The following is a 72,089-nucleotide window of genomic DNA, read 5'->3' on the forward strand; positions in this document are numbered from 1 at the left end:
ATCCGATATTTTTGATGTCGATATTTTTGTGCCGATATTTTTGTATTTCGATATTCTGTCTGTCGATATTATGTCAGACATTCAACATATACAAGTAAATCAGCAAAGCAAAGGGCTGGGGATTTAGGTGCTACACAATTGCTTGTGTACACATTGAGGAGCATATTTATGAGACCATTGTGTCATGCTTGCACCACGCAACGTCTTACATGCTTGACGCGAACCTATAAGTTATATTTATGAAAACATGAAAAGCCACTTTGCATGGCTTTGAATGACCTAAAAAATATGGAGTAATGCAATGCAGTGCAAATCGCTGCGTTGCATTATTCCGCACAAGGGAGGAGTTCCATGGGCATTACTGTGGGTGTTCCCACACAAATCCCACTGTTTTTGATGCGTTCTCAGATTTTCCAAACATGGGAATGTGCCAAAAAGATGCACCTCCCCAGGGAAAGCATAACGAGGAAAATGTTTTTATTTCTCTGCGTTTTTTCCTTTTGCTATGTGTGCTGCATTCTGCAAAGAGAAGAAAAAGGAAACTATATCTATGGATGGTTTTTGTGCAGGAAGGTGGTCCTTCCAGCACAAAAACAATCCTGCTAGAAATACAAGCACCCTTGCATCGTGCTGCAACAGTGCCTGCGTTGGTGCTGGGCTACCAAAATGGCGCAAGCACAGGGTGAAAGAACTGTAATGTGTTGTATTGGATAAATACAGCTCATCAAGGAAACATGCTGTGCTGCTATGTGCCATTATTCCCCTGACTTGCACCATGACACACATTTCGAACTAAAGGGTACAAGCCACCCATGCAGTTTTGTTACGTTAATTTTGGTTGAGGCAGTTGAGGATAATTGGAGGATCCAAAGTACTGAATTCTTCAGGTCATGAAGGTCAAGTAAGTTCTTGGGTAGTAGTTTAATGGATGTATCTAACCTAATTCTTTCAGGCAAAGTTTGTCTTGGAAAAGTAGATGTACCTGATGCTTAGGGCGTTAAGATGATACTGCAACTATTTATTAGGAACTTTCCCCACAGCTATACATAATTTCTGAAGGAATATGTTTTTTATAAGGAACATGGCTCCTGGCCCTTCAGAACGTAGGTGTTTATGTTGGTCAGAAAGCTTTACAACAGCTGTGTGGGCAGTTTTATTTTGGCATTTTGTAGTGCTGTGTTTGGATCTGTTTTTAGTTAATTTCCCTGATATTACCACAAGCATTTACTGCAGCAAGCTCTAATTCAAAAGTCTTTTGTACCTTGCAAAATACATACACAGCATGTCTTTGCAAGTTCAAAACTGTCCCAATTTGCAAACATAGGCCACCTATTTGGCTTTCTAATTCAATAATGGAGGCCACTTTTATTTTGGTGACCAGGCTCATTGTCTGTGCCAGTCCAGCCCTGGAGAGAATGGGACAATACATTTGTTATTATTGAGTCTCACAACTGAATGAATATCTTCAAAGACGAAAGAGACGGTGTGCTAAATTAGCTTCCATATTCGTGCAAATCTCTTGGGCCTATTTCCCGACTCATTGTGATGCAAGGGAGTAAAAGTGTTGTATGAAAAAGTCAGCAAGCATTTCATTGTTTCAAATGTGGGTTTTAAGTTCAGTGTTTAATTTGTAATAAACAGCTACCATAGCCAGATATGGAAGATTTTGTTCCATTTTTATTAAACTCTGTGTAGAATTTTGTCATGAGTGCTTAATAAATTGTAACAGTGCCAAATGTAAGTTTCATATATCAGGTTTCTGGTGTTCTGTCATATGGTGATTTGGTGGTACCAGCTTATCTATAGATCACTCATGTCTCGGTGTAGTATATTAAACTGGTGTTTGTTATAATCAATGCCTCCTACCTAGTTTGATGGATATTGGTTGATTACTTTAAAAGCTCCCGTGGGCATATTCTCAAGTGGATATAAGATGCATTTCTGTTTCTTCTGTATGCTGGATATCGGTCCATTTCTAAGGTTATGCACATCATCACCCCTCTATTGTGGGTTATTTACCCTCAACAACAGCTGTTGGAGCATTTGTGAGTTTATATCAAAATGAGTCATGTTGATTGTGTTCACAGTGATTAATCTACACTTGAATTCACATGTTTATACTGACATGGAACCTTTGCAGAATTTCCAATGACCTGTTTAAGTATGTTTTCCTGGTCTAGGCTAACAAGGCCACTGATAGGCTTCAACACCATCTTGTGCAAAATGAATGCTTCATCATGTTTATTCTATGCTTATATTTCTACCTGACAGTACGTGCAGCAAGATGGGAATATGTTTATTTATGAATGATACTGTTCTTGAGAAAAGCCTGCTAAAGTTTCTGTAACAGGTTCAGAAGGACCTTCTGCTTGCAAGCGGTTTTGAATTCATTCACAATGGTTCACTGTTGTTAATGTAACTCGTTTTTTTTCTGACACATCTGGAAAACATTAGGTCAAAAGGGCAAATCAATAATCATGGAGTGGGTTAGTGGTATTGAGGTAGGGTATATGACAATTCATAAATCGGATATTTGATTTGTCAATTTTTTTTATTCTTTGCTCATATCATATCATGATGTTTTTGAATGCTTTCTTATGACGAAATATACTGTATGAACCCTTGAATATAGGAGTGAGCCAGATCTTTCGGTCTCTGCAAGGAATACTGCCTAATTTCTTACTCATTTCACTGCACATTAAGGGGCATAATATCAAGCAGGGCACTAAAATTATCGCTGTTTTAAGCGGCAGACAACTGCGCTAGAGCGGCGATAATGGGCTTGATAATATTCCCTGGAGAATTCCTGTAGAAGCCCGTAGAAGCCCATGGTCACACCAGAACATGGGTTCCTATTGGAATTCACAAGGCCATATTATCAAGCCCATTATCGCCGCTTTAGCGATAATTTTGAACACCCTGCTTGATAATATGCCCCTTAATTATTAGGGCCAGATTTAAAGTTTAGCGGACTGGATACAACATCACAAATGTGACGGATGTAATTCCTAACATATTGCAAGTGATATTGGATGCCGCTCAAGGTGGTGGTGATTGTTTGAAGCGTGGGACTACGAGGACCAGCAGCCCTTGAGCACTGACGCTGGTGCCTCTTCCCGCCCCCCCCACGCCGGACCTTCAAAGCAGCGACTCTCGGTCCCCGCTTCGCTGGTGCTGCTCGACGTGGTGGTGATTGTTTGGAGCTGTGGTTGTCTGCACGGCACTGCGAGGACCAGCAGCCCTTGAGCACTGACGCTGGTGTCTCTTCCCGCCCCCCCAACCCGGACCTTCAAAGCAGCGAATCGCAGCCCCCGCTTCGCGGGCGCCGCTCGAGGGGGTGGTGATTGTTTGGAGCTCTGGTTGTCAGCGTGGGACTGCGAGGACCAGCAGCCCTTGAGCTCTGACGCTGGTGCCTCTTTCCCCCCCACACCGGACCTTCAAAGCAGCGACTCGCGGCCCCCGCTTTGCAGTTGCTGCTCGACGTGGTGGTGATTTTTTTGAGCTGTGGTTGTCAGTGTGGCCCTGCGAGGACCAGCAGCCCTTGAGCACTGATGCTGGTGCCTCCTCCCGCCCCCACCCCATGCCGAACCTTCAAAGCAGTGAATCGCGGCCCCCGCTCAAGGTGGTGGTGATTGTTTGGAGCTGTGGTTGTCAGCGCGGGACTGCGAGGACCAGCAGCCCTTGAGCACTGACGCTGGTGCCTCTTCCCGCCCCCCCATGCCGGACCTTCAAAGCAGCAACACGCGGCCCCCGCTTCGTGGGAGCCGCTCGAGGTGGTGGTGATTGTTTGGAGCTGTGGTTGTCAGTGCGGGACTGCGAGGCCCAGCAGCCCTGGAGCACTGACGCTGGTGCTTCTTCCCGCCCCCCCCCACACCGGACCTTCAAAGCAGCGACTCGCGGCCCCAGCTTTGCTGGAGCCGCTCAAGGTGGTGGTGATTGTTTGGAGCTGTGGTTGTCAGCGGGGGGCTGCGAGGACCAGCAGCCCTTGAGCACTGACGCTGGTGCCTCTTCCCGCCCCCCCCCACACGCGTTACGGGCGGGCCCGTTTTAGCCCTTTATAGACTGAGAGAGACTGGATCGGGCCATCCCTCTTTTGATTGCTGTAGCACACCTCCCTTTCTTTGGGCTTGTTGTAAGTACTTGGCGGGTGAATATTCCGATTAGCAGTATGGCAGCCCGTGAAATGAGGAATTAAACCTTCGCTGCTAGAGGCCAACTAACAGGAAATATGGACAATTTTATAACTAGAGCTAACTCAGTCATCGACCAGGGGATAACTCTTATGGAGCGTCGGGTGTCGCACGACCTTGCCATGGCCAAAAGGTCTTCAATGGGACATTTTGATACTGCCCGTATACCCGAGCACAACATTAACAAAACTCTTGTCCCAGTAACTGTCCACACCCCACCTTCTTCTCAGGAGCACGAGTATATCACATCAATTGTCTGTTCACAAACACCGGAGGCCTTAGTGATCAATGATGGTCTTATTCCGGTTGAGAACCAAGTACCCAGAATTTCCGGGAGAGACATGCAGGTGCAAAACCAAAGAGAAAGCGTACAGCCGCGACTGCTAGCGGTGGTAGGAAGTCGAAATTTGCAAAAGGGTCGGGTGATAGTGATATTACATCCACAAATAAGGTCTGTAATGCTCTGAGTGATCTGACTAGCCACGGCCCACGGCCAGCAACTGCTCCTATTAGCCCAGGGCCACTGGTCAAAGGCGTGGCCCAGCTCACCAGTGGTACAGAGGACCACCTGCTTGCAAAACTGGGTGCCTTATTGAGATTCACACTTGGACCGATAGAAGAGAGACTCTGGCGAATTGAGCATCAGCTTTCCCAACTTGAACTATCCTCACAGGGTATTCTGGCCAACACAAAGTTAAATGGTTCACGACTGGGAAACGTTCAACTGAATTCTGTGTCTGATGGGACTGCAATACATAATATCCATCCTCACACTGTGTTGACATCCTCAGTTGCTAGTAAAGTCTCAACTCCTAATATGGTAGATGTTCTGCCCACATTACCTAAAAACCAGAGCAAGAACACTGCAGTATCCGCAGTAAAACGAAAGGAGAACGGGCAGACATCAGCTGTGGCAGCACCTCAGGGGGCCCCTAGAATTGATTTACCGCCTGAAGTTAGCCCATATTTGGCAGTATTGACAGGGATTCCTGAAATAGGTAATCCAGCTCAGGAATCATTTTTGTCTCTAAAAAGCAAAGTGACCCATTAGCTTAACATTAACAGACCACTACCTTTTCACATTACTAGTGAAATATTGATGGTACGCAGGCTCTCATGGGTGGGTCATAGCCCCAAAACTACCACAGGTGATTGTGTGCTGGTAAATTTTAGGGATCCCCGTACTGTGGAGTATATTTGCAGCTAGAGCTATAATAGTATTGGGGCCACTATTCAATCCCTCCCTTTGTCTTTCTTTTATCCTTCTAATGAATCACCAGATTACGGAGACAAATGGTCCCTGGTTACGCATCGTGGTAGAGGAAGGCCAGAGAGGGGCTGGTACGGGCGACCAACCACCCAGAGCCACTTAACCACCAATAATAGGTTCAGCGGCTTGGAAATGGTGGATTGACTGCAGCACAATAAGCTGCATACCCTGTCCTTCACCTGACACATGAGCACTGCAAAATCAGATGAAGCTTTGGAGTCCCTTAGTAGCAGATTATTTACTATGGCCACAGATCCTCTTATTCACATCGAGGTACCTAATGAGGTAATGGGCCTTGAGGTTCTGGGGAGTATAGAGCTGCCTAGTGTAACGCAGTCCCCCGATCCGATTATTTGCGAAGGAGTACCTGCGGGCAGTGATGCCATCGCTAATAACGCTATTGCATTGAGGTCAATGACAGTTCTATCATGGAATGTGGCAGGTCTGATTCATAAAGTAGATAGCTCAGAGTGGGGGTCCCTGGTGGATCAATATGATATCTGTCTCTTTCAAGAGACCTGGGCCAGGGATGAACACTTTAGAGTGTGATTTGCTACTTACCATGTACCTGCTAGGTGGGGAGGGAAAGGACGACCTTCAGGTGTCTTACCATCTGGGTCGCTCTTCATCTCGGTTGTATGGCGGAGAACTTGATCACATATTCTGACGATGTTCAGTGTATACTTATCAAATGGCCAAATTCTTTCAAACTAGCTATTGTGAATGTATTCTCACACCCTGTTAGTTTGGCCTTTGAGTCGACCACCATTGATGCTCTATCCCATTTCCTGAGTACACTGTCTAGTGATTGCCACCTTCTCGTGGCTGGAGATGTGAATTGTCACTATGAGCCCATTTTGGGAATAAGTGAGGGTGCCCTTATGGGCGAGGATGACTATTGGGCTATTCCACCTTGTCAATCCCACGTCCAAAGTCATGGTCTCCCTTAGCGATCCAGATCATAGCCCTCACTCTAAACAACTCCTTAAGGGCATGTAGCAGGCGTATAACGTACGATACTCCATCGATCTGTACCTTTAACAAGAGGGGCCAAGAATCTCGTCTGGACTACATCATGGTCAAAACAAGGATGTGGTCTAAAGTTATTGATTTTAGGGTAATCCCTAGGGCTGACAGTGATCAGAATGCATTATGTCTGAAAATGGTTATTCCGGGGCCATCTGAAATTCCTTCACCCCCTTTTGTATCGCTTCGGAAATTCCAGACCCAGATTCGAATGACCCGGGTGATGGGTTGACCCTTTCAAACAATAGACATAGGGTAAAATGGGGTAAAATATTACATTCCACAGATGATTTAGCTAAACTATACAATATAGTCCTTCCTCAGTTATTGAAGGTGGAGGCCTTACTTACACAAGCCACAATCTCGGATTTTAATGGAATACTACGGTCCATCCACTCGGATTTGGTCCTCAGTCTAGCAGAGGTTTTTAATCCCCAGGTTCTTGTGAGGAGGAAAAGAACACCAGTTTCGCCTGATACAACTCAGCCTGTTGAAAGGCTAAGTCGGAGCTTATTAGTGCAGTAAAGTCTGCGAGTGATAAACCCAAAATCCGTGAACGGTTCCCTGCCCGGCCCATATTCTCCGTCACATCTTCCTTAGCTGTCCTGACCCCCCTCTCCACGCTCTTAATAGTTCTCTCTCTCAGGGCGTGGTACCTGAATCACTCAAATCTGCCGTCATCGTCCCCATATTGAAAAAACCGGGCGCTGACCCCTCAGTTCCAGCTAATTTCCGCCCCATCTCTCTCCTGCCGTTTCTGGCGAAAGTTCTCGAGCGCCATGTTACTTCTGCCTTGAGCTCTTTCGTGGAGAAGAACGGGGTCCTTGCCCCCCGCCAGGCTGGGTTTCGCCCCGCACACTCTACGGAGTCCGTAGTACTTTCGGTCCTTGACAACCTCAGGGAGGGTATGGACACCAATCAACCTCAGGCCTTAGTCCTCCTCGATCTCTCAGCCGCTTTTGACACGGTGGATCATTCCATCCTGCTCTCCCGTGTCAGGGCGGCGGGGATCGGGGGTACGGCTCTGGTCTGGCTGTCCTCCTTCCTGAGGGATCGTACCCAGGCTGTCCGCCTGGGTGACTTTACTGCGGACTTCCGAAATGTTCAGTGCGGGGTTCCCCAAGGCTCCTCCCTTTCCCCCCTCTTATTCAACCTATACATTTCCCCTCTTATTTTTTCACTGCAACAAATGGAGGTCGCCGTATTCAATTATGCGGACGACCTCCAGCTTGTCTTTAACCTCTCTTCTTCCCCTGACTCTGCTCTCAACTTTCAAACCATCATGATTCACATCCGGGACTGGATGAACCACAATCATCTCAAGCTCAACCCAGACAAAACTGAGCTGGTGTTGACGGGTGGTTCACCCAGCCCCTGGTCCCCCTTCTTTTGGCCCCCTTCCCTTGGCCCCCCGCCTGCCCCCTCGACCTCAGTAAAAACTCTTGGCATCAAGCTTAACTCCCAACTCACCCTTCACTCCCAGGTCAGCTCTGTGGTTTCCTCTTCCTTTCTGGCACTGCGCACCATACGCAAGGTGTCCCGTTTCTTTTCATTTGATGCACTTAAACTGATTACCCTTGCCATGGTCGTGTCCCGCCTGGATTACGGCAACGCCCTATATGCAGGGATCCCTGCATATAGTCTTCGGCGGTTGCAGCAGATCCAAAACCAGGCGGCGCGCCTGGTGTTTAAACTCCCTAAATCCCATCATGTCACTCCCCTTCTGAAATCCCTCCACTGGCTCCCGGTCTGTGCCCGTGTCCAGTTCAAGCTTGCCTCTATCACTTTTCAGGCTCGACTGGGCACGGCCCCGGCTTTCATTTCATCCGAAATTATTCCCTATGTTCCCACTAGGGAACTGCGGTCCTCTACCCAATCACTTCTCACGGTCCCACGGTTCCGGAGGAAGAAATGGGGAGGCTCTAAGTTCGCGACCCTCGCCCCGATGTTCTGGAACTCATTGCCTTTGGAGCTCAGAGCCTCTACCTCGTACCTACTGTTCCGGAAACAGCTTAAGGCTCATCTTTTTGCAAAATTTTTTAACTAACTCCACCAGCTTCTCCCCCCAGGTTTAGCCATCTGTCAGTCTAGCGCCATGAAACCGCTGGTGTACGTGCGCTCTATAAATATTTTTAAATAGAAATAGAAATAAATAGAAATAGAAATAGAAAACTGAGATTGTATTTTAAAGAGGCAATGGCAAACGCAAAAAAAGATTTGGACATGGATAGGTGGTCTAACTTAACCACTGCCTTGGAGTCAAGGGATGCACGTAGATTTTGGACATTAGTCAGCACAGGCTCGGGGGAACCAAAATCAGCAATAGAACCAAATATTGATCCATCTGCATGGGAAGCACATTTTACAGCCTTATATTCTGATGACCATGCACCGGATAGTGCGACGGTACACGCAGTTTTTAACAACCAGCTTGAGGCATCAGAGTTTACCCTGGGGAGGTATCCCACGTGATAGGTAAACTTGCAGTGGGCAAGGCTCCGGGACTTGATAAACTCCCGGGGAACCTTTTCAGGCACCATACAGGGATTTGGGGCCCTTATCTGCTTATAGTTTTTAATGCAGTCTTGAGAGGCATGGAGGTACCCTGTACTTGGCTGGGAGCGGAGATAGCCCCGGTCTATAAGAAGGGCTCTCCTCTGCTCCCAGCCAATTTCAGGCCCATCAGCCTCATAGACTTCCTGCAAAAAATGTTTGAGCGGCTGATTTTGGATCGACTGTTGGTATGGATGGAGGAACATGAGATTCTAAGTCCTCTTCAGGCGGGGTTCAGGAGGAACACGTGTACCATGGATCAGATCTTTCGCCTGATACTACTGTATTGGAAAACGGCAAAGATCGTGGGTGGCAGCCTCTAGATGGTGTTCGTAGACCTCCCGTCCGCATTTGACTTAGTCCCTCGGGGCAAACTTTGGGGGGTTCTTAATGAACTTGGGGTTCCGCCACAAATCCTGCATGTGCTGATAAGGTTACACAAGGGGAATTTTGCCCAGGTTAGATGTGGTAGGAACGGGGCGCTGTCACCAAGGTTTCCAGTTGGCAGAGGTGTGAGACAGCGCTGTGTCCAGGCACCGACCCTGTTCTGCCTCTACGTTAATGGTGTAATTTCACACCTGGACAACGTCCCCAATAACGATGCCCCAAGGCTGGCAGGCAGGAGGGTTCTGGAGATCATGTTCGCTGACGATACGCTCCTCCTTTCCAAGTCCCCCATGGGAATTCAACGCATACTAACCGGTTTTGAGGATTTCTGTCGAAGCCGTAGGCTTGAGATAAATGCTAATAAAACAACATTTATGATATTTAATCCTCCGGCAACCACCCATCCAAGTCCGACCCTGGGTAGTGTGAGGTTGGAAAGGGTTAGACCTCTCAGTATCTTGGCGTTACTTTCCATGAAAATCTCTCTTGCAGACCCCAACAGGTTAAATCTCAACTGAAATTGGCACAGTTGGCGGGTGGTATTCTCAAAGTCTTGAATACATCGAAATACAAGCCAGTGAGCCCAGCCCTTAAGATCTATAAGACCCAAGCAAGGGCTGCAGCTCTCCATGGTGGGGAACTCTGGGGCCATTTATGTGCGTCAGCAATCGCTAAAGTAGAAACCATATTCATTAGGCAGTTGCTGACACACCCTCAAAGTACCCCGCTCCTCCCATTAAGGTTAGATTTGGGTCTTGGACCAATAGAAGATGAGTTAGCATTAAAGCCCCTTAGGTTTTGGTGTAGGCTATGGTCAACACAGATCTGCTATACTACAGGCAAGAGCTTAAGCAGATACTAAGTTACAATAGCTCAGAAAAATTCCCTGGTTGGCGTTTATAAAACATGAATTTCTAAGATTAGGTCTACCTGCTCTCTGGGATAGCCTGGAAAGTGGCTGTCGCGAAGTCTCGCGTAAGTCACTTACTCGGATTTTTAAGGAAAAAAAACTGAATTCTGTTATTTGTGCCTCTAATGCTGGGATTCTTAGCCTTCAAAAATTCTTACTGTTTCGAGAATTTTATGGATGTTGTTTTTCCGATTTTAGCAAGGAAACTTTTTATACAATGGAGATATGGCACCTTAGCTCTAAAAGCTTCTACTAGCAATTGGTCAGCCTCTACTAACAAGTCATGCCCAGGGTGTAGCTGTGACGTAGAGGAGGAACTTCATGTTCTCTTCTTCTGTCCAGCTTACATCAAATCCAGGAAACATTGGCTGGTTCCACTATACAGAAACCTCGGTCTCAAACATTATTTACATGCTTTTAGAATTCTTAAGACTGATACATCAAGTCCTATTGTATTTTCACTCTCCAAGTATTTGTTAGCCATGTGGTCCAAGCGGCATCAAATAATTGATATTGAATGTTAAGGACCTGATACTCTGAATCTATTTTTATATGTAAAGATGGTTAAAATGTTTCCATGGATTTTATTTTGATAACGTGAATGAACTCTGTATATAATGTTTTTTATCATGGTTTATCCTGTACTCTTTTATGGACAGATTGGCCGAAATAAAGAATTTTTGATTGACTGATATTGGATATATTGCACTTGTATTACATCAGACAGGATAATAGTCAAGTTTGTGACTGAAAAACCCATCCAGTAAACTCAAAATTAGCCCCTTAGTCTATTACTGATTTTGCTTATTATTCTTCATTTTTCATATTACTGAGACCCTTTATGGCAATTACATTATGCATTTAAATGAGATTATTGCTGCATCTTTAATATTTCTGTATTGTACATTTTGAAGTTTGTTATAAACCTTCGTGGTTTTCCAAATTCTGCTCTTGCACTCACTTTTTCACTCAATCCTTTCCTTAATGACTGTATTTTGAATTGCTGTTTTGAACCTTTCCTCTGGCACACATTGCCTCATGATTTAAGGTTAACACAGTCCCTGATCCACCCAACCTCTGAGCGCACCATTGAGATACAGATTTTCTACAGGTGCAGCCCGCCCAGATCTCCATACAGCCTATATCTATTGAGATGATGCTTCGGTCCTTTAAACAGCAGGTGAATTATTAAAATGATATTTCTTCCTGCTTTCACTAAACCTCCACCCCCCCTTCACACACTTTATTGTACAAACAACATGAATGCCACACATACAAATTAAAGGTTTTTTATATCTTACTAAACCAAACGTGCTTTTTCATTTCACACTCTGTAAAATGGCAATTGATTGTTTTCCATTATTTAGGCAGGAACTGCTTCTTTTGTTCTGTAATTATCCGAGCAAGTGAACTATGAAGTGCTGAAACCAAGCAATGGAAAATACCAGTTAGCCTATCAAGTATTTTCATTTTTTAGCATTTCTTAAAAACAAATCACACTTTTAATCTTTTTAGTTTTCTGTTGGCAATTCTTGCAATTAGTTCACGTTTGCAGAATCATTTGCATAATCAGTTAGACCCACATGGTACTAGTGTGTGCAAAAACAAAGAACTGCAAATAACATTTGAACGCAGTTGTTGCCAGTAACCAAAGAAAATTTGGAATAACACAACTACTTGGCCTACGCATGGTAAGACGTGAACCCCTGCCCTAAGTTCACAACTGTCATAGGTGAATGCGGATCTTTAGTGTGCTTCATGACATAGGCCCGTTTTCCAGATTGCAGTCTTTTTAGTCCATGAGGGGTGCCCAAAGTGCTACCCTCATAGTGTTGGAATGATACCACCTTAATAAGGAGTTAAGCAGCGTAGGTGGTGGCAGCATAACGTGTAGTGATCAGTAGTAGTGAGCAGGACCTTTTTAACCTGTGTTGCTGTGTGATTAACTCACCCCTTAGCTTACATCACATAGATGTGGGGTGCTGCATAGTGACTCTGTGCTGAATGTATGTGTTCCTGGGAAGGGTACAGTACAGGAATAATGCAGTATTGTGCAGTGCATGTGCAGTTAGTCCATGTAGTGGATATATGTGTGCCTTTGAGGAATACATTGCATGAGAGAGGTAGTTCTGTTTAGTGCATACACAGTAAACGCATAGGGATTGTGTAAGTGTGCTTGTGTATGTGTGCTTGTGTGAAGTATAATACATTAAACGTGAAGTGTTGTGCAGTGGGAACGTTGTGAGTGTATGTGTGCCTGCAGTGTGTATAGTTGTAAATAGGACACCTTGGTAAAATATCTAAACGCTTTAGTGCTGTACAGTGCAAGCAGACTGATTGTGGTTGCTTAATGCATGTATACTTGTACTAGAACAATGCATGCAGTGCCAGTGGTGGACAGTGAGTGTGCTGTGAATGGACACTGAGTAGGTGTGCTGCAATGGAACATTACATGAAGGACATTGGGTTTCATTTTGGGAGTCAGATGCCTGCCTGGTGAAGAAATAAGGAGGTGAGGAATCCCCCCAGACAGGTGTGTGTTTTGCTGCATTCCTTTGAGCTGGGTGAGACACACATTGGAGGGGAAAACGTAGACACTCCCTTTTCACTTCAAAAGCAGGAGTGGGTGTAACTTGCATATTTCGGAATAGGACAATCAAGCAGATTACCAGAGAATTATGCTAGATTACATTTAAAGAGTAATTCTGCGTTTAGTGCTATTTCTTATTGCAAAACTGTTTCTTCATGCCCAAAATGAGTATAAGAATGCATTGTGCCACAAATAGTGCTAAATGCAATAGAACACTAATAGTTGGTGCGAGGAGTCTCTCACGCTCACCTACTCTTGGGGTGAGATTACTCCCTGCATTTAGCTCTGTTTTTGAAGTGTAAAATGCCACCTTGTGTCCAAAATGGGCACGAGAATGCATTTTGCACTAAGAAATAGTTCTAAATGTACTGTTGCAGTAGGATTTCCCCCAACGCACTCTCAGCATTTAGAGCTATTTTCATCGTGCGAAATGCACCCTGGTATCCAAAATGGAACCAGACTGCAGTAGAACATGAATAGCAAGCATCCATTCACTTTCGCTCAATGTGCTCTTGCAGTAGGATATTACCCTACAAATTAAACATAATTACCTGAACATGAGTAATTGCATAATTAATGGTACATCTGCATCAAAGAGTAATGTAAATATGCTGAAATTACTCAGATTACTCCATAAAATGTTAAATTACTTCTGGGCCTATTCAAAAGATTGCTCATTGATTCAGTGATAGATTACAAGGCACCAAGGTATGAAAGGGGGACTCCAGGCACCAACTTTGCAGTACACCACTGGTGCTGTGGAATAAAGAAGGACTGCTGTGCTGCTTAAGGACGGCCATTCTGCTGGAATGCTGCACTGAAGGAACTGTAGCCCTGCAGTGCTGTGCTGACCTGCCTGCCTGCTGTCCTCCTGCCTTGGTAAGAAGGACCTGACCTGCATCTCCTGAACCGAGAGAGACTCCAAGGGCTAGTTGGCTGGCCCCCTGATCTGAAGCCTCAGGGACATAACAGGCTGCCAACAACCTTGCACCTGCACCTAGACTATGCCATCTGTGAATCTACCCTGCCAAGTGCCACCCTTGAACTGGACCCTTGGAAGTGGACCTAAGGTGTTTGCCAGAGAAACCGACACATCTTCTCTGCGGAGTGACGCATGTTAAAGCAGAACTGATGCATATCATCTGCTGAGCGGCACATCCATTTATGGTTTAGAGAAGTGTACAACTTTGTTGTACCACTAGTTAATTGATGCTACCTTCAAAAGGGAGCCAATGAAGGCCTTTAAGCACTAGGATAAGGTTATTATATTGTTGGTGGCAGAGGCAGTTCTGGTCACAGAGTGGATTACTGCTTTGTGGGGAGAGAGTAAAGCTATTGAGTGACTTGCAATATTGACTATAATCAATGTGTTCTATATCCAAAGACTGCAGGACCAGCAGAGTTTTTTGAGCTGGTGGAAGGGTTTGAGAGTTTAGGTCTTTGCAAGCTACATATTTATAATGAAAGATCATGGACAGATATGAGTCCACTAAGAAGCCCTGTGATTTCACCTTCTTCGATCGTATAGGAGAGAAAGCATCACTATGGGGCATATTATCAAGGGGGTTTAACTCCACTTTTTTGGCTTTAAAAGCCAAGAAAGCGGAGATAAAATTATCTCCATTTTATCTAGCTGTCGCTAACACCAGTTAGCGACAGCTAGTAGGAGATAGCGACCATCTTGGGCCCCACTTTGCATGTCAGTGATATTTAACACTAATGACAGGCAAAGTGGGCGTGCCAAGATGTTAGCGACTGGAAACAGTCGCTAACATCGCTATCTCCTATTACCAACTTTTGGAGATATTTGCGCTAAGCGCGAATATCTCCTAACACCTGCCCTGAGCAGTTCTTAGCCATGTTATCCAATGGGAGGTGGATAACATGGCTAAGAGCATTAGCTCGGTAATGCATGAATATCGCTGACTTTTCAGCGATATTCATGCATTGCGGCCGATTTTTATTGCATTTGCGATAAACCTTGGTAATAGCAAGGTTTATCTGCGATAAAAATCGCCGCAGCTCAGCTGTAAATTTTTGTCTCTAACCAAGCAATAGCGATAATTATAACTATTGCTTGGTAATATGCCCCCATATTTTTTGGACTGATGTTGTCAATATGACTCATTCAAGTGAATCATGGTGCACTTATTATACCTTATTAGGCCTTGTATGTGGCAGTGAAATTTTAGTCAGCTCTAATATATATTCTTCAATTGAATTCCTTTATGGTTTCCTGACTATGCTACCTATGAAAACACTGGAGTTGAAAATAAAAAGTAGGGCCCTTTTTATGATCTTAAGGTGTCATACCACCATACAGTTGTGTCTAAACTTGAAATACCCTTACTCAATGAAGTGTTTGCAGAAAGCCTACCTTCATTCACAGCATGTGTAATGACAGAAACCACACAAATCAGCTCCACTGTCAAATACTTCTTTCCATATTGGACCCAAGTTAAACCCACATAAACTAAGTAGCTGCTACATGCTTCATGTGAAATGGTAATCAGTCTTCTGTTTTCAAACAAGGCGTCCTTCTGGGATGAAAAGCATTGTCATTTGTTGTTTTCTGCCAACGTGTAATTAGTAAACTATCAATGCTAAAGTGGGAATCAGAAATAGGGCATGCAAAAGTACAACGAAATTCTGCTCAATTATGTGAAATGCAAAGCTGTCATTTTGCTAAATGTTTTAGTTCAAATAAAAGCACTGCGACCACTAGCATTCTGTTATTCCCATGAGTTTGTGATACATTTTTACCATGAATGGCACATAACTATGCTACATGGTGTAATGGCATATTTCTTTGAATTTCATGAAAGATGAACTTCCCAAAATTATGTGAATTATGCTGGTGTAACTTAAATTTTACCTAGACTTATTTAGAAGAAAAAGACCCACCTAACAATTGGTTGAGACCCGTATAGGTCAGTACTCCCCTTCAACCAGACTCCCGTTCTTAGAGACATCAATGAAGTCCAACTGAGAATCAGAATGTGCACATCCCTTCCTGATACTTCAGAATTTGGGCTCACACCAGCTCTTTTCTGAAATAATTAGAGAGATTATTCTCAAACCTATGTGCTATTCTTCAACTGAGATGTTCCAAGAGCATTCTTTGAGCTAGGATATGCACTGTTTGAACACTCTCTGGAAGATCCACACATAACTCAATAGCACAAATTAGTGTTGCAGCTGAAATATAACCCTTCCTAACCAAAATTAATGCAACCAGTATATGGAAGATAAAGATAAAATAGGCAGAAGTCTTCAGAAGCAAAGTAAGCTTTTCGTTGACCAATGTAAGGCTGCTAGGAGATATTACATTTTCACTGCTACACATTTTCATCTTTCCATTTAGCACTCTCCAAAACCTGTTCTTACTTTTGGCTCCTTTTTACCTCTATCACTTATTTTCATTCTTTCACCATGCCTGCTTAAAACAAAAAGAGAACAGCTCCACTGAGCAAGATCTGACAGTCATGGTGGATGCAATCATTAGAGTAGACCTCAAATATTTTTGGCCCCTTGTCCAGCAGACTTCTGTCAGTAAGAAAATAGAAATGTGGGACAGGATAGCTAAAAGAGTGAATGCTGTTGGGAACACTCTGCGCACACAGGGAGACATTAGGAAGAGGTGAAATGACCTCATGATGAAGGTATGAGCCAAGTACAACAACCATCAACTGGAGGTTCAGAGGACTGGTGTTAGGCCTCCCAGCACACTATTACAACTCTTCCCCTAGGAGGAGAAGGTCTTGGCCACCCAGCATACTGTGGGCTTGTCGGAAATTGAGGTGAGGGTGGAAACTGATAAGTTATACTTTATTAACTGCCACCATATCACAATATGCTGTTTGATTTCAATTCTGCATTTCCTTTTCAGTTCTTCATCTAAATTCCTAACATCCAATACTCAAAGTATCAGAGATGTTGGTTTGTCTGTGGCAATGTGTATTGTTGCATATAAGAGCATATGTATCCAACTCAAGGATATTCCATTTGTTGCAATGCTATCAGTAAGTGCTATTCCATCAAAATAACTATCCAGTACCCATTAAATGTGTGAAAATGTAAATGTATGTTCCATCCCAAATGCATGCTGCCAAGAATTTCGGTATACTGATTGTCAAGAGTTGCTAAAGTGAAATAGAAGTGACTACAACTACTATGTGGCCTTCGCTCTCCACCTCTAACCAAGATGCTATAGTCTTTTTGCCCAGTCTCACTGCCATGTTACTACTGATCTTCACTAGCCAGGCAGCTTACCATTACTCACATGTTGCTAAAGTAACATTCAACTGACTACAACTACCATGAGGCCCATGTTACAACTGATGCTAAGTGTTCATGCTGGTTACCATTTGTCAAGTGTTGCTAAAGTTAGATAAAAGTGACTACAACTACTATGAGTCCTTGTCACTTCAAGTCTAACCAAGATGCTACCCTCCTTTTGTCCCTTCTCACTTGTCTGGCATGTTATTTCTGATATTCACTAGTCAAGCAGCTTACCATTACTCAAGTGTTGCTAAACTGACATTGAACTGACTACAACTACCACGAGACCTTGTCACTCCAACTCTAACCAAGATGCTACACTCTTCTTGCTCCTACCCACTTGTCTCCCATGTTACAACTGGTGTGACATGTGGTGTGGCTCACTGGTTAGAGGAGGCAGTCCCTGATGCAGAGGTCAGACCCGGGACCAGAGTTCAATCCCCGACGCGGCAGGGCCTTGTGCTCAGAATGTCCATGGACTCGATAATTCTCGCCTCGGTGCCTACTCGAATCGTGGGTTCACACTCTGCAACTCTGGGCAATAGCTTGCTTAATCTCCACTATGGCCCCACCGCGATGGGATGCCTGGTCTTCAACTTGGGGATGCCCAGTAGGGGTAATCCTGCAGGGAAAGGCCAGGACGGGTTCCCAAAGCAAGCGCCTTGAGACCTTACGGTGAAAGGTGCTATATATGAACGTATGATTTACGATTTAACTGTTCATGCTGGTTAACATTTGTCAAGTGTTGCTGAAAGTTAGATAGAACTGTCTACAATTACTGTGCGGCCTTCTCATTCCAACTCTAACAAAGATGCTACACTTGTCTCAAATATTAGCACTGATGTTAACTGTTCATGCAGATTACCATTTGTCAAGTGTTGCTAAAGTGACATTGAAAAGCAACGGTCAAGTAATCTACTCCTGCTCAAAACACCTTTCGTTAAAAAAAACAGACAAGGCGGCAGAGCCCTCTCATCAGTGGGGCCGGCCCTGTGGAACAACTTGCCCCTCAACTTAAGACAGGTCCCCAAACACCTCACCTTTAGAAAAATGCTGAAGACGAATCTGTTTGAGGAGATATAACTTTAGGATTGCTGCCTTTACAGTTTCTTGCGACCTGCTGCTGTCAAAGCGCGGAGATAACCCTTTCGGGCTGGATTCTTGCGCTATACAAGCATATAAATAAATAAATAAATAAACCACTATGAGTATGAGGCACTGTGACGGTAACTGAAACCAAGATGCTACACTTCTCTTATCCCTTCTCAGTTGTCTCTGAAGTTACAGCGGATGTTAACTGTTAATGAAGGTTACATTCTATCAAGCTATGCTAAAGTGACATTGAACTGACTACAACTACCATGAGGCCTTTTCATTGTAAATCTAACGAAGTTACTACACTCCTTTGCCCTTTACCACTTGTCTCCAATTTTACTACTGATCTTCACTAGTCATGCAGGATACATTGTGTCAAGTCTTGGTAAGTTTGGATAGGAAAGCTAACACTTTTACCATGAGTTCCTGTGACTGCAAGTCTAACCAGGGTGCTACACTCCTTCTGCCTCTGCATATGTGTCTGCCATGATACTGGTGATCATATATCATCATGGACTGTGAAATGAACCAACTATGTCCCCCTCAGATATACATGTCAATACTTTGCTTGAGGGTAGTATGGACCCATCATCTGAAAGTAATTATGTCATCAGTAACACCATTACAACTGTGTAACCGAATGTAAGTGAGTCATGAAAGAAACTCAGCTGGTTAGCAGAGCTAGGTGAGCCCTGACTCTGTACATCTCACATGAGGAACAATGCCAAAGATATATATAACCACATTGAGTGCTTGCCTGCATTCGACACAACTAGGCCTTGGAATGGACAAATCCATGTTAGTACCACATTGAGTTTTGGAGATGTCATATCTATCCCTAAAGCCAAAATGCAACATTTCTGCACATCTAATGAGCTGATGAAATCTACTAAATCTAATAAATGTCTATTAACAAACAGCAACTCTATTGAAATAGATGTATTTCATTCTAGGACCCTATTTTCCTTGACACAAACAACTTGGATGTAGATACCTCATTTCCAACATTAACAATGTTCATTATCTCTCAACAAGTCGATCCACCATTGCACCTGCACAGAGGTTAGAAAAAGAACAGATTTTATCTCCCCCACAGGACAAAGCCCTCAGTGACGACAATGCTCCTGAAGAGGTGGACATAGATAAAGCTCCTGTCCCATCTGGTCAGTCTGGATAGACACCAACAGTGGGATTCATTGTGCCCACTTCAACACCTCCCACCACCACTGCAACATCTCAGCCAACCATTGCCCCCACAAACTTGTGCACCTAGAGCATTCGGTACAATCCTGTGCACCCCAGACCTGGATTATTTGTCGGCTAACACCACCCAAGTCACGGAGGAACCAGGTCCCAGTGGTAGGGTGCGGTCTGTGCCAAGGATACTACAGGGTCTTGGGGGGAGGTATAGTAGGAGAGTAAGTGTGGGCCCACAGAGTGAGCACACCGAGGCCACGGTCAACCAGGCTGCCAAGTCCTAAGAGTCTAGCAGGACTACTAAAGACTCATTTACCAGCTATTGGTTGAAATCCAGGAAATGAAGGAAGTGCAAAGGAACACATACCCAAAGGTTGTTGACATCCACACTGATGTACCCAGCATCCACAATGAAGTGGCCAGCATCCACACTGAAGATACCAATGTGAATGTACTAACCGGTGGACATTGCAATGTCAAAACTTGGAACTTCTGGAAGTATGGATATGTTTTATGCAAGCAATGTTTATCTCTGGATTACTACCATGTCACAACAACACATACAAGTGTCTAAGACCATCTATATTCCACTGTTTAAATATTAGGCTGCCAGGATGTTAGAAAAAAAGCAAGTAAGACATGACACAGTTAATCTGGGTTCGTGATCAGATAATCAAGTGAAGACATTCACGACATAGAAGGAGGGAATACATCTGACAATATCTCACACAAAGAGAAACAATAAATTAGGTTATCATCATCAGCTGGTGCCATATTGCCTACCTCACAAAAATGAATCCTACATCAAATAAAGAAATACACAGACACTTGTCAGTTTTGAAGTTTCTGACCACAGGGTCTTTTCAATCCAGTGTTGCTTGCACCTGGTAAAAGGCACAATCAAATATCAGTGATATGCTACAAGCACTTTGGCCTACAATGAGTGGACTCATTAACAGCCACATCCAGTTAACCACGGTGAACCCAGAATAGCGTGAATTGAATGCAGCAAAACATTGTGTTGGATCACATGATGGCACCCCTATTACATTAGGGCCAGCAAACCATAAGGATTAAGTCCAAAGGTAGCCAGGTAACTTCCATCCTATTACTGTGCAAATTGTCTTGGTGCAGGCTTTGTACACCCAAAGGACCAAAGTTTCTAGAGACCTCTGAGATAGCTGCCATTCACAATTAAGTTGAACATATTCAATAGAGACCTAGTCGACCTAAGTCCTACGTCTAAACTGTCGTTTATGTTATTCCAATGTGCAGAGCCTATTGGGAATATAGGAACTACACTATAGAATGGGAAATTACCCATATTACCCAAATTCCGTGAACGGAACTGAATTTAAAGTCCAAGCCTAATTTTCACTTACATGTTCTGCTACCCTCCCTATAGTGAACATTTGCAGTGTTCTGATTTGTAAAGGGGCATAGTTCAAGTTGGATCTGGCATGACTGTTCGGGCTGAACATTTCCCATGAGGAACAGGGTCAAAACGGATTTGCCTATGGCTGGGCATAGTTCAATGGATTTAATCTAGCCTGTCTAGTGAGGGGTGAAGCCCCGAAACTTGTACCAGCATGCTTGTTTCCAGTCCAAGTTTGCATTAATTACTGAGGAGTACCACGCACGTTGCGAGCGACATCCTGCATAGATACCTCCACTAGCTGTATCGCAGAGACAAGATTTCTGTACCCATCAGTATCTAGTTCAACCAACGGCGGCAGGCCACGCTTCACTTCTTTTGGAACCAGGCCCATTGAGCAGCCTTACCCAGTATACTTTTTGGATTTTCCTTTACCTGCTACGGTGCCTGCTTCATACTACACCTGTCCTCTGTACCAAATCATCGTCTGTTAGATAGATGTCATCGACATAAGATAAGGCCTCAGCATCATACATTTGTAGTAACTTTGTTACTCTGGCTGAAAATAATCCTGGGCTATTCTTGAATCCCTGGGGGAGATGGCAAAATTGCCTCTGAGCCCCCATACTTGAGAAAGCGGTCAAATACCTGCTTTCTGGTGCAATGTTTTGACAGAAGAAACCCTTTGAAATATCTAATGTTGTTTTATATTTTTTGTGCACAATGTTATTCATCAGTGCTGCACTGTGTGAATTTTGTACTGCAAATGTTTTGCAACAAGAGTTTAAGTGTCTGTAGTCCAATACTAGACAATATGAATTGTCTGGTTTGGAGACAGGAAACAAAGGATTGTTCATTTGTGAGGTGCATGTTTCAATCAACCCCTGGTACTAAATTTGATCTAAGATCTCCCTGACTTGTTTTTTAGCTTCTTGCTTAGCAGGATACTGCCTTTGTGCAGTAGGTTGGTTTTTTAACTGGATTTTATGGTGAGGGGATTCCTCATCCCATCCTACATGATTGTTATATAATGCAGGGGCTTGGGCCACTGCCCATTTTCTTGCATATGTGTATTTTTTATGAATTGGAATATGATTTGAGAAGGCAGGCATAATCATTGACGCGCTCTTCTTTATGTTCTGACCGTCCTCTTCTTTTCGATTTCTGTGAGGAAGTCTGAAAAGATCGAGAGGGACGTGTATCATTATCTTCAAATTATCCCTATTTCTGAGGTTATATCTTTTCTGGAGATCTATCTCTCCGTTGGGGAGACCTTCCTCTGGACTAAAACTGTTTCTCTTTTGGAAGAGTCTCTCTGATAGTTTCCCATTTCTTTTTAGGAGTAATTAAACTATTTTTAATGAAAGTTTTTTAAGTATTTTCCGTTAGTTGTGGTTTTAGTGGTTTCCCGCCCAAACTATCTCTACCTAATTCTTCATAGGATGTTTCAATTATTCTGGCAAGTTCAAAAGGTTGTTCTGATATATCTGTTTCTTTTAATTTTTGGTGGATCGCCACTGATGCTGCTTCTCCTTTTATGTTGGCTAGTTGTATAGCAGAGACTTGTTTGAAATCTTTCAGTAATTTCATACCTAGATTTAAAGCAGGCTCTGGACCGTATTCATTTTGAATCTGTCTTAGTATGTCTGGTATAACCGCCATAGACGGAACACCATGTGTACTTGTGTAGATTGAAGCAAAGACTGTTCCCCATGTGTCACAGTCTTCCACATGTGGTGCGATCCCCATTGGTAAACAGATTGTCAGAATTCTGTGTTTTTCATGAGGTGCACTATCAGGGAATACTGCCTTTATTTGATTAATCTTTTGAGCCAACCAGAACAGAATTTGTTCCCGTTTTGCGGGTAATTTACCAATGACTGATTGTATAGTCTGTGGTGTAATTTTGTTTGTATTCCCCTGGTGAGGGGTTTGCTGTGGAATTGTTATTGCTGGTTGGACTGTTAAAGTCCACATGACATATTGGACTAACTGTCTATGTATTTTAATTAATTGTTTTAGCTGAACTAACAGTTCTCTGTCTGACATTTCAATGGCAGGATGTGGTGTATAGCTGGCTTAGAACCAGCCATGTGGCTCCTGGTCTACTAGTGGACCGAGCCTGGTAATGTGATTTTGATGTTTTAGGGCGACATTAAACCAGAGCTGATGCTCCTGGTAAGTTAGTGGAATTTTGATGTCCTCAAAAGGAACGTATTCCGCGGGGTGTTCCTCTGCTTTGTAGTAGTGGAACTTGTGTGTTACAGCATTTGCTGCTGGAAAAGTTATCCATGAATAGAATACCTCTGTCTGCCGATACTCATGTGCCTCTACCACAAATATTTATTAGTTTGTAAGTTACACTATTTTTTTACATTTACCGGGATGATTGCCGCATCTGGGTTGTTTATCTGAAGACTTGTGTTCTCTGCTAATAGTTGAGTTGCTGTTCTAGCTCTCTCCCTTTCGTCGTCTATATTTTGGATCACTGTATCCTTCAACGTTGAATAAACCAAAACTAATACATAAGATTCTCGTCCTATTTAGTTCTGGCGGATACTAACCTTTTACCCACTCCAGACGTCTATTGGAGTCTTTACGGAAAAAGGGGTCTATTTGAAAAGCACGACTGAGTAACTCTAGTATCTAGCATTAAATTATCGCCTTACCAAACATTGGGCACCATGTAGTGAGTTGCTATATTCCCAATAGGCTCTGCACATTGGAATAACATAAACGATAGTTGAGATGTGGGACTGAAGTCGACTAGGTCTCTATTGAGTATTTTAGACTTAAGTGTGAATGCCAGCTAGCTCAGAGGTCACTAGAAACTTTCTCGAATAAACAAGAAGGGATTAGTTTCTGAGAACCATATAACATGGCAACTTTGTTCCCTAAGAATAAGAAATATATCTTCAGAGTCGTGGAAACAATAGATGGCTATTTCACTCAGTCAATCGTGCATGCTTCGTTTCACCAGGGTTTTTGCAGAGAAATACAGAGACGGGTGTTTTCAATAAAAAGGTTATTTATTGAGCAGTCTTCTTTCTCATGCAAGAGAAGTGAATTGCAACAATCGTAATACTTGCTATGAAGTAAAGTGCGTGCAGTAAAGAGAGTATTATGAAATAATACTGTAAAATCATGATATGATTTCTATGCCATAAGATACATAAAATAGATAAAGTACATACAATGATAAATAATGGCTAAAAGTACTCAACTGGTGCATCTAAAATACACCTACCCCGGTGTACCTAACCTGAGTCTAGTAAAGGGAAGAAGTAAGTGAGGTGTAGCTTGAGTTAAATCGTTTTTGCCAAGAATCTATCCATGAATTCTCTAAGGGTCTAATCAGCTCCGTAACTTGGTTAAAGAATGAGGGAGGTCTTGTATCTCTCTCTCATGACTCGATCTCCCAGTAAACCGCAAGGGTAGCAGGGAAACACTGGAGCTGGATTTCTCGGCAGGAGAAAAGACAGTGTCTCTCTCAGTGCGTCAGCTGGAGGGTCTGCTTCCTTCGGTACTCGCTACAGCAGGGCGTCGGGCAAGTAGTTAGTCAATCTGCTCCAAACCACCGTGTGTTTGCTAGGGCAGATGTGGGTATATTTGTACCTGGAAGGTGCCAAGTTTGACGTAAGGGTGGACATAATAACGTCACTAAGAACTCAAAGTTCTTTACACGCTCCAGGAGTTCTGGACAAATCATTACTGAAGCAGGGGAAAGTCCCGTACTGCTGAAGGCTGGTTGTGTTCAAGAACTTGTTGTACTCTAGGAGCTTAGTGGAAGTAGCCATGCCGTATTTGGACTGCATTGACTGTGCCTTAATATATGGTTATGATTCCTATACCTATATAAAGGCATGAATCTGGAAAATTACACTAGAGCCCTAGATACGTTTACAATACTATCACTTATTTGTAGACACCCTAAAGGGGATGGGCATATCCCTATGTGGGTCTTGTGCACACTGTGACACTGGAACCAAGCTATACATCACTTATGAGCCCTTAAAAGGGTGAAACCGGTGTTGGTTTGCTTGTGTTCTGGTTCAGGGTGAACCCGGACTGTACTGGCTAATGGTTGCTGGACTGTTCTATTGTAGCAGGCTCAAGACTGATTTATATATGGCTGGGTCCAATCTGAGGTTAAATGGTGTGCAAAGTAATGCTAAGAATGGATGCAGCCCACAGCAATTAGCAGTGGCTGAGATTAATTCAAGCATTTGATCTGTCAATTATTTGTGTACTTCAGCATGGAAGGGGGAGAGCATAAAAGTGCCATTAACGCTAAGATCTAGTGGTATTTTCCTCTCTTTCTGGGGTTATACACTTGGACTGCCATCCTACACGGGTGTGTGCCTTCTATCAAGCACAGGCTTTGTACTGGACAGCTGACCCTTCCAGTGCAAACACTTTGTTTTAATTCTTTCACCACCTGTGTATGTGTGCTGTACAGTGCAATACACAAACAAAGATGGTAAAATGTAAAGGCTTAAATCTCTTTTTTCGCAGCTGCACCTCACTCAGGGAGGCGTATGTTTTTGTCACACATCCCTGCCTGCCAGTATTAGTAATGGTAAGTAGTTATTTGTGTCAAAACATATTGGTGGCTAAATGGGAATGTTTCCTTGACCCACAATAGCACACATTAGCACATTGCACTCATTTGTGCTACGTTGGCAAACTTTTCAATGTAAATCCTAATTTGTATTGGAAAGTATACCACCAGGACACTTAAATGCTAACCCTGCTCATTGTGTAAGTATACCTGTTCCTTCATGTGCTGCCTGTAACTTGTATGTAGTTTAGCTATTTACTGGAAAATTGTGGTGAAAGCCACCACAGTTTCTAAAGTGCATCTTGGGAACGGTGATACCACAGGTCACACTAAAGAGAGGAAAGCTTTCTTGGCCTATTATAAAATTATTGACATGCTTCATAAACTTTAATTCATAATCTATGCCTTTCAAGTAATTTTAAATGGAAATTAAGTGGAAAACTCACTATTTGGCCCCATTTTTTCAATATTCATTTTGGTAGGTTAACACAATCGACTGCTCCTACAGTAAGTCAGACTTACTGTAATTGCTTACTTGTAATTTTAGGGGGGTATGTATGTCGCACTACTTTAAAAAATGACGCCACCTTCCTGTGCCAGCTGTGGAAACATATTCTATTACACTATATTATACACAATATATTCTTGAATTGAAATGAATGTAACCATAAATACATGTTTAAATATGTATTCGCTGGGTGCAAGCTGGGAAAAAAACACCTTCTGTTTAAATCATTTGTTGATAGCTTTGCTGGGCCATGGCAGGCTGTAATGACCGGATTCTCGGACCAAGAATCACCCACTCACCTAGATACAACCAACCCGGGAAAAACATAACACCATCCCTTCCCGGACCCTATTTACAATGGTTCCTGAGTACTTACCCGGGAATGGGGCACTCGCAATATACAAGCTTATATACTCAAAAACACTGCTAGATCTAAGGGATTACTAAGAATAGTCACTAATAACTACGGAATTCCATGTCCCATCCTATGATCTTACCTTATAGCCCCACGAAAATCTGGCCCAGACTATTCTACCCTCCTTCTCATAGTGGAGAGCAGCTCACTCTACCACACCAACCACAATTGGTGTTCTCATTATTGCCCTATCTTGAGCAATCTCACTGCACACCAATCACAATTGGTGCTCTCATTAACGCCCTATCTTGAGCGATCTCATTACACACCATCCCCAATTGGTGCTCTCACTAATGCCCTACCTTGAGCAATCTCATTACACACCAATCCCAATTGGTGTTCTCATTAACGCCCTATCTTGAGCGATCTCACTGTCCTATTAATACCTTCTTCTCTCTCTCTATTGGGGAAGTTCCTAAGTACCTAATATTTACTGGGATTTATTTCCTATCAGAACTACCCTGTCTTCCATTTCTCAGTTACCTGTAAGAAGGGAATTGCCCATCCTTCTATACAACAGCACCTGGCTAAAAAGAAAGGTTAATTCTGTCTTAGTAAACAACTCTCCAGTGCAATTACCACGTATTGGGGCCTCTTTACACACTAATAGGATGACAAGGAGGAATAGCAATATAGATGACAGGGAAAATAATTAATCATGAGAATGCACACATACACACCTAAAAGATACACTTATCTGACTAATGCATTTGCAGTTATTCTCCGATCAGAAGCAGTACACTTTACTGTCTTCAGTTACCTGTAAGAAGGGGATCACCAGCCTTCTGTACGTCAGCACCTGGCTATGAAAAGCCCACTTACTCCCTCCCAAAGGAAAACATACAAATGATACTAATGCACATTGGGGTCTCTTTATTAGAATGACAAGAAGGAAGTTTTATTACTAAAATAACAATTCACACATGGCTGAAAGAAAAGTGATTAATCATGATGTACAGGCAGGTATTGGGGTCTTTATTAGAAAGAGAACAAGACAAAAAAAACATTGCAATAATACAGTAGGGAATTATTGATGCAAACAGGAACCTAAATATAACCTAGAAAACAAAAGGGGATGAATGATTATATATAGTGCAAACTAGCTAAGAATACCTCACCCTGTTAAGAAGGGTCCAACTGTCTGTTCCTCTCTCTGGTGGAATCAGGACTCTCTCTCCTTCACCATCACCAATGTACTAGCTTCACTCCACAGGTTCATCTTCTGGTGTTTCTCCTGGCATCTGTATTTCACTGACTCCAACTGCACTCCAAATGTAACTTCATCGTCTGCTAACAATTCCAACTCTTCCATCTGCCTGGTAATTGCTCCTTCTGACCAAACTGATCCAACTGACTACATCAACTCCAAATAACATCTGACTCCTTCTATTCCAAAAACCAACTGACCTCTCTGCTCTTCTGTTCTCTGATAATATGGGAAGCTCTCCGCTCATGGAAATTTCCAGCAAGCACCCCGCCTCCCACCGAATTCCTGCACCAAGCCCCGAGCTCCCTGCGCTCCCACAGTGGCCAGCTGTAGTTGCGTCTAGAGCCCGGGGAAGTAAGCACATTCCTTTGATAAGGGCCGGTCCTCACCGGTTTCTAACTAGTGAATAACAGGCTCAACATTTCACATTTCTGTATTTCCGCTGTTTGGCATTTTTTCTTCTACACTCCTTTAGGCTTTGTTCACTTCGGCTTTCATTTATGTCCATTCACACTCACTTCACTTCCAGTCCGCTTTGGTCTCTCGTTTATGTTTACAACATCCACCGCACCTTTAGTCCGTTCTTTATGGCTTTTGGCTCGCCACTTAAACGCTCCCGCGGCTTTTCGAATTACCTTCACGGAGGGCGTCCGTCAGCTGTTACCTGATAGAACAGCCGTCCCTGCATGTAACAACCGGTAAGAACTCCTGGCCACACAATATTTAACACGCCCGTATAGTCTCTTTGCACAAGTCACGGTGAATAGACGTCTTGCCCGCACCAGTCTTTAAGTTCTGTTTTACGGTGGTGGATGTATCACTCACAGTTGCCGGAGACGGCGACCTCCGACTCTCTACGGATTTCCTTTAAAGATCACATCCAGTAATTACGATTTCTCTCGAACCCACCCCGCTTTCTTTTTACACACATCCTTGATTATCTGTTGGGCACATCTCTTCGATCTTATGGAAGATTATTGGCATACAATCTCATCTTTCAAGTTTCGTGGTACTTGCACCTTTTACTTTAGACTGTGTAAACTTATTTTTCCAAACACTTCCGGCTCCTGACTGATAGAGTTTCCTTTCGCTTTATCCACAGTTATATACCCCCTGACGAAGAGCCTCACGGCTCGAAATGCATCGGGGTGAATTTACATGCATTTGATGTTATTTGAATTTGAAACTTTTGGAACAGTCTATATGATAAAAATATCGCTACAGCATTTATTTTACGAGGAGTACCTTGGATATTCATGGTGAAAACATTAATTTAATGCGAAAAAGTGAATAAAACTTTTTGAACATTACCTTTGGATTACCCTATTGCTCAGTTAAGCACACAGGAGTGCTCAGGCTAATCACCTTGTGCTTACAAGGTTTCCCCAAGTACTTATCATGTTCTGCTCTTCCCGACAGCAAGAGCATCACCCTGAGCACCCTAAAAGACACACTTTCGCTGGGAAACCCCACTTGAGAAATGTGATTAACTTAGGAGTGTTGCGGAATTACTTTGGTATTCACGTCAGTCTTATCCTCCTGTCCATCTGCTTTTGCACCCATCTGTTGAACATCATGTCGTATGCTGACATCGCTAACCCGACATCAAATAAAGCAGACACTTTTGAATTTTCCACAGAAGACACGGAACGCATTTACACTTTAATTCAGGAACCGGAGTGTGTCAGTTCAAGCACAGGATCAATACAGTCCAACACACGTCAATTGCTTTATGCAGCCAAAAGGGAGATTAACCAGCGCCTACACGCTAGTACATTAATCCGCTATCATAAAGTGTCAAGAATACCGAGAGGCTTACGCATTCCATTGAAATCTACGTTATGCAAAAATAACACGAAATTCACTGAAAGGTGGTATGGTATACTTAACAAGTGTTCACTCGATTTGATTTTACTCATAGTTGAAGAACTCTCTAAAATGCTTGAAGATCTTACCACAGAAGTAACACAGCTCAAAGAAGAACTTAGTTCCAAACTCACTGGAGAAGAATTAAGACAAACTTTGGAAGACATCAATACCCAAATGGAAAAATATACTAAAGAAATTAATGAGCGTAAATTACGCAAATTTAAACGGGACACCGTAGATTATAAACTCGGGGAGGTGTACAACTGGGCTGAAATTTATGCAGCTAGGCGGCAACAAAGATCACAATACAACAAGTCTACAGAAGGGGATACCTCTTCTTCAGATGACTCAACCCGTTCTCGTCAATCCAGACAAGAAACAAGACCACCATCCCGTCCAACCGCACATCAACAAGGAGGGACCTCTGCCAGTCAACCACCTCAGAAAACAGCATCTACAAGTCATCCTACAACACAAAGTACTGGACCGGTGCCTTTTTTAGGGGTAGGCACAGATGCAACCGGAGATCCCGGAGAACATAGTACAACAGAGCAACAACGTCCCATAGATCAATCAACGAGGAGCCACAGAACCTGATTATAAACATCTCGAGTACAACCATTTCCTCTATTCAAAACAAAGTTTTACAGAAAGGGACTTCATTCGTCCCCACTTACAACATGAATGACCTAGAAATCCAAACCAGCTTGTATAAATTCATGCGGAATTTACGTTTAAGACACTTCTTCTCGAACGTTTGTCCTACTCCCTCCACTACTGAGGAACATACAATTTTGGATCTGCGTCCTAAAAGTACTTTTATGGCCCCAGTGAGCCACAAAGCTTTGGACCTATTTGAAGCTTTGGTACAAAAAGACTTCGAAAAGATTCACAAAGTGCCTACACGACACAAACAAAATCTAACTAAACAAGAAAAAATGGCGTTGAACCAATTAGCCACCAACGACAACATTCAGATCTGCCCTGCTGACAAGGGCGGATCCTTAGTTAATATGGATACCCAATTCTACCTAGACAGTGTACAAAAACATCTGACAGAGACTAATACCTATATGGAAATTCACTCGGATCCAACAAAAGAATATGCTGCCATCCTCCAGACCATCGTTGATAAAGCAGTGTCTACCGGAACCATCACCACCAAAGATCGCAGCTACCTCATCAAAAGTTATCCCAGTGTTCCATACTTATACATGATTCCCAAAATTCACAAGCATCTGACAAAACCTCCATTCAGACCCATTGTCAGCACAATAAATTCAATCCATGAACCGGTTGGTACCTACTTTGACCGTCACTTACAACCTTCTGTAAAACAAATGGCCAGCTTCCTACAAGACACCACAGATTTCTTAGCCAAACTCAGCCAGGTGACCATTGATCCACACACACCAATACTACTGTGTACCATAGACGTAAATTCACTTTACACTTCTATTCCCCACAACCTAGGAATACAGGCAAGAGAGGCTGCATTGCTTAAAACCGACAAACCACACAATCTACAGATCTTCCTGATGGAACTTATTGAATTCACTTTGATGCACAGCTACTTCAGATACAACAACAAATTCTACAGTCAACTATCCGGAGTAGCCATGGGCAACTGTGCTGCTCCGGCATATGCCAACCTTTTTATGCAGGAGTTTGAAAATGAACATATCCTTTCTGTACCCCACTGGAAAAACCACTTGCAAACTTACTATCGATACATCGATGACATTTTTCTAATTTGGACAGGCACGGAAGCACAATTGACCTCTGCTATCACCAATTTGAACAACATCGATGAAAGAATTCAGTTTACCCACAATTTCAACAATGCCAACATCTCTTTTCTGGATGTTAAAATCACTTTGAAAGATTATAAACTCGAAACATCAATCTACATCAAACCAACCGACCGCAACAATTATTTACACTACTCCAGTTTCCACCAATCCAGCCTCAAAACTCATTTACCATATTCACAACTCCTAAGAGCTAAAAGAATAGCCTCTACTGACGATTCATTTACCAAGGACAGTGCTACCATCATGGAAAAATTTTCACAAAGAGGTTACCCACACAGGATCATCAACACTGCGTACCAACGAGTGACATCCGTTGTCCGTTCCACATTACTACAACCTAAGATGAAGACTACTTCGGACACTCAACCTAACGTGTTCGTGTCTAAATTTTCAACCAAAAGTCACTTGATCAAACAAACCATCAAAACTCACTGGCAAATATTACAGGTAGAACCAGATTTCAACAACATCTTCAAAGAAATGCCTATATTTGCTTATCAACGATCAAGAAACCTGCGGTCACTTATCAAATCACGTGACACCAAACCTTCAATATACAAAGGAACAATACCATGTCACAATTGTCAAAACTGCCATAATATCATTCCAGGGACAAACATCAATCATCCAAGTTCCGGAAAATTGATTCCACTTGGAACCAATGCTACCTGTGACTCCACAAATGTGGTATACCTGTTGAAGTGTCCTTGCGGATTACCATATGTTGGCGAAACAGAGCGCAAAATAAAAACACGCCTGAATGAACACAGGAGTAATATTAGAAACAAAAACCTAAAATCTTGTGTGTCTGCGCATTTCACGCAACAAAACCACACGAATAGTCAAATCCGATTTATGGCTCTTGAAACTGTAATCAAACCAGAGGGCATGGACCCAAAGAAATATCTCCTACAAAGAGAACTATTTGGGATTTTCAAATTGGGAACGACAGTGCCACAAGGACTCAACGAACGTCTGGAATTTAGCAGCTTCCTCTGACACTATTCAATGACTCTCTTAGAATCCATTTCGCCTGATGGTTATTAGACTTTTTGAGCATGCATTTATGTTAAATGTTGATGCTGTTTATCTGTTTACCACACATGCATATTACCCAGTCTTTTTTCTCTTTTTTTGTCATTTTTTCCTGTGTACACACCTTTTTTGATTCTAACAGTTTTCTACACATCTTTTCGTTAGAACTTGCTTTATGGTTTTCTACAGGCATTTTTTTCATTTCTACCCTCTCTCATATTTTATTTTTGAACTTCGTTTCTTCTTCCGTCATAGCTTTCACATTTCTGTATTTCCGCTGTTTGGCACGTTTTCTTCTACACTCCTTTAGGCTTTGTTCACTTCGGCTTTCGTTTATGTCCATTCACACTCACTTCACTTCCAGTCCGCTTTGGTCTCTCGTTTATGTTTACAACATCCACCGCACCTTTAGTCCGTTCTTTATGGCTTTTGGCTCGCCACTTAAACGCACCCGTGGCTTTTCGAATTACCTTCACGGAGGGCGTCCGTCAGCCGTTACCTGTTAGAACAGCCGTCCCTGCATGTAACAACCGGTAAGAACTCCTGGCCACACAATATTTAACACACCCGTATAGTCTCTTTGCACAAGTCACGGTGAATAGACGTCTTGCCTGCACCAGTCTTTAAGTTCTGTTTTACGGTGGTGGATGTATCACTCACAGTTGCCGGAGACGGCGACCTCCGACTCTCTACGGATTTCCTTTAAAGGTCACATCCAGTAATTACGATTTCTCTCGAACCCACCCCGCTTTCTTTTTACACACATCCTTGATTATCTGTTAGGCACATCTCTTCGATCTTATGGAAGATTATTGGCATACAATCTCATCTTTCAAGTTTCGTGGTACTTGCACCTTTTACTTTAGACTGTGTAAACTTATTTTTCCAAACACTTCCGGCTCCTGACTGATAGTGTTTCCTTTCGCTTTATCCACAATTATATACCCCCTGACGAAGAGCCTCCCGGCTCGAAATGCATCGGGGTGAATTTACATGCATTTGATGTTATTTGAATTTGAAACTTTTGGAACAGTCTATATGATGAAAATATCGCTACAGCATTTATTTTACTAGGAGTACCTTGGATATTCATGGTGAAAACATTAATTTAATGCGAAAAAATGAATAAAACTTTTTGAACATTACCTTTGGATTACCCTATTGCTCATTTAAGCACACAGGAGTGCTCAGGCTAATCACCTTGTGCTTACAAGGTTTCCCCAAGTACTTATCACGTTCTGCTCTTCCCGGACAGCAAGAGCATCACCCTAAAAGACACACTTTTGCTGGGAAACCCCACTTGAGAAATTTGATTAACTTAGGAGTGCAGCGGAATTACTTTGGTATTCACGTCAGTCAACTCTAAACATCACTTCTGACCTACAAGCTCCTCAGACAACTGAGGAAGGAAGACAAGATGGCTGCTCTCTAGTTTAGGCCTTTAGGCCAGAAAACAGGCAAAAGAGACATAGAATCATGCCAAAGCCAATAGGCAAACACTGCAAATAGATAAATACTGCAAAGGAAAGATGGCTACCCTCTAGTTTAGGCCTCTAGGCCCGTAAAGAGGCAACAGAGACATAGAATCATACCAAAGCCAATAGGCAAGCCCTACAAATAGGCTAAAAATAGGGATCTAACCACTATACTAGGATGGTAGTAGACCAAAATCACCATCACTCAGAAATAGGACAAAATATCCGGTCACTACACAGGCCTAGGACCATGATGCTTTATGTTGTACATTGTGCACCTTCTTTAGGACACCTGCATGTTAGATTCGTTTTTGCAGAAACCAAGTTATTTTTATCACATGATCCCCTCACATTGATTTGTTTTGGAAGGACATGTACATATACTTGACTAAATACAAATGTGCATGTTTTAGCTCTCTGACCATTTTCTAGCGTGAGCCCAGGTCATTTTAAAAGACAAATATATTTGATTTTTTTGCTTGCTGCATACAATTTTGCATTAAAAGCTGTTGCCACTTGTTCTTCCCTATATGTTGTCTTTTACTGCCTCCATGCAGAATGCAGCACACATAGAGAGAGGAAGTTATAAGGAGAAATAAAGATGTTTCTCCTTGTTATGCCTCATCTGAGGAGGCATAGCATTCTGATGCATTCCCAGGTTTACCAGTGTTGGCAAATCTGGGAATGCACCAAAATACAAGGGTTGATGCATGAGTTGGCCAACACTCCATCCATGTAACGGCTTCCCATGCTGAGTAACACAACGCAGAGATTCGCACTGTGTTGCATTACTCCGAATTTATCAAGCCATACAGGGAAAATGCTGTCTATGTTTTGCTTCGGCCTTGACCCCCCTTGCCGGGTACAAGAGTGACACAAAACCTATATAAATATACCCCTTAGAATATTTCATTGTTTTTGCCTATTTGCCAATGTGACCCTAACCATGATCATACCATTTTGAATTTGAAGAATCTATTACTAACATGTGATTTGTCAATGAAATCTTTGGATTTCTGTTTTTCATGAGAATAATATTTTCTTCCTTTTCTACTATATTATCTAGGTGACTCTCCATTTTTACTCCAAGACTCTTTATTGGTTTAGACTTGCTATTGGGATGCTCTCAGTACTGCTTATGAGTATGATTCTTAGAAATGTTAATTGTTTCTGCTTAACTAGGAAATATTACATTTATGATTTTGCATATCCTTCATGGCTTTTTATGTATTATTTTCTCTGTACCACATTTTGAATATCCTTTAATGAATTCAATTTTTTGCCCAATTTTTCATCGAGAATCAGTCTTTTGTATTCATAATATTTCATTCTATTTAACCCTGCTAAATTGGGGGTTTTTATTGTGGAGGAGAGGTTCTAACTGCAAAATCAATTGGAGATTCCAGAGCCAAATTACTTTTGGTAATATTCAGGGTGGGATTCAGGATATTATTGGGATTTGGCTCCCACAAAGTTGATAGCAGAGGATGATTAGAGTTAGAGCCCCTAATGGGTCCCCCTCAGATTTGTGGAAGAGGTTTTGTCCTAAGGTGCCTGGAACGAATGAGAAAGGAGTTTGGGAGTTTAACCAACTTCTGTGCACTGGACCTCCTGCGAGGTGTATTTTTGTGCAGTCTTGAATGTCGTGTAAGTATAAATAGAGAGAATTTGAATGCATTAGTTAGTGTGTTTTGTAATGATGGATTTTTGTTTTTGTTATAAGCTGTTGGGTTATGTGAGGATGACTGTGGCTTCAATTGTTGGGCTAATTATGATTTTGATGTTTAAATATTCATATTTGTGAACACATTTGCTGTTTTATTTATAGGGGAAAATTGAGTTGGTTATCAGATTTCGTCAAAACTCCAAGATCCTGATATGTAAATACCTTGTCTGTACTGTGAAGTGTTGAGCTAGGTGCCACATATGCATCTGTAGATACCTGTAGTAACAGATTTTCCTTTATTCTCAGGCTTGAGAAATTTAATTAGGGTTACTGAGCTTAACTGAGTGCATGAAGTGTAGTAAATTAACTCAGGGTAATATTCTGCTGGTCAGAAGATTTCCTAGTGTGAACTTTGTAGGCTGCTTGAGATTAACACTCATTTCCCGGTACTGTTTTCTTTGTTTGCATGAAAGTGAGTTTCTACTGTGGAGAGTATTTTGAAGTATGAAATACTGATTTAGTTTCCTTTTAAGGGTACACAGTCAAGGGGTTTATTAATTTTGAAGGCTCATTACGGTTCTGTTCACCAAGAATTTACACAGTGATTGGCCATTCAGCCAGGGTGCCCCACTGGGATTGGTATGGCACCACCACTACTTTTTCTCTGATTGGTTGTATGCCAATATAACCACACTGTGGTAGGTTGACCTTTGCCAGAGCATCACAGCAATTGGCTGTTATTTTCTAAGTTAATTTTCAGTGCTGCTTTAATTTTGTAGGTTGTTTGAGCTTGAGCAAGTGTCAATATGGGTGGAGTATTCGCAAAACCCAAACCTTGAAGAGAAGATACACCTAGAGAGGGTCAGAAGATGCCTAAGGAAGGCACACCAGCATTTGAAATAAAGGAGAGGTTAGGTTTTATGCATGTGTTTAGACCTCTCACAGGAATTAATACACAGCACATGATGTGAAATTACAATTTCCTATGGAGTGCACCTTTGCTTTGAGAAATTAGACTTTTTGAGACAGATCATGTATGATATATGTGTCCAGTACCCAGTGCCACACAGTTGGAGACACTCAATAAATGACCTTGCATGTCAACAGAGAAAGATAGCGAGAAATAGATCTATGTCAGACAAGGGTGTTGTCTGGCACCCTTTCTTTTTATTATCTATATTAATGGCTTGGATGGCTCCCTGAATAAAGCTGCAGAAGATCCCCTGAGATTTTGGACTCAACATCTTCCCTTTTTAACATACGCAGACAACTGTGTACTCAAGTCACAAAGAGGGTGGGGTCTTGGTAAACATTTAAATAATATTGTGCATTTTATGGCTGATTAGGGCCTCACTACTAATTAAACCAAGTCCTATGCCATGGTATGCAGCTGCTCAAGAAGTAGGCTAAATCCATTCCGCATAGTTGACACCTTACTTAGATACATCTCAACATTCACCTAGTTGGGGTTGCCCTTTGACAACAAAAATACCTGGGTCGTTTGCAGTCTGTGAGGGATACACAGTTTAAACAAGCAATGGCATCACTATTTAAAATTGCATCCAAACTCGGTTCTATGCCTCCAGAGGCTGCTTTCCATGTCTTTAAAGTCAGATCTGTATCTATCGCAACATATGGTGCGGGAGGCTGGGGTATACTGGCTACTCATAACTCCAGATTAGCAGGAACACATTTTTGAGAAGCTTGCTGATGCTGCTTGGCAGTGCTTTTGTGCTTATAGCTCCGAAGTAACTATGTCTCCAGTATCTGGGTGACATAGTAGGAATTGCACCAATAGTGCTTTGGCCCCCATTTTGGGCCAGGCCAGAAGGAGCATTGACTCAGTCGCTGTTGCATGACTGCTTGAGACATCTAGGGGTGTATCAGAGCAAGTGATGTATGTATGTCAAGGATACCCTACAGGGCATTGATAGATATGATCCATTGACGAATCCTGAGCGTATTAATTCCTGTTATAAAATAACTATTAGAAGGGAACTCTCAAATCATCTAGCAGCAAAGAGATTAGGGGACTAATCAAAAAAGGGAATAGTAGCATCATTTTTTTCTCTATGTACCTCTCCCAATATCAAGCCATATCTGTTACTGATTCCCAGACAACGCAGGCACATTTTGATAAGGCTTAGGTTACGTCTGGCCCATTTTTTGGTGGCTTACCCTTCTAATGTGTATACTGTGAAAAATCTGGTACTCTGCCCTTGCGACTCTGTTACCCCAATCGCAGCTTCACATGTTGTTTTTCTGTATATATTGAGTTCAGAGAATTTTGTTTTTAATTCATCTTTCAAAATAACTCAACATTAGTCAGTGCAAAGCTGCTATTTTATACCTTCAATTGCTGCAAACTGACCAAGTGTGTATTGGGATGTATACCTATTTAATTCTATAATTATTGTTGTGATTGTTAGGGGGCTATGAAATTGATTCTAAAGAGATTAGGCTTATGTGAATGTCTTAATGACTGTATGTTTATTCTGATTGTGATATATAATTGTGTATTTCTTTTCTTTCATGTGTGCTTTGCTTTTATGGTTCATTATAGCTGAATAAAGCCTATTTTCATTTATTGATTAGATCTATTAAGAAACCCTTTAGGGGATGGTTAGAGGCCAGATTAGACAATGAAGAGATGGATGGAGGTTTAACAAAATGGAAACTTCTAAAACAGTTTTTTCTATTGTGACAGAAACAGAACAGGTCAAAATAGATAAATCACAAAAGAAGAAAGATAATTGAGAAACAAATGGTGATGATGACACATTTATAGTGAGTTGCTGATTTCAAGACATCCTCTGTACACACATAGAACCAACCCAGATCACTGATGGGGTTGGGGGAGGGGAAGACACATCAGCGGTGCAAGCTCTAGCTAGACTTGCACCAAGTGTGCCCATAAGAAGTTCTAACCATAATAGCAATGCCTATTACCAGTGAGACAGAACACTACAGAGACAGAGGTGATAGTGCCACCTCCTAGGGAGGTCTGTTTTGAGATCCTTACAATAGAATTAAAAGAGATGCTTCATGGTAATGTGGATTTGAACACCCTACTCACATATAATGCTGATGAGAGGAGATAACTTATCAAAGAATCACCTAGGTGCGCCAATGAAGTTCATGATACATTGAAAGAACTGGCTGATGAATTAGATGGGAACATAAGGAATATCTAACGAAATTACAACTGGACCTAAGACGTGATGAAATCAAGGAGCTGGGTCTCATTACATTGAGAGCCCATATTGCAATAGCAATATTAATAATATTAATACCTTTATTGAGTGGTTTGTTTAAAACCTGTGCAATAGTGTGCAGAGACAAAAGTCACTCATTTAATACTGACTAACATTAGGGTTAATAACGTAATTGTTTCGTAAAATCTAAATATTCATTAAATACTAGCTTTCACGATTCGGAATTAAAAAGGTGAGTTATTGTATCATAAAAATCTCTATTACATGATTCTATGTAGAGGTCGATTGTTTGGTAACAAGGGTTTGGTATTTTCCTAAAGGAAGGGGAGAAATTATGTGAAAATAACAATTTGAACTAACAAACTCCTAGTGTACCATGCAATATTTGAAAGTTGATTGCATTTCTGTTGGGCAGTGGCTGATGGCATTGGCTGAAGGCAGCAGTCTCAGTGAGGAGGAAGGGACACATTTCCAGTCTGTCTGTTCCATTCACATCTCACCTACTCTAGCTTCTAGGAGAAGCAATCCATAAATATATCCAATGCACAATTCAGGGTGATGTTAAGAACAGGCCAGGACCGCTTCTCTGCAGAGCCCATATTAAAGATTTGTATGAGAAAACACGAGACTGAAGTGATTTATCAAGAAAATTGAAAAAAGGAATGGTAAATAAAGAAAGGATGAAGAAAAGTGAAGCAAAAACAGGGACAATTATATAAAGTGATTCAGAACTGGCTACAAGTACAGTGTCTGTATTTTCTTTAAGGGAAGTGCATGGAGGGAATTTGGTGCATGTCCCTTAGATGAGGGTGGATTTGTTTGCTTTCACACATAACTTTCCAAAGCTAAGAGAAGACCAAGCAAAGTGGTGTAGTGAGATGCAAAAATTGACACATCTTTCTCCAGTGCTGTAGATAGATTTGAACTCATTATTTGAAATTGTTGTTCCAGGAGATTTGTGGCTGGAGTATAAGGTGGCTACAGGGTGGCTGATGCAGGAATCTCCTAGACAGGGTCCTACAATGCACCATCACAAGGGAGTAATGGAGCACTTGGAGAAATGAATTTCAGAATAGGCTATAAATTGGGAAACAATTATGATGACAACACAGGATTCTACATAGTCAGTGCATTCCTATTGTGAGAGGTTGAGGCAGATATTCAAAAAGCATACTGAAGTAAACAAATCCAGAGATAGATGTTGTTGTAGGTTTAATTTCTGCTTTGGTGAATGAGGCTTACATTAGATGTTAGCAATCACATTCAGTAAAGTGAATTACATTTGTCTATAAGGGCATTCATGAGATTTTGAAATTGGGTATAAATTGTAGTGATTATCTTGAAAAGAAACTAATAAGCTGAAAGCGAAACTGATGATTGTCCAGACACAGCAATTTGAAATGGGTCAGATGGGTTAAAATATTAATTTTGTGAGAATGGGAATGAATTGGAAGAATCAAATGGTATAAAGTGAAAGCAAATGGCATGGTTAGGAATGTAGAAATGTTGAAAAAGACTACAACTTGTCATTTTTGTGGACTGATCGGGCATTGGAAGAGGGAATGTAGACAGAATCCTAATAGAATTCAGGACAATATGCAAAAGCAGGTGCAGAGAAATGATGGAAAATCAAATATGCAGAACATACAGAGCCAGAAAATATTTTAAATGTCAGTACCTTCAGCACGGATAATGCAGCGACACATGAGACACAAAGTGCTATACAATTCAGGTTATCAACAGAACATCCACAGTTTAAAATAACAATGCTTGAGAAGGGAGGAGGATAACCTACTTGGAGCAGTCCTGGAAATAAAGCAGGCCAATACATTCATGGAGAAGTCAATGGTCATCTCATTTCATTTCTGACGGATACAGGGACTATCCGTTCTACAGTTTCATTCTGTGCAAGTTCTGAACCTACCATTATCAGGAACAAAAAGTCCAAGTTGTAAGGATCAGCAACAAACAAATTGTAAATCAAGTTTCAGCAGATGTACTGGTCAAAAGAGGACAAATACAGAAAAATCTGTGGTTTATTCTGTTTGATTCAAGCCCAGTGTCCATGCTAAGAAAAGATCTTCTTTGCAAGATGGATTGTGTTATTTACTGCACACCGGATGGTGTTGCAGTGGAATCACAAGATGAGGATTCACTCTCTGCAGAAGATTCCAGAGTTGAGGTTTACCCAATTTTGCTGAAAGAAGACCGCACTCCAGACTAAAGAATCACTCGCAGAGAAAAGGTATGGGATTTTTCATAGATTGAAATTGGATTGAAACCAGATATCATATTCCCCAAAACTAGATAGCACATGATTGAACAGGATATCCTTCAAGAGGCCATTGTCAGTCAGTGCAATTTGCCTGTAATGGAAATAAAAAAACCGAGTGGCAAGCAGAAAATTGTTAAGGACCTCAAAAAATTTATAACATTTTGTTTCCCTGTTGTGCTGTTGTTCTGAATTCAGCAGTAATACTGTTCTACATTCCGAAAGAAACACAATGGTACGCTTGTGCCAATCATTCTTTTCAATACCATTGAATGAGGATTCACAGTTGCTTTTTTCATTAACATTTTTAATTAAAGTTCTCGTGTGGTGTAGGATTCCACAATGATTTTTTTTCAAATTCCTAAGAAGGATTTAGATAGTTTGAAATTGCATGTAAATAAGTCCCAGTCCAGTACAGAGATGTTCTTTTGCTAGCATCCAGATAGTTTGAAATTGCATGTAATTAAGTCCCAGTCCAGTACATAGATGTTATTTTACTAGCATCCAAAATGAAAAAGAAGATTGCAGATTTGATACCATTGCACTGTTTAATCATCTGCTAAAAAATGGGCATAAAGTCTACCCAACAAAAATGCGGTATTGTGAAAAGGACGTCATCTATCTCAGACAGTATATTGAAAAGTTTCAAAAGAATGCTTTCTGTAATTATGAAATTGAATCCTTAGACCTCCCAAAAGGGGGTATTGATGTTTAATGTTGATTATTTTCAGCAGTAGATTCCAAATATTTCTCTAGTAAGGCTAACGTGTAATGATGTTCAGGTTCCAGTACCATTTGGTGAGGAGTGCGTTGAATCATTTAGGAAACTGAAAGAGAGTTTGTATCATGCGCCTGAACATTGTATACCTAACTATAATATGATTTTGTTTTTTGTTTTGTTATAAAAAAGATGACTATGCACTTCCAGTCCTTCCTCAGAAACATAGAGGGCTCATGCATCCAATTGCTTATCGTTCAGGAGTGTTGAAACCAGTTGCTTTAAGTGTTTCAGTATGTCTAAATTTGATTGCAGCGGTTGTTTGGCAATACAGCAAAGTGAAGAACATATGATGGGACATGTTTAATTTGTGCAAGTCCCACTTTCCGTTAGAATCCTTTTTATAAGATGAATACACAGCACATTACAAACAGCAGGTTGACATGTTATGAACAGGCGATAGTTGGAGTAGGAAACATATCAATTTGAAGGTGAAATATCATGACCCCAACAATACTGCTTCAGATTTTAGACAAATGTAAAAGCTGAAAAATATTATTGATGAAGAGATTGAGCATGATTTTATTGAGGTGAATGAGTTATCCATAAAACCATGACCAGATATTATGGAAGTCCATTAGATCATTCAGCTCTGACATTGTTTGATGAAGGTTCCCAGCTGAGGGACCCAGGGGGAGGATTGTGAGCTGCTTATGCAGTGTGTTCTCTTTCGCAAACATTGGCAGCAGACTCCTTACTAAATGTACCCTCAGCACAAGTAGCACTAGTAGTTGCTGAACAAGAGCTTGCTGCTTGTCAGAGAATTTGAATGTGACAACCTAAAGAGATAGCGGTATGGTATTCGTGTTGTGCATTATTATGGCCAACTCTGGTCACAAAGAGGGTTAATGACATCTTCAGGTGCTCCAATTAAAAATAGCATGTACATATTGGATTTGTTGGATGCAATCCAAAAACTAAAAGAAGTCGACGTTCTAAAGTGTCAAGCCCGTAAGGCTGGCAGTGATTTGATGAAATCTGGAGAAAAGTTTGCTGACCAAATGGCAAGGTATTGTACCTTGTAGGAAGGGATACTCATTCAGGAAAATAAAGATGAACATTTTGCAAATGGTAATGCTATACAGAGTTAAAACAATGTAAATTATTTATTTATGGATTCATTGCAGACTTCTTTGAGTGTGTTGAGAGAATTATAAGAATACATTCCTGAAGATGAAAAATAAAATATATGAAATTGGGTTACAAAAAGAATTATCAGGCTTTGTATGTAAATAAATATGAAACATATATTGGACCTAATTCAATGTTACAGCCCATGTGTATATATTTGCATATTCAAGCTCACGTAGGGAGAAATAGTTTAATCAGACTTTTCAATACATACTGCTAGAATACAAGATTTGGACATTTGCAAAAGATTAATCTGAATACTGTCTAGTTTGTCATCTAAACAATCACAATATATAGACTGTTATTGTTATGAATCAAATTGGCAAATCAGAGGGCCAATTTACAAGAGTCAAAGAAGACTTTATTAAAAAGCCACTTTGCAATGACCTTAAGTATATCTCGAGAGTAACCGGTTTGTTCCCTTCTTGGGGCAAGGTTTTTCCTATTTGGAGAGTAGATAGCCTTACTGTAAGACCTGCTAGCATTAGGGTGGTCTTCCCCCAAACTTTCTGTCTGTTTCCCTCCATTTTCTTTGCTGAAATTCCATTTTGTTGGCCTTACAACTCTGTGCACCACTGCTAACCAGTACTAAAGTATGTGTGCTCACTTCCCTAAACCTGGTTAAATTGATTTACATAAGATTGGTACAGGTAATTTATTTATAAGTACCTTGTAGAATGGTATAATATATATTTTGGGCCTGTAATTTAGATGCAACTAGTGGGCCTGTAGAACATATTGGGCCACCCACTTAAGTAGCCCTATAAAAACGTGTCCTAAGTCTGTCATTGCAGCTTAAATGCAATTTTGAACTTTCAATTTGACATGACAATATTAGCCCTTTGCCAAGTCTTACACTCCCCGTTTATTAAATATAAGTCACTCCTAAAGTAGGCACTTGGAAGCCCATGTGGCATGCTGCATTGCAATTAAAAGTTTGGACATGCACTTTTAAGTTTTGCATGTCCTGGTAGTTATGTTTCACTACCGTGATTCCTACCTGTCCTGAGGATAACATTGTGTAGCTTTATTACATTTGAAAGTGCTAATTTTTGATTACAGATTAGCCTTTCATGTTTGGTATCTATGAACATGTAATTATAATTCCTTTGCAATGTTAAAGTCAGATTTTAAATTACAATTTTGAAAATACCACTTTTAGAATGTTGGATTTTCCTGCTCGTTGACATTTGGAGTCTGAAGCCTTTTCTGTGTCACATGAATGGGCGTAGTTGGCAGTTAGACTTTCTGAATTTCTCCCAGGCAGTCACTAAATGGGCCATCTGCTGGCGGGATGGGGGTGTAGCTGGGTGAAGCCCTTGTTCCAACTGAATAGACTGTGCTCTGCCTTCACACCAAAGACTTGTCACCATTGCATTATTACTGAATCCAGCTTAAAGTCAGGGAAGGGGAAGTCAGGAAATTCACAGCTCTTCAAAGAGAAACCTCCGGAAACATCTACCACATCAAAGAAGGCACCAGGTATAAAAATTGTGTCCTCAGAGGCACTCTTCAGTTCACTTTCTGGACATGCTGCTGTGGCCTCCTGTGTACGCCACAAGACTGCACCTGAAAGGACTGCTTTGCTGCCTGGGGCCTGACTTGAACCATTAAAGACCTGCCCTGCTGTTGAGCCCTACATCTCCAGCTGTACCCAAGATAACTAGAGTGAATTCAAGTGCTATTTTCTTGCCTCCTGTTGAGAGCTTTAGACACATAAAAGGCTCTCACTATCTTAAACTCGCACCTGGACCCAGCCTCAGTGATGCATACTTCCCCAACCGGTGCCCTTCCAGTCTTGGGCCCTTTGTGGTGGTACTAAAAGTGCTCATATATGAAAAATGCCAAACTCTTGACTTAGAAGATATTGTAATCAATCCTGCTCTGCGATCAAGGGAAGACTGAGCCAACCTGCTTGCTGATCTACCCGAGGTACATTGCAGGTCAGCCAGACTTTCTGTCTTCTCCCGCTACGTTCTTCTCAACAGCAGCAAATCCTGTTCAATGGTCCTCTGCAAAAGGAGATCATGCCTCCTGGAACTCTTGTTGCCTACAGACTCCTGCCTTGCTCCACTGGAGATTTTTGACTTCTATAAAAGTGACTAAGTCCAAATGATAAAATGTTATCCAGTGGCTCCCCGATGACGATGCTCCTTCCTTGAACATGGTCTGCAGCCTTCCCCCACTTAACCTGATCTTTTCAGTACATTTTTCTTGAAGAGTCTTCTAAGTACAAAGGTAAACCCAGCCCTATGCGCTTCGTGTGTCGAACCTGCACTCCATTGCAGTTGGACATATTTTTTTACTTTGACCAGGTCTTGTGCAACTACGGCTGGCGCTTTATTATTTTAGGCACTCTTTTCTTTTAAATAACTTTTAAAATTCTTATTTCTGTTTCTACTGATTGAAATTTTGGTGTCAAATAATTTATTTAAATGTACTCTATTTTTTCTAAATTGGGGTAGAATTTTTCTTGTGTTGTGTTTTTACTTTATTACTGTAACTTGTGTGCTGCTAAAACACTTTATATATTATTTCTAAGTTATGCCTGATTTCTTTATCTGTGCTAAGCTACCCTGTTTAAAACACAGGTTAATTTAGTGACTTTTTGTGGCTGTTGATTGACTAGGTCTCACACCCCAGTCAATCAACCCAGTTTCTCACACTTATGGTAGCCACATTTTTGTTGGGGGAGTTGATACCACAATTTGGCCTCCCGACTTCTTTTGACACTAACCGTGGCACTCACTCCAAGAATTAAGTGCATCAGATCATCTGTACAGCTTTTTAGATTAAGCGAAGATACCACTTCAGTTACTAACCACAATCCTCTTCTGTTGGTGGTCGAATGGATGAATGGTGTACTCAAGAAGAAACAGGCAAAAGTGTGTGCCTTAATTGGTCTGAAATGGCCTGATGTACTTCCTCTTGTGTTGATGAATAGGTGACGTACTCCAAACAGGAAGTCAGGTTTACCTCCTCATGAAATCGTCCTGGGTAGGGTAATTAGACTTGCACATGTATCTTCAGTTGCATTAGTTTCAGTAACAGATGATTTAGTTATAGATTATTGAAAAAGTCTGACTGGTGTGCTCAAATTGTCTCTTGCCAGGTGGATGCATTCACAAAAATGTACAAAGATATGCCAGGCACAGGACTAGATTTTGATTTGTAGATATATCTGCAAGGGGTGTTTAGATTGATGGAGATGGAGCAGTTGAAACAGTGGAAGAGGCAGATGCTGAGGCTCAAGGTGCATGGACTGCCGAACCGAGTGCCAGTTTAAGTGACAGTCCAGGCCAAGTTTGTATTGTGTATCCAGAAAGGGTTGAAGAAATGTCGTCTGCAACTGGTAAAGACCAAGTTTAAAATAGAATTGAAAATTCTAAAGGAAAAATCTAAAGCAACAGTTTCAAGTGAGTGAGAGTTCAGATGCAAATTGAGCAGAATGAAGGGCTGTTGCTATATAAAAGTCAAAAGCATAGGTGGCAGCAAGAAGTCAATTCAGATCAAACTGATAAGCTTGACAAGATGCAACTGAAAATCAGAGTTGAAAAGACCCCCCTATGCATGGAAATGTGCTGTAAAAAGAGCATACAAAAGAGAAATTCAGCAAAATATTAGATCTAGTGAGAGCCTAATGTCTTATGGAAAGCAAGAACTCAAGATTGTCAGTGAAGAGGTAAGGGCTGAGGAAATTCCCAGGAAGATAACTTGTAAACAGAAACACTATGATTCAGAGGCAGACAGTAAAGCAGTCATCCTGAGATTGAGAGTGATGCATCAACTGGTAAAATATCAGCCAGAAGTAGAGTTCCTAATCTGAAGTATCTATTGCCAGAGTGGGTATATTTAGCCACAATATCAGAGGATGACACAGGTGAAGATGATTACTTCCTAATGATCATGTGCCATGAAAATGGCTAAACTATAGAATCTGAGACAGAGGACAACCTGACTTTGAAATATTGTGTTGGATGAAAACCAAAATAGGATAGGAGAATGCTGTCTAAAGTTTGAAGAAACTGAAAAGTGATTACATGTAGAGACATCTTTTTAGCTTATTTAGTGGAGCTGAATTTTTTAAAAATTCACATTAACAAGAACTGAGATTTGAAGGGAAAGGTAAAGAAATTTTGTTTTGAGAATTGAACTTTATATTTTTTGCTTTTATATTTTCCCCTGCCTGAGCAATCGGAGCGGAAAATAAAGAAGATCTTAATTTTTGCTACAATAACTTTATTTTACTTTATTACCACTTGGTTTTACCCTCCAACATGAATATGGGGGTACAGCACTTGCTGTAAAGTTTTAGGGATGACATTATTAACAATAAAAATAAATCATTTTAGTTGCATATAATTTGTGGTCGCACTTATTATTAATCATAATGATTTGGAACACGGAATATTAGCACATGAGAAGCATTTAGTGACTTTAGAGAAAATATGTACACAAGAATGATGAAAGAATATATTGGAAATGTGAAGGTTAACAATTGTTTTGTGTGTACTTTCCTTCCTAAGCCAGCTGGGAAAGGGGCAATCTATGAGCAACGGGTAGGGCCTAATTTATGAGGTTTTGGCGTAGGGCAGTGCTGGAATGGAATCTTGCTGAATTGCCCTATGTCAAAAGAAATATTATTATTATTATTTATTTTTATAAAGCGCATAGTCACCCGGAGGTATCCCAGCGCTAAAAAACCCTAATTCAACAAATCTGAGGACCGGGAGCTGAGAGCAGAAGAGAGGAAGGGTGGGAAATCAAAAACAGGGGGGGGGGGCATGGAGGCTAGGGAAAGAGATGTGTTTTTAGCAGCTTCCTGAAGCGCAAATATTGTGGTTCCAGACGTAAGTCATGAGGGAGTGAGTTCCAAAGACGGGCAGCTTGTACCGAGAAGCGTCTTCCTCCTGATCGGGCTTTCCTGAATCTTGGGGTATTGATGAGGTTTTCTGCGTTAGAACGGAGGGATCTAGTGGTAATGTAAGGGGTGACAAAATTGCTGAGGACTGGAGGGCCTTGGTTATGCAACGTTTTGTGGACGAGGCACAAGGCCTTAAATTTGACTCTCTCCCTTATGGGGAGCCAATGGAGGAGTTTGAGAGCGGGTTTAGCAGATGATCTGGCCGGAGTGTTTGTGATGATCCGGGCAGCAGTGTTCTGAATTCTCTGCAGTTTATTGAGGGTCGCTTCGGGAGCGCCCAGATAGATCACGTTACTGTAATCCAGTCTCGATATTATGAGACCTTGGATTAGTAATTTTTGGGATTTAGGGGGAAGAAGGGGCAGGACTTTCCTCAAAGATTTTAGAAGGCCGAAGCAGGTCCCTGCTACCTTCTTTGCTTGCGGAATAAATGAAAGATCGGAGTCGATCCATACTCCTAAACTTTTCACCTCTGTTTTTGGGTCAGGGGGAGGACCTAGACAGGCTGGCCAACTGTCCAGGGGGAGTGAGGTTCCTTTCGGGCCAAGTATGAGGACCTCAGTTTTTGTCCCGTTTAGTTTTAGGGCTGATCTATTCATCCAACGATGGACCTGCGTAAGGCAGTTGAAGAGATCAGCTTTCTGTTGTTTGGGATGGGACAGAGACACCACTAATTGTGTGTCGTCAGCATAGCTGACGACGCTCACTCCGAATGGGATGATAACCTCCTCCAATGTGGACATATAGATAATAAATAATGTGGGGCTCAGGGAAGAGCCCTGAGGCACACCACATTGGAGGGGCATTTCGGAGGAGCGGGCGTTCTTCTCCCAAATCTGATAGGACCGTTGGGCCAGGAAAGATGACAGCCAGGATAAGGCTGTACCTTCCACTCCAACTCTTGCCAATCTTTCGATAAGGAGTTGATGGTCAACGGTATTGAACGCCGCGCTAAGGTCGAGGAGGATCACTGCCACTGATAGACAAAATAGACAGGAATGTGCTGTATCTATGTGATCTGGTGCATTCCTGTCCTTTCCCCCAGTGCTGGCACACAATAGGCTCCCATGCGCCAATGCAGGTACCCTTGCCTTCGTTGCAGAGCTGATTGACTTTGTGCAGGAAGGGACAAAATCAATCACAAGAGCTGATTTCCGCTTTCTATTTGTGCTACAGAATGCAGTCCACATAGAAAAAGGAAAAAGCAAGGAGAAATGAAAACCTCTCCTCGTTTCGCCTCCCTATCATCATCCTTGGGGTAGCATTAGATTCTGATGCATTCCCAGGTGTATGATTTCTCGTAAATTTGGGAATGCTTCAGATTCCATGGGTGTTGTATGGGAACACCAACAGCAACACTCATGGAATGCTCCTTTCATGCAGTGTTCTGCATGAAACGGGCACATATTTACAAGGCCATGAATTGCCAGGTAAAGTAACTTCACGTAGCCTTGTAAATATGCTGTGGCACATTGCCCCAACGGAAGGTCACTGGAGATTCTATTTATAAGTGAAAATGGTAAGGGGGGAAAATATGGTAAATATTTAAGAGCTACTACACAAAACATACTTGTAGCTAATATGTATGCTGCTTATTCATGTTTATTAAGTATGGGAGAGTGTAATTGTATTAATGAATAAAATGGGAGTGGTTTAAAAGTCATAAGAACCTTGTAAGAGCATAAGACTGCTCTGGAGATCTTGGAAGAAGGAGAAATCTTTTCAGGTTTACATCCAAAATTAAGGATAGACAGAGGCAGGAAAGGTCAAATGTGTATTGTAAGGCATAGTCATACGGAGGGAGGCAAGGCAGAATTTGTAGATGAAAGCACATGTAAAAAACCTATGAAGTTAGTGAGGATGTACTAATAGGAAGAGAACCTATCATGAGAGGAATTAATTATGTTTGTCTGCTTATTTTTTTTTAGCAAAAACTGTAGGGGTTCATGCTATTTAGCTTTAGTTTTTCCTAACATCCATCATGTAAAAGAAACTAAGGAGGAAAATAATTTAAGGAAAATGATGAGAAGTTTTGGGCAAGTGCTTTTGGGTATACTGGGGGCTATTATTCCTCCTATGGGAGTAGTTTTCAATGATGTCAAGATTAGACGTGTGTCTACAGTTGTATTGTATTGTATTGTATTGTATTGTATTGTATTGAATTGTATTTTAAATTTGTAGTGCGCGCAGTTACCCACATGGGGTCTACCGGTCCAAGACTGAGGGCAGAGGTCATGAGGTTAGAGGGATTATCACTGAGGGAAAAGCAAAGTTTTGAGTTTTTTTCGGAATTTGATCAGGGAAGGTTCAGATTTCAGTGGAGCCGGAAGAGCATTCCATAGCTTAGGGGCAAGGCAGGCGAAAGATCGTCCGCCAATTCTTGCCAATTTGAAGCGGGAGTTAGAAAGTTCCCTTGAGAAGAGGATCTAAGAAGACGGGAGGGAGTGTAAGGTTGAACAATAGACAGGAGATAGGCAGGGGCAAGCCCCTGCTTGATCTTGTGCATAAAGCAGAGGGCCTTGCAGTCTTGCAGTGGATACGGCAGGATTAAACTGGAGTATGTAGAAATGTTGGAACTGGTAGTGCAGAACCATCTCAGCTTCATCATTATTTTGGCAAAAGATGGTGGTGCTTCTAAGGTAATTGGAGCAAAGAAGTGTTGTGCTTATGGCCCTGGTTATATTGGAGTGATTTACTCATACATTACTAACCTAACTAATGTGACACAGAAAATTAAGTCAGTAGAAGAGCTGTCTGGGAAACTGTAGGGTCTTTTATAGGGTCATGTATAAGGATGGGAGTGGTTTTGGGAGAGTAGGTAAGTGGCTGAGTAGTGTTGGTGATGGAGTTCTGCATGCTATATCAAGCACCAATATTAATCATGTTGATTTGTGCAAAGTTCTTTTGTTCTCATTAAAACTAATACATTGTACAATGAATGTATATGGTAATAAGAAAGGAGAGAAACAAGGTGATGTAAAATCCCAGAAAAAAGGAGAAGAGGACTATTTGAGTTGACTAATTATTGAGATCCAGCATTCCAACAGATGAGACGAATGGCGGAGAATGTTCGGATAACTAAACCATTGAAGACTTTAAAGACTAACCCTTAATTGATAAAGTCAATGGGGTTTTTAGTGATTAATAAAAAAACTGAGGGGAGGAGCTACGTCACCAACTAAGATGGCCGCTTAGGCACCCAGCTCCGCCAACCTCCGTTTCCAGCCGGATGATCCTGCAACTTATCCTGAAATCACGCCCGACCTCCAGGGAGATGAAGCCCTACTGAATCGTTTGGTTCAATCCCCAGACCTTTGTCGCCAGAATTGACGGAGTTATGTCGTCTTCTGGATACTGGCCTAACGCAGCTTGTAAGCCGGGGCCTCGAGTTTGAGCCCAGTCGGGACGTATTTGAACAACATCGGCCGTGTGACTACGACAGGGTCCGTCTCAACAGTGGAAGTCTCCATATCTGATTTTGATGGTGATCGACGTAGTTTCCTTGATGTCGTCGGACAATTGACCTGAGCGTCTGTGGATGTTCTGGGACTCCTGGCCTGGGGACCCGGTTAGACATCGCCAGGGTCCGCCGGGGTGGGGCCCTCGCCCGCTGTCCAGGGCCACTTTGTCTACGGGACGCCCTCAGTCGCAACCCGCTCCGCTCTGTCATCGCCCCCCCGGAAGGTCCGGGCTCCTCGGGGACTGCCACTATGTTTGTGATTGGAGAAGCGGAGGCGGATCTGACAAATAAAGAGCCGACATTGCGGACCGTGCTAGCCGCCATCATGGAGCTACAAGCGCATATTGAATCTCGACTCGATAACATGCTTGCCGATGGGCCTGACGTGGACTGTCTGGGACCGGGCTCTGATCTTCCACTACGTTTACCAATATCGACGCTTCCCGTGAGGTCTGGGATGACCAATGATGACCACCCAGGGCAAAATTATCTTGTGCAGCCCTTGAGTTGTGTACCGACAAAGAGTAGCAAACTTAGTTCCCCGGAGAGTTGGTCGCACCTGCCATTGTTGTGGCCTGGGGATCCGCTTGGCCTCTTTATCCTGGAGTTTCCCGTCGGAGCCGACTGGACTGCCACAAGATCTCTGCCTCCCCCGTCTGCTTTGCCGCTTCTGCGGAGGGAACATCACTTGGACAGGGTGCAGAAGATAGAGGGCCTATCGATGATGGAGGCTGGTAATGACTTTGTTTTTCGGACTCTCCGTGGACTATCCTCTTCAGCACTTTTCTCGTACCCTGTATCTACAATGACTGCGGTGCTGCTGCCAGATGGTGTTTGCGTGCAAGATCGGAAGGGCCAAGGATGAGACTGCTTCGATGGGTTGGACTTTGGGGCCTTGGCGGACATGGGACTTGGATCTGGGTATTAGAGTGAGGTCGGGAGGGGTTTAGTGATTCCCCTGTATTTTCACTGTCATATCTACTGGTATTATCTGTGCTTTTGCAGGGGTGGTTGGAGTCCGACTGGGGAGAAGGAGACCGGGTGCTCATACGCTTCCTCCTCCTCCACTTCTTCCTTCTTTTAGGGTTTTAGTTATTTGGGGCAACAGGCGCGCTGCTAGGGGGGATAGGCTTTAGCCAACTGCAGGGGTGCAGGGTGGGGGACTGTTTTTTGTTTTTGTTTTGCCTATTTGCCTATATTTTGTTTCTATGGCCTTTTTCTTCATTTCCTTTTCTTTCTTTTTATTATTATAGTTGGTGAAACGTTCTGATTGGTATTGTGTATTCGTATCAGGTGCTCTTGCTTCTTTCATTATCCTGATCTTCGGGTGGGTGGGCTCTGAGGACTGGCGCTTGATGTAGACTGTGTATTGTATGGTTTTATATCCTGAATAGTATGCTTTAAAGCCAGTGTCTCAATTATAGCTGCTCCTGATCTGCATATCCTGTTTCTCTGCCTAGCCACCGGATTAGTATTTGCGATTGTGTGGCACCCAATACGTTTATTTAGTTAATTTAAAAAATAAAACCTCTATCTAATTCTGTGACTTAATTCTGCATACAATACGAACTTTATCCTGAATCGCTGCCGGACCTTAGGGATATCAGCTGAAGAGCTGTAGCATACCGCAATATATTTGCTCCTATTCTGATTAGTGGCCTGCCCCTGTGGTTGTAGGCCCATGCCTGTAATCAGACCCCCCAGGACATAGCGGCATAGACTTGCAAATTTAGCGGCATAAAAATGGAAATTTAGCCGCACAAAACTGGAAATTTAGCGGCATTATTGCGGCACCTTAGTTTATCTGTAATCATTCCTTTTCAGCCTTAAATCAATGTAAACTGATCTAACATAGTATTCCACTGTGAAACTAGCATGTTTAAAGTGTCTACGGCTCTACGGAAGCACAGTTTCAATCGGCAGCTTGTGACATGAACTGGTGTGAATGACATGGGCAGAGCTTTTAGTGCTTTGTTTTTGTGTTACTTCCAAACTGGAAAGCTTCGGTTGTGACAATCACCTGTTTGAAAAATCCTTTTTTTATTTTTGTTTTGCGTGCTTCTCAAGCATTCGTCTGGATCTGCAGGGACAAGAATGTTTTTAGGGTTACTTCTTTCCCCACACCCGCATGGATAGTATTAATTTTGTTGGCAAAAGTGCAGGCACAGAAGCTTGGGAACACTTCTGTAGACAAATGGGTTTAGCAGGTGGTGATGGTTTCACATTCTGAAGAAATGCCATATTTGAAAGAATGAACTTGAGTTAGTCACACCTCATCAAAGTTATGTGTTCAAGGACACATGTGTGTTCTACTTGTCTCTGTAATTCCCTTGAGTGGCATAATTGTGGGGTTATAGATATTGACTGTACAAAGGTTTTGGGTCAGGCTATGAAGATTAACATTACATAATTTGCACAACAAGGATAAACACACAGACTCTACTGGAAAGTCATGCAACATAAGTAAATATCCAAAATGTATATCACTCTTAATGTTAGTATTCAGTTTGCTTTAAAGAGATCACAATTTAGATGGATACAGAAACAGACAGAAACATATCAAGCAGTATTCCAAGAGTCTCAGAGTTTTGTGACTTTTCAGTGACAAACAAGGACTTCACATTGAAACCCTTTACCCCTCACCCCAACCGACAAGGTAAACTCTGCATTGGATTTGTGGTGAAAAATGTTTCTTTGCAGTGCTCTAGCAATTATTTCGTTATGCTTAAAAACTTGACTGCGCCATATCAAATTAATCTCTGAACTGCCCTACAGTAACTTGTTCAGTTGAAGTACTCACTTTTAGTCCATGTATTACATTTTTTCATTTCGCACTATATCGTTATTATTGGTAAATGCATACCCTCTGGCTAATTCCCTCTGATCAAGATTAGTGGATGTACGACAAATACTCAGTTTTGGTAGCCAGTGAATACCGTTCACCTGAGGGAAAGATGTGCACATGCGCTGAGCAGCTGGGGACTGTAGATGGCAGCAAAGAAAACTCCCTAACACTGGGGGTACTGCAGCAGGCCAATGACGAATGAGGCAAACTGCGCGGCAAAAGGCGACATGCTCAACATGGGGAGAACCATATATTTTGATAAGGTGTGACAGATATCCATGGCCACTCAATCCTCCACCAAGTGGCACGCAACAGCATCCCGAAAATCAGTGAAACAGTGCCAGAACTGTCCTGAATGAATGAAGGATCTAAGTAAGACAGCTTATATCGGATGTCACGTCAGCATTGGGAGGAATATGAAGAAAAACATGTTACAGTCAAGGTCTGAATTGTTCATCTGTTGCGAACATTCAAAGAAGCTCCCTATCACGGGGGCAACAATCAGTATAAAGTAGGACAAGATCATTTTCAGCTACTGCCTGTCATGACAGCCCACGTCAAAGTATACATATACTACACCACATCATGCCTTTTCAACCACCATTTCTTAGCATCAAAAGGTAATCATTTCCAAGTTCTTCGTCATACACACTGACACAAGCAACCTCATCTGCTGCAAAGCTGTATAGTTTCCGGTAATAATATGAAACCTCTCCTCGGTGCGCTAATATGGACATTTAGGCCCTCCTGCAGAGCATCTGGGTTGGCATTTAGGCCCGCCTGCAGAGCATCAGGGTTGGATACCGGCACTGAAACTCTAGTGCAGATTGGAAGCTGGTATTGGACGGCGCCACCTAGTGATGTGTGCGCGCACAGCCAATAAACAGACATTGTTTGTTTTGAAGACACATTTTGGCAAATATCGCGCGATAATTGTCAATATCGCGGATATCGCGCTAGTTGGCCGATTTCGCGATTTTTTCGTGAATCGCAAACAGCAACAAGACAAGTTATAAATATGATAACAAAATGATCATTTGCAGCTCTGCTAAAATGTCATTGAAAATGTTATCTACAACCCAACACCCTAAAGTTTAATTCTATGCACTATACTATGAGAGTATGAAAGGCGATCAATAGGTATTCTAAAGTTCCTTAGGAAGAAGAGACACGCTGCATACCTTTTTGACAGCAAATGCTGTCTTTATCATCGGAGGCATGAGGACAGTGTTTCCTGTGGATAGCAAACCCCCACTGGGGTAGCAATCCGTCAGTCATCCTTCCTGGACTTAGCTTTATCAGCTTTGGTGTTTAGGTGAGATATATCATCTGCTAAGTGTGAAGTACGCTGACAGCAGATTAGACCGTCTCTGCAGCATATCGGGCGATGATCTGGGTGAAGGACCTCACACCCAAGTAGTCATGTGGCAGTCCTAATATAATAAATCTTCTCAGAAATAAAAATTTATGGCATAAGATTAAGTGTATCAATTTATGCGTCTTAGATGAACATATAAGGCAAAAGGACATCTTTTCAGGCTATATTACTCTGTCTGCATGTGTTCTTATTAACCTTGACCTGATGAGGAGGAGACATTTGGCAGAGACAAAGGATGTTGTACCTATGTCATTAAGCAAAGAACTTGACAACGTAGCAGTTCCTAGAAAGTCAAGGTCTGGCGACATCTGCGTTTGAAGGTAAAAATTACAGTGATTCTGCATATATCATGGAATATGGTGACATTCCTGGTTTAGGTTGGGAACCAATGGTGATGTAATGAACTATGGTGGAGTCATGGCCTTCATAGGATAGAGTCAGACATTGGACTTTATGTCACCACTTTGATGGAAAACTAGCATTCATATTCCTAAATACTAACTAAACTCTTCTCGCAATTTCCTTCCTTCTTTACCAGGTTTGTTAAAAAGGTTAACTTACTAAAATGTGCAATGTACAAAATGATGCTTCATGGTTCCCAGGCCTACCAGTACCATGCACAGGCATTCATAAATACTAACTATATTCTTCTCAGAAATGCCTCCTTTCCCAGGTTTGTAAACAAAGTTGCACTTACTAAATTTTGTAAAGTCCAAAATGAAGCATCATAGATCCTAGCTCTACCACCAACCAGAAAAGTTATCATTAGAACACATGCAATACTGCAAAAAGCTTTAAATCAGAATTAAACAATTGTTCTAGATTGCACACATTGAATACACACATAAATGTGTATTTCTGGTTACATGCCTTTCTGTTCAACGGTATATTGTGTGTCTATAAAATTATAAAATATGTTTTCAAAGTCCATATTTTTCAAGGAGGAAGAACTTCAACCTACAGATACTCAAAAGAAACACACTCTCACATTTTTTTTTATTTCACCAGTATGTGGGAGTTGAACCCCAATAATATCCTGAACCCTAATAAATGGTCAAAAATAATATGGCTCTGGTATCTTCAGTTGATCCAGCAGTTAGAAACGGCCCTCCTAAGCAGGAAAACACAGTTTCGCAGAATGACCCATTTCTTAAGGTAGGAATAAATGTATGTATTGTATGTATTGGCATTTATATAGCGCACTACTTACCCGTAGGGTCCCAAGGCGCTTCGACCGCTGCGAAACCCTTCCTGGCTTCCCTGAGAGATGGTCCCTTAATGGGTATCTCCAGGGTGAGACCAGGCATCCCCGGCGGTCTGGTGGGGCCGTTAGTGAAGATGAGGCAAGCTAATGCCCAGAGTTGCCGAGTGTGATCGCTGATCAGAGTGGGCACCGAGGCGAGAGAATTATCAAGTTCGCTGAACCTGGTCCAGAAACCTGCCGCCGGGAATCAAACCCTGGTCCCGGGCCGTCCTCTACTCTCGGGTCTGCCGCCTCTAACCAGTGAGCCACACTACTTCACAGTAGCCACACTACTTCACAGTTGCACTATGGTGCTCGTGTGCTGATGACGGCTGGGGGCCGTCATAAACCCGGCCACTCGCTGTTCTGCGGCACAGGCGCAGAATCGCGGCCGCATGGAAGGGGTTAAAAAGCCAGTCCTACCTTGCAGGTTGCTTTTCAATTGAAATTATATGCAAATTCAACTTTGAAATTAAAGGTACTACCTTATTTTTACAAATAAGTCACCTTAAGGTCTTCCCTAGGTGCCTTAGGGGTAGGGTGTCATGGAGATTATAAAATATCTTTTATATGCCGTGGTGAGTGAAAAACTGCAAATGTAATTTCCCCCCATTGTAGCCAATGGCTTCATAGGCTAACATGGGAATACTTTATTAAAGTATAACTATTGAAAGAATGGAGCGAAAAAAATACTTCAAGGTATCAACATGATAGAATAAATCCACTGTTAGATTTATTATAACTATCACAGAAAAGAAGTTATAGAACTTTCTTTTCTGTAAGCTAAAATCTCGCCTTCCAGCTGCCCTCTCCTGATTGGCCAGCCTCTTTTGTGTTACTTTGCAAACAATCTTATGCCATTGTTAATCTCAGTGAAATATTACTTTTTGTTTTAATTAATGAAATCTCAACAAGTAAAATGGAGTAAAATATGAGACTGGTGTAAATTACATGGCTGGAGTAAGCTATACAACTGCAAATCTAAAGAAAATCAATATATGCAGAACTATAATGAGGAAAGCAAAACGGTGATGGGTGAAATCCCTGAATTAATCTCATCCTGAGGGCACTTAAAATGGTCATCTTCTGTTTTACATGTTATCAGCCTGACTTATTCCATGTATGCCTGAGAGTGATTTACTCCTGAGTAGCCCAGGTTAGATCTCTATTCTAGATAAAATTAATCATGACTCATAATTACACTACATTTATTAAACTGCAGTTTGTAAACATCATCAAAAGAAAAGGCTGTTTCAGTCATTTAGACCTTCATAAATATGACTGCTCACGCACCTCCGAGGATAAGGATTCCTCTTCAAAGAGTTATATTCACTGTACATTATTTTTGAAGCCAGGGGAATTGAATCATTTGTAGTACAAAATCACTCAACCTATTGATAAATCTACGGTCTTGAACTCTGCCTTGTTGCTATTCACACTGGATACAAACTAGAAAGGCTAAGAAGTATGGGTTCAGCGGCAAGGATGATGCCTTTTCATGACTAGTAAACACTTGGGGCCAGATGTATCAACATTACATTTTGTGGTTCTATAATAGCGAATTTTACCAATTCCAATTTTGCTAAATAAATTTGGTAATCATTGATTTCAGCTCAGAAAAAAGGGCCCACTCCACTGGAACAGGGAGGCCCTGTAAGAGATACAGCAAGCGCAGAAGAACGTTCATTTTGATGCCATTAACTTGCCCTATCCAAGAGAGGTAGGCAGTCCTCCACCGAGGCAGATCATCTGTAAGCTGGTGCAGCAAGGGTGGATACTTAGCTCTGTAGAGGTTCTCTAGCTTGGGGGTGAGTTTGATGCCAAGATTTGTGATGTCTCTGTGCGTGCTCTGAAAAGGGAATGCTCTTTCAATATTCACCATTTACTCCTTAGGCACGGTTAGGTTAAGAAGGAAGGATTTCGAGTGGTTCACCCTAAATCCTGAGGCCTATTCATATAAGGCCAGTTCAGATTAAATCTCTGGGAGAGAAGATTGAGGCTTTGCAACTGGAAGTAACACATTGTCTGCAAAGGGAGAGATCTTGTGTTCATCTGTGCCAAACAGGACCCCCCTATGTCTGGATTCTGTCGAATGGGCACAGCAAGAGGTTCGATGCTGTGCACAAAGAGCAGGGGGGACAATGGGTACCCCTGCCTGGTTCCCCGGGAAAGGTTAAAGGGCTCTGAAGCAAACCCATTTACTAAGACTGGATCTCAGAGCGGAATAATTATCCTGTATCAAATAAAGGCTTCATTAAAACCAAACCATCGTAGTGCACGTGTCAGAAAGTCCCAGTCCACCCGGTCAAAGGCCTTCTCCGCATCCAGTGAGAGAAGGACCATAGGTATAGCCTTCCCTTGTGCCTTCTCAATATTGTGGCTCACTATCCTAAGGTTGTCATGATCTTGCCTCCCTTTGATGAAGCCCACCTGGTCTGGCTGCCCAAGCAGCGGCATAACATGTTCTAATCGCCAGGCCAGTATAGAGCTATATAAGAGGCGCAGCTAGTGGGGTCCTTCCCTAGCTTGGGGATGACGAGATCAGAGCCTCTCCCATAGAAGGGGTCACCTTTTGTCTGTCAGCTATATCACTGAATAGCAGTACAAGACGGGGGACTAATTCTGATGCAAAGGTATGATAGAAGTGGACTTTGAGACCATCAGGGATGGGTGCTTTTTGGAGCTTGAGAGATTTTATTGCCTTCTGGGCCTCTTCTGCGGAAATGGGGCTACTTAAGTCTTCATTTGTAGAGATCAGAACCTGGGGTAGGTCAGAGCCTCTAGAAATCGGTTGTGAACCTGTGCGTCCAGCGAATGTGCAGTATGCAAGGAGCAATAGAACTCTCGAAAAGCCTTGGCTTTCCCTATTTAGCTTTTCCCATCGACTATGTTTTTAATGTACTTCTTTTCCTGTATCACTCGCAGTTGGTGTGCCAATAGTGATCCCACCTTGTTGCCACCCTCGTAACAATGGGCTTATAAGCATAAAAGGGCCTTTTCAGCCCCATTAGTGTAAACCTGCATAACCTTACGGAGGGATTGAGTCGACGGATTAGACTTGAGGTCAGATTCAGCCTTTCGAAGTTCCCCTTCGAGAAGAAGATGTTTCCTCCTACATTGTGCTTTGAGGGTGGTGTCTAGTTCGATATACTTTCCCTGAATAACTGCCTTAAAGACATCCCAATTGTTGGCCAGGGAGGTTTGTTCTGGGTCTTAAGGTAAAAAAACTCAGTGATTGCCTTTCTTAACTCATCCCTAAGAAGTCGATCTCTGCAAAGGAAGTTGGGAAGATACCACCTGACAAGCTTGGAGCGAGGGCAGGCCAATAAAGGGTTAGCACTAGGGGAGTGTGGTCAGAGAGGCAGATTGGGTGAAACTGGGAACCCATTATTGTGTGTAAAAGGGACTGCCTAATGAATGCATGATCAACGCTGGAGTATGTCTAGGCTTTCCTGTTTTCAGTTTCTATTTTTGGTAAATTCTGGTGGGGTTGTTTAAGTTTTTTCATTACCTTAAAAGACAGTGGTTATCAGTGGTTACACATTTTCATGCCATTAAAAACAACAGAAACAGTGTTTTACGGTGTTTATGGAATTTTAATTTAATTGTAATTCTTGCTTGCCTTCTGCACTGATAGTGCACGTGTATAGACCTCGTGTGCATAGGGTAAATGAGGTCCAAATACATTTTTACTGCACCAGAATGGACTACAAAGTCAATAGCATTCTTCATTATCTCTGAAGATTGTAAATATGCTTTCAGCAAGTGACAAGGATTTCTTTCAGGGAAGCACTTCAGCTCAGGTATCGATTTTGACAGCCCTTCAGACAACTTTCCATATACGTAGCTGAATTTCTGCAAATACAAACAATAGCACTCTTTATTGAACTTGGTAGGAACCTTTTACAGCAGTATTCCATGTGACACTGTGTTCCTTGTTTACCATAAATATGGTGTCATGTTTTCACCACTATCTCAGATGCTTGGTCACAACATTCTTTTCACATATACCTGTCGCTATATCTTGAATTGAATGTTTAAAGCCTGGGGTAGTTGGCAACTCACTTACAATAAATACTGACTCACTAGAAAAGGGGGTGATGTATCAAAGGATTTCACCCATTCTCTGTCTGTCGGTAGATGTGATGATACATATTGGAAAAGATTCCTAAGAAACCAGCCATCTTACCTATCAGAGAAATCAAATGTAGCCAAAATATCAAATATGATTTTAATATTTCCCAATTCTCTACAGTTTATAAAATAACTAAATAAGGCCTAAACATGCATCTAAACATTGCATATTTAGACCAAAAACAACAAAACTCAAGCAGAGTAATGTTAGCCCAGTTGTTCTTGATGCTACCTTGTATAAGAAAGTTACATTGTATTGGCCCCTTCAGGAATAAATACAAATTACTTTTTTACTCATATTTTGCTTTCTTTGAATAGCACTTAGTTTGTGGTTGCACAGGTGTTTTTTCAGTGTTTATATGTTTACACTGATGATGGCTATATTCCTTTTGGTGGGGTTTCATTAGTTATTATAGGTTTACACCTAAAACCAGATAGCCTAAGTATGTCCTATGTGAATGTGAAAAGAAGGAATAGTCCCGAGTTGTGAGATGGGCTTTTCTCCAAGCATCTATTAGCCCCAGCCCTGCAATGCAGCCTTAAGTGGTTTGCTAAATACCCCCCACTGCTCTACGGCAATGTGTGGTGTCTAGAGCCAGGTTCCATATCAGATTGAAGTCCCTGAGCAGTAGGATGTCGCCCCATGCAAATCCTTCCAGCAAGGCTAGGAAAAGAGTGCAGAATATGATGTTGCCCTGTGTTGGGTGCATAGATTGTGGCAATAGTGCACAATCGGCCCCGTATTTCACCCTGAACCATCAAGGACCTCCCCTCCCATATTGTGGTAGACGAATGTGAGTGATGCGTGAAAGAGAAGCGCCACCCCATTGTGTTTAGTGTGTGCCGATTAGCGAAAGATCTGTGGGTAGGTCCTATGTTTTAATCGTTGTTCTTCTTTGCGCAGGATGTGTCTTTTGCAGGGCACCGATTCGAATCTGGTGGTCATTTAGAAATTTCCAGATCCGTTGCCTCTTGTTAGGGGAGTTAAGCCCCTTTATGTTCCACGTTAAGCAGTTAACCCCCATCAGGCAACATACAATTTGTCAGCTTGTCCCTCCAATTTCACTCTTGATGTCATTGCTCTCAGTAACCCTCCCCCCTCCCTCCCAAGCCACCAACGCAATGTAAAAAAAAACACAAAATGTACAATGACACCAAAACAAAGTGAATCTTAACAAATACAAACCATAATTTCGAGCTCGGAGGTTCTCAATCATAGAGGAGAACCTCATTTTGAGCAATTAATGGGGCTGTCAAAAGTCCGCCTCCAAGGCCCATATAACAGCTACGTAGGCACATAAAAGATATTGACTAACAATGAATTTGAGCATTTCAAACTGCAAGATACCTTCGAGCCTTTCCCCCATCACCTCATCAGGAGAGTCAGCATGTCTGAGCCCGGTCTGGCATGTCCCCAAGATCCTCGCCAAGGCCCTCAAACCATAAGTTATACTGGATTCCTCAAGCAGAGCAAAGCTTCTTAGTTACAAAGATCAGGGAACAGCTCATCTCGTAGTGTTCTTTCCTGCTCTTCGCTGCTGTACCCATGCCCCTGCTTCTTCAAACCTGCTATCGCCTCCACATTTCTCGGTTCTGCTCCCGGCGTTGGGGATGGCACCTTGATGCCCAGAATAGCCGCCGTCTCTTCGAATTCTGTGCAGTGAAATTTCTTGTTGTCCAGTTGAAAAGCTAAGCCAAAGGGATAAGTCCAGCGATCTTTCACTTTGCGGTTACTTAAGGCTGCAGTGGCGGGTGGGAAATGTTGGCGCTGAGCAAGTATGACTTGGGCTACATCTTGGTACAAAGAACATGTTGCGTTCTGGGATGACACTTTGTTGAGGGCCCGCGTCTTCTAGAGGACCAACTCCTTGATTTTAAAAGAGCTGAATTTTGCCAACACGTCCCTGGGTTTTCTGGAATCTTCTGGGGCTTGTGGTCCCACCCTGTGAACCTACTCCAGACGAACCTTCAGCTCAGAGTGTCCGAGCAATGTTGAAAAAAGCCCAACCATAAAGGCCTCCAGAACTGGGCCTTTGACGCCCTCTTCCAGGCCTCTCACATGTATGCATTTTCCCGATGGGAGCGATCCTCAAGATGAGCCCGTAGGTCACCAGACTGGGTCTCCAGGGATCACATGCTGGCTTCCAGCTCCTTTTATTTGGCTTCAAGATGTAGAGCATGGGTCCCAATTGAGTCAACATCGGATTTCAGGGAAACGCATTAAAGGAGGCCCCCATATCTGCCTTTATATCGTCTCTGAGCTCATGTTTAAATACTTGAAGTGAGAGCGCCATGTTGCCGTCCGTCCGCGTTGTCTCTTCACTGGCTGTCCCCTTGGTGTTGTGGGAAAAAAAGACTGGAGACTTTCATGGGCTGCGCCTTTTTGGGTGGCACAGGGACCTGCACCCACCGCTGGCTTTGGGCCACCCCGCAGCAGAGAAGAGTGGGGGGATCCAGACACTCCTCAAGTTCTGGCCTGCATCCTAACATCAGCTTGTGGCAAGCTCCTCTAAGGCAGCGCCTCTACCCAGGGATTCCTGGGGACCTCGCAGATCGGCACCTCCGCTCCTCAGGAACCAATGCCAGGATGCTCACTTTACCTGGGGAAACACACAATAAAAATCAACGAAAGGAGAGGCAGGGAGATTCAAGGACACCCTCTTAGTCCCCGGTTATCATGTATAAACAAAAGAAGAGAGGTCTGTTGTCTCAACAACCACAGAGACGGAGCAACACAAAAACAGGAGGTTACCTGGCCCAACTTAGGTAGGTAAAAAAGCCCTCACACACCGACCTGGTCAGTGTCATGCTTCATCATCGTGCCCCACCAAAGAGGCTGAGTGCCTCTTTGGTGTGCTGCGACGCCAGAAGACTGAGGAGCGGGTTGTGTGAATAGGCGTTAGGTGAAATTAAAGATAAAAGTGCCTTCAGAGTATCTAAAAAAAAAATTTAATAGTAGATCCCTATGGCACGAGTAAAAAATATTTATGTGTCTGAAATTACAGCCAAATTTAATAGTTTGGTTAGTTCAGAACAATCAATAAATCAGTCAACATGTTTCTGCCTCTGGAAACGGTGTCAATTTACCAGGCATTCTTCAGGACTTGTGCTAAACCCTGGCGGTATGGGCTCTCTAAGGCCCACCCTTACCTAGGGACGTGAAAGTGAAAAGTAAACAAAAAAAGGGGGTGTAAAAAAGTGCAAAATGGAATGAGCAATTGCCCATTCCTTGATACTCCTGATTTAGGAGTGTTACTGCAACTGCAAGAGAAAGTGACAGACAAACACACAAGACAAGCACAAAATTAATTCTTGGTATCTTCTATAGCGCTAGTCTGTAGGTGCTCCAATACTGTGGCAAACGATGTGGAGGCGGACAAACGCTATTGTTATCACCAGCCATAGTACCCTAAGGGGAGAATACCACTAGTTCTAGGAAGTGGAGTGAACTACATGTGCATTAAAAAGCTAGAGTGATTAAAAACACAAACGAGTATACTCCTCACGAAGGATCAATGGACCAAAGGTCAGTGACCCCACCGATACATTGTAAAAAGCTGTAAAAACTTCTCACTTTTTCTTTTGATGCTAACTGCACCATGGGTCTCAGGAGGGGGGTGTGAGCGTAACTGGCACACCCTGTAATCAGAAACAGAAGTTCAAGAAAAGGGTTAAGGGTTTACTTAGCTCAGATGCGGCGATCGTGTTAGTGGTGATGGCGTCAGGAACTCACACCCTCAACGCTCGGCACCCTCTCTGCACCTAGCTTATCCTCAATACCGGACCCAGACGATGGTGAGCGGGGCCGGTAACAGCATTTAAAAAGGATCCTCACATTGTGCGGATACTTCCGTAGTGGACGTGGTCAGGCCAGTAGGTGGGCGTGGTCTAGGAGGGTGGCAAGTCTGAAACTACGTTCGAAATGACGCGGTCCGTGTTGCTATCACAACCAGTATAGCAAACTGGAGCATGGGTGCGCGTCAAAAATACAAAACTTTAAGCGAACAAAAACACACACCTTCACTCCTTGATAGAAATGACGCATTAGCGAAGAAAGGAATGTAACAGCTTCGTATTATTAGACATTCATGCGGAAAGCGCCTTCAGGCAAAATTGTCGGGGACGCCTGGATCCGCTAGCGGGAAGGGAATTACAGCATATTATTATGAGGGGTGCTGCAAGAAATGCGCACGATGTGGGAGAAATGCAGTGAACGGTGCCCCAAGCTAACCAAGAATTAATTGTGTGTTTGTCTTGTGTGTTTGTCTGTCACTTTCTCTTGCAGGCGCAGTAACACTCCTAAATCAGGAGTATCAAGGAATGGGCAATTGCTCATTCCATTTTGCACTTTTTGTTTACTTTTCACTTTCACGTCCCTAGGTAAGGGTGGGCCTTAGAGAGCCCATACCGCCAGGGTTTAGCACAAGTCCTGAAGAATGCCTGGTAAATTGACACCGTTTCCAGAGGCAGAAACATGTTGACTGATTTAATGATTGTTCTGAACTAACCAAGCTATTAAATTTGGCTGTAATTTCAGACACATAAATATTTTTTACTCGTGCCATAGGGATCTACTATTACATTTTTTTATAGATACTCTGTAGGCACTTTTATCTTTAATTTCACTGCACGCCTACTCACACAACCCGCTCCGCAGTCTCCTGGCATCGCAGCACACCAAAGAGGCACTCGGCCTCTTTGGTGGGGCCCGATGATGAAACATGACACTGACCAGGTCGGTGTATGAGGACTTTCTTAAATACCTAAGTTGGGCCAGGTAACCTCCTGTTTTTGTGTTGCTCCGTCTCTGTGGTTGTTGAGACAACTGACCTCTCTTCTTTTGAAACACACGATAAGCCACTGTGGGTTGGGCTGTTATTTAACACAGGGCCCCCTCAGGGGTGATGACTGGTAGCTGAAGTAGGGAGAATCAACAGGAATATGGATCTTCCAACCGGGGCCTTCTCATGAGGCTATTTCGAGGTGCCTGACAGATGCCATTTTAGGGTTCAGGACTCTTGGCCTCTCTCTGTAGTGAAGGGGGAGCCCCCGCTTATCTCCGTACCTGACTATTTAAACGGGGGAGCACTCCGATGCCTCTGCTTGACCGGGTGCTCCTGTTCTCAAACATGGGCCGCAGCTGCCAGATTGCGACTTCCACCGTGAGCGCCAATGGCACAAGGTGCTGTCGACAGGAACCGATCCCAGGGGTTAATGGACCGGGATTGCCGGAACCTTCACCCTCATCAGTGCTTGAGCATCCCGCAACGGGTCTCGGGGCGCAGCGAATGCCTCATTAACCGAGCGCAGTGAGAGCTGCCATCTTGGTTTGTGCCAGGGATTCGGGTGGCAGGAACAATCTCACCCTTCATGCATTCCTCCGGGCACCTCAGGGAATCAGGCGACTTGAGTTTGGGGTAGCAAGTGCCTTCTAAATAGTAAGGGCGGCTGGGTCTGGCGTGGAGCCGATCAGCGCTACGTCCGGTCGGCCATGATGGTAGGCCAGGCCCCCAAATTCCCTCTTTTTTAAAAATCTTAACATTTGCTTCAAGGAAGAATATATCTGGACCACGGCTGGCGAATCTCAGGGTTAATTTGTAAGTCTCATTCTTTGGCTGCAATTGCATTTTCCAACTTAGGCCCCTGACAATCTTCATGTTCCCAACTTGGGATTTGTGATTCATACTCAAGTGGTTGACTTTCCATATAATTCCTTAACCACTGTGAACAACTGTATATTAGGTCAAATGGTTTTTATGGTGGAGCATTTGAGGTCATCTTACCCCTAAGGATAGCATTTGAATATCTCACTCTCTAGGACCTTTTTCCTTATTTTACATAAGGCTCGTGTGGATAGTTAACTCCACCTTTTTATAAGATCTTCATCTATGTTGACACTGTGTATAAAAAAAATTATATTTCACATTTCTGTAATAATGTTTCAACTGCTGATAACTTTCAATACATACTGGATACTCAGTATTTTTCCAATGTAATAATATCTTATTGTTCACAATAGGAGTATTTCCCACTTTGCATTATAGCACGATTTCTCTTCAGCATTGCCCATCTCTCAACGTAGTTATCAGTGCAATTGGTGTGTTTTGGCTCCATGACTCGTTCATAGTTCAACTAATATATGTATAAACAGATTCGGAAGTAGTCCTTATTATAGGAGCTTATCCATCTCAACCATGTTGTCTGTCGTTCCCCATAAGAATAAGATTTCACTCAACTCATTGTTTATGTGTAAGCTGTATCTGTTCCAACATGGCACCCACCTTCCTAGTCATTATCTCCTACTTCTAGTTCTGAGCCATGCTCCGATTGAAACCGGGTCCCTCGAGAGTGCAGTCACACCCCTGGACCACCGGCCGTGAATGGTCCTGCCACAGTAAGGGTGACCAACCGTCCATAAATTTCACGGACAGTCCGTAAATTGGACCTCATGTCCGTTGTCCGTGAGGATCCTTTTTACTGATGCCTTTTGTCCATAATTTTAGGCTTTGCAGGGGAACAGAGCTGTTCCCCTGTGAAAGGCCTCAGCTCCCTTATGGGGCCGCCTCACACTCCTCTGAGGGCAATAGCAGCCCCTCCCTGCGCATTGTCATTCTGTGTGGGGCTGATTGCCACATACAGAATGACAATGGGTCAGTCTGGGCTGGCACAGCATGTGGTGGCCTCCTCCAGCATCGGTCCAGGGCATGGCTCTCTGTCACCTGGAAGTGCAAAAACGCCCATTCTGCTGCTAGGTGAGAATCGAGTACACCAAAGGAAGGCGGTGAAAGAAGTTGAAAGGAAAGGACCCCCTATTAATATCCATCATCAGGCTTGCGCGTGGCATTGTGCCACTATGTGTACCATCAGTGTTAACATATAGTGGTATCCCATTATTATTTCAGGATGTTCTATACCCTCTACTTATGGAACAGCATGCTAAGGGCATAACATATTTTCAGCATGAAGGCTCACGTGGCTGACCTACATTAAATATTTTAATTCTTTCCAGTGGTTAATATCCACTAATTGTGCACTGGGTACTTATTTCTTCGACTTCCCTTCTTCTTCTTATAGTCACAAATAATCTTCCATTGCACACAAAGTTTCTTATGGTGATCAGTTTGGTTGTAAGTACACCAACTGTTTCTAAACAAAGTTCATCACTTCTGAAGATATATCAATTAGGGCCATATGTATCAAAAAGTCATTTTGCAATTCTCAAATAGCGATTTTTTGCGACTCGCTATTTGAGATTCGCAAAATGCTATGTATGTAGGATTTGCAACACATTTTTCGAATCCTACATATTCCTTAATTGCAAATCTCAAATTGCGATTCACAATTAAGGAATACCTCCCCATTCATTACAATGGGCCTAGAGGCCCATAGGAATGAATGGGAAGACATTCTCAATTTGCGATTAGCAATTTACGAATCGCAAATTGAGAATGCAATTGCAAGGGTGCAGGGGTGTCCAAAGGAAACCCTGTTGCACCCTTGAAATAAGCATGGGTGCACATGTGGCGCACATAAATGCCCTAAGGGCATGTATGTGCTTCACATAGCACTTTGAAAAATGCAAAAAAGTGAATTTTTCAAAGAAATCGCAAATTACCACCAACTTGAAGTTGGTGGTAGTTTGCGATTCCTTAAGGCAAAATAGCACTTTTTTGGTGCTTCTTACATTGCATTTAAGGAATCGCAAAATTTGCGATTCCTTTGCAATCTCAAAATAAGGAATCGCAAATTTTGTGATTCCTTATTTTGCATGCACAATTGCTACATACATACCATTTAGCAGAAATGTGTTCACAAAAGCTGAAACTCTGCAAATTTCAGCGTTTGCGAACACATTTGTGCTTGATACATGTGGCCCTTTATCCTTTGCGGGCATTTTACAAATGAAGATTATTCCCTCATTTGCTGTCTCTCCACAGATACTAATGTGACGGCTACCTGATGAACGCATTTCACCGAAACTCGCGTAGTAGTTACATCATTAAGCCTTCCACAACATGTTGTATAGCTATCACCTATTGATGAATCAAAATCAATGCATTAACAGTCATGTCTATAGTGAATAACATGCCTTATTGTGAACATGTGTAGCTGTTAGCAGCATTATATTGTATCAATATCATGATTCACTGTTTTATGTCTTAGAAATTAATATCTGTCAGTGTAAGAGCTGCCAGAGCTTCAACTAAGCAAGGGCACTATGTCTGTACCTTGAGGAATAAAGGTTGTCGCAACAACAAGGTGAGAATCACTCGGAGGCACCGCTGGAGCGCAGCGGTTCACGAGTGGAACTGCAAGATGGCCGCCGATTCGGAGAATGAGTTGGCGGTCTAGTTTTTGCTCGCTATTCCAGGTGCGAGATCCTTGGTGTGGCACGCGCGCTGAGTGAACTGTGCACTTCACTAAGGTTCGTGAGAGAGTCGGTTGGCTTTTGGAGTTCTGTTCTAATTCCTTTAGTCCCCAAAATTCATTGCTCTTTTCAGAAAACCTGTGATCCAGCATTATAGAATTCCTAGAATTCAGCTATCGTTGTAGACTTTGAGTTTGAAGTGGCCACAGAAATCAACTATCTCACAGAGATTCGAGACTAGAGAAGCTCCGTCAGTATTCGAGTTACTTCGAGAGAAAGACGATAAACGCAATTACAGAGAAGTGCATGCATGCAAAGTGGAATATGATAACGACTGTGTTCAGAAACTTAAGGTACTACATTTCAGACTAAGAAATACAAGAGACTCGTATTTTTTTAAATAAAGTAACTACAGTGAATACTTACCTGAACAAGGTTAATAATAGAGGAAGAGACTGTACGACGACACCCAGTTGATCCTCTCCCTCACCAACGACCCAGCCACCGCCAGAACCAGCCTACACAAAGGGATGAAAGACGTCGCCGAGTGGATGAAACTGAACTCAGACAAGACGGAAGTCCTCATCCTGGGACTATCGCCCTCCACCTGGGACGACTCCTGGTGGCCCCCCGCCCAGGGCACCACTCCCAAGGCATCGGACCACGCACGTAACCTAGGCTTCATCCTGGACTCCTCCCTCTCAATGACCAGACAAGTCAACACCGTCTCATCATCGTGCTTCAACACCCTGCGCATGCTCCGAAAGATCTTCCGATGGATCCCCACTGAAACTAGGAAGACGGTCACCCAGGCACTCGTCACCAGCTGTCTGGACTACGGAAACATCCCTCTACGCCGGAACCACAGCCAAACTTCAGAAAAGACTCCAACGCATCCAGAACGCCTCTGCGTCGCCTCGTCCTGGACAACACCCGACACAGCCACATCTCCGGCCACCTGAGAGACCTGCACTGGCTCCCCGTCAGCAAGAGGATCACGTTCAGACTCCTCACCCACACACACAAAGCTCTGCTCGACCTGGACCCCAAGTACCTCAACAACCGCCTGACCTTCTACACGCCCACCCGCCAGCTATGGTCGAGCAGCCTCGCCCTCGCCACCGTGTCACGAATCTGCAGAGCCACTGCCGGTGGAAGATCCTTCTCCTACCTGGCAGCCAAGACATGGAACTCCCTCCCCATCCACCTCGGTCTGACCCAGGACCATCTCTCCTTCAGGAAGCAACTCAAGACCTGGCTGTTCGAGCAGTAACGGAACCCTATACCCCAGTGCCTTGAGACCCTGCTGGGTGAGTAGCGTGCTATACAATTGTCATTGATTGATTGATTGATACGAAAATATTAACCTGAGTGAAGGAACTGATTAAGGACAATACTTACCAGAGAAAAGTTAGCAGTTTTTCAGGCGTTACCTGAAGGACATATTAAGAAGAAGTTTCTAAGGCAAATATCCAACTGCTAGAACTAATTGACAAGGTTAAGATAACAGTAAAGAAAGGCTTAATAGGAGGTAAGAGTTGTAAGAAGAGGTTATAGCCAGGAAGATTAGATTTGTCTAGAGAATAACCAAATAAATGTTACAGTTTATATCTCCAGGACCACAAGAAAAGAAGCCTAGAAGACAGAAAATATACAAGACGAAGAGTAGCACTAGTATCTGGATAGTTTGATAAGAAGTAAAAACATGTACTACGAAGAGTTAACTAGAGTTACGGAGAGACCTCATTTGTCCCCTGTTTATGTGCATTAGGACTTTCAAGAGTAGTCGGAAAAGAAACATTGTTGACTAACAGAAAAAGTCAAGCAGAACAGATCCTGAGTAGTCTCTTCTTGATTTATTATTTTATCCAATTCCCTCTTCCCCCTTTGGGGTTCTTGAGAGCCACGTTTCACTTAACTGGCTCTGAGTGACCTGGAGGTGGAGTCTAAGCATGAGCGGGAAATCCGTTACGCTCGCGGATTTTGCGGATTTTTGGGAAATCCGCAATCCGCGAATTTTGCGGATTTCCCGCAAAATCCGCAAAAAAAAATCCGCGAACGTAACGGGTTCAAAAGTTGAACCCCCACTCATGCAACTATTTTACAATGGCGCCAGCAAGCTGCCAGCGCCGTTGTAAAATAGTTACAAAGTTAGCTTGCACCGGAACCACTAGATAAAACAAAGCAGGTGCTGCTTTATTTTATCTAAGTGCTTCCTGTGCAAGCTAACTTTGTAACTATTTTACAACGGCGCTGGCAGCTTGCTGGCACCATTGTAAAATAGTTACAGGCACAGCCTTACACAGGTCACTCAAGGGACCCCTGCGCCCTTCAGGGTGATTGCATAGTAACACACACATGGTCACTCAAACTAGTTGATGCTCAAATTCAGTGACTCATTCATTAGCCCAAAAACAATCATGAGCGTCTTCGAGGCTGGACAGGTGTGCCTATTCCCAAATCTACCGTGGAAAATCAGCTGTGATGCTGGGTAGAGGGCGGCCTTTGCATGGTCGCTCGAACTAGTTGATGCTCAAAATCAGTGACTCATTCATTAGCCCAAAAACAATCATGAGCGTCTTCGAGGCGGGACAGGTGTGCCTCTTCCCAAATCTACTGTGGAAAATCAGCTGTGATGCTGGGTAGAGGCCTTTGCATCCTTGACTTTCATGAGCGCAATCCCCGTGCTGTTCCTGTGACCAGGAGCTTCTTTCTCTTCATATAATTGTGTTCGCACGGGTTGCTGCAAGTTCGCACGCGTTTTGTACAATTTCGCAATTTGCGAAATTGTACAAAACCCTCGCGAACTTGCAGAAACCTGTGCGAACATAAAAAAAAATCCGCGAATTTGCGAGAATTCGCGGATTTTGCGGATTGCGAGTTCGCAAATCCGCAAAATTTGCGAACGCGAGATTCG

This window comes from Lissotriton vulgaris, chromosome 7 (genome assembly GCF_964263255.1).
Source record: "Lissotriton vulgaris chromosome 7, aLisVul1.2, whole genome shotgun sequence".
In the NCBI taxonomy this organism is placed as follows: domain Eukaryota; kingdom Metazoa; phylum Chordata; class Amphibia; order Caudata; family Salamandridae; genus Lissotriton; species Lissotriton vulgaris.